Source organism: Canis lupus, chromosome 17 (genome assembly GCF_003254725.2).
Source record: "Canis lupus dingo isolate Sandy chromosome 17, ASM325472v2, whole genome shotgun sequence".
In the NCBI taxonomy this organism is placed as follows: Eukaryota; Metazoa; Chordata; class Mammalia; order Carnivora; family Canidae; genus Canis; species Canis lupus.
Window position 1 is genome coordinate 34,610,447 of NC_064259.1, and position 70,258 is coordinate 34,680,704.

Genomic DNA, 70,258 nt, shown 5'->3' on the forward strand with positions numbered 1-70,258 from the left:
GCTGCAGTGACAGAAATACCCAAATGGAATCACTGGGGTTAATGGTAAGTGAAGTCACTCCTACCTCCAACCTTTGCTCCCTGGGCCTATCTATGCTTATTGGGACATAGCACCATATTGACTGTCGAATTGAATGTACACTGTGCCATGGAAGGTGGTACCCCATCCTTAGCTGGCAGCATCTCTGTGCTGGAACCTCAGCTATGCCTTCACAAGCCATTCCTTCTGTTCTTGTTGGCATCTGGATGGTACAGAATGTAATATGGCCAGTGGATCCCATGGTCATGTGCACTGTCATGCCTCCTTTGTTGTGCAGTGGGTCCTTTGATCTGATACAGTGTTATCTGGGATCCTAGGTCAGTGGGTCAAACACTCAGTCAACACTGAAGATATTGGTGCTGGCTGAGGCCCTGCAAGTGGAAGAAGGCAAACTACACCTAGAATGTGGCAAATGCCAGCTAACATAAATTGATGCCATTTCCAGGATGGAAAGTATCTAATGTAGTAGATACTTAGTACTTAGTTGCTCTCCTTGAGAAATACTGCCATTTGGGGGGTTCAGCATTGGATTCATTGCCACAAGGCTGGGCATTCAGCAGTGGCATCAGCTTCTGTGAGTGGGAGCCCATGCTCTTGAGTCCACGTATTACTCCCATCCCTGCTACCACGGCTACTCCATTTACATGCCCATTGTACTGGTACTGAGGTAGCTGGTCACATCTGGCTGACATCAATTGGTGAGTCATTCTTTCTACTTGGTTGTTTAGTGCCTCTTTCATGGTAAATACTCTCTGGTGGGCATCTGCATACTTCAACCCTCTCTCCCAGACCTTCTCGTCCTTCATCTTTCTCATCTTTCTCCTAGCAGGTCCCCAATCAAACAGCCAAGCCAACTGCTAGTGCCATGAGTCTGTGTATATTCTATAGCTACATTTCTTTCCACACAAAGTGAATGGCCAGGTGTACCCACTGAGAGGATTTATCTATTGGGAGAATTACCCTGGCCACTGTCTTTCAAGATCACCTCAACGTAAGGCTATAGTACAGCCACAGTTCATTTTCTGCTTGCACCCACAAACCATTCTGACCAACTGCAAATCAAGTATTGCTTTTTTCCTTCCTCTGTCAGCTGGTCATAAATGACCCCATTTCCTATTGCAGCTATACCTATGAGCTGATGGAGAGACACTGGTCCACAAATGGTAGGAGATATGGATGTCTAGGCCACCTAGTTTACTTGTGCCTCTGATCCTGTTCATACCCAATTCTGGATGTACTACTTCTATCTTACTAGGAATTATTGCTGGGCCTACTCAACTTTGATGGGTCTGAATGGCAGAACCTAACTTACAAGCTCATGATGAAGAATTTGGGTCAAATATACAAAGGGAATAAAGTTTTTCAATTTGTTCTGGGTATACACAAGCAAAAGCAGTTTGTTGATAATAGATTGGGAGGTCAGGCTACAGAATGCTGTTAGGGCCTAGACAAAAAAGTAGAAGAGAGAATGGTGTAGAAGAAACTGATTTATAAAATTCTAAAAAGGAAGAATTGATAAGTGGGTACAGAAATGGAGGTAGCAAGCATATTTATGCCATCCTTTAAAAAAACAAAATCAGGGACACCTGGGTGGCTCAGTGGTTGAACGTCTGCCTTCAGCTCAGGGTGTGATCCTGGAGTTCCGGGATCTAGTCCTCCTTCCCTCCCTCCTTGCACTGGGCTCCCCACAGGGAGCCTGCTTCTCCCTCTGCCTATGTCTCTGCCTCTCTGTCTCCCTCTGCCTATATCTCTGCCTCTCTGTGTCTCTCGTGAATAAATTAATCTTTAAAAACAAAAACAAAAAAATAAAATTCTAAGTGCTAAAGGAAAAAAAAGTGGTATCTGGAAAGAGGAACTCAAAGTCTTTTTTTTTTTTTTTTAAGATTTTATTTATGTATTCATGAGAGACAGGCAGAGGGAGAAGCAGGCTCCATGCAATGAGCCCGATGTGGGACCCGATCCTGGGACTCCAGGATTACACCCTGAGCCAAAGGCAGATGCAACCGCTGAGCCACCCAGGTGTCCCTAAAAGTCTTTTCTTTTTCAAAGCTTTTTTGAAGATGGACTTGTGTTTATGTACTGAAGGAAAAGAGGCGTAGAGATGGAGAAAAATGGCCAGATTAGAGGGGCTTGGCTGGAGTTCCTGAGAATACATTTTGATAAAACAAAAACAGAAATAAAACAAACGGAGTACAAGTGCTAAGCTTTTAATCAAGGGAAGCAAGACAGTAGGAAAGTTCATCTTCTTTCCCCATACCTCCCTCCTGGCCATCACTGAAAAAAGCCTGACTCATCAAAGCTTCAAATACTATTTTCTGTTATATTCCCCTTCTCCTTACTTGCTTTCAAGGAAAACTAAATATCAATACGAATTCCCAGAGTAAAATCAGACAGTCTGGATAGGATAGATCTAAATTTCAGCTTCTAGTAAAGCTTAATTTTTTTCTTTTTGGAGAAACACCGTTTATTAAGAACATCTACAATTGCTCAAATAGCTACAGTTAAATTTCTAAACGCAGTGTTGGAATGAGCACAACCCCTTTTGTTCAAGACATCCTTTTACAGTATTTTTTTTCTTGTCCCTAAGGCACTTAATATGGATGTAAAAAAATTAAGGAAACAATTTAGTGTAAGGTTTTCCTACTAGACCTCCAACAGTTTGATTTTAATGAGATTGGGTACAGAATAATAATAGTTTAATGTCCTTCATCGGTGGTGCAAGTAGGTTTCAGGAAACCTGTTCACCCTTCCGCTGGCACCTTTGAGTCAAAGGGAATGGGACAGCCACCAGTCGAACTGGCATTCTGCTACCCTTTTACCACGAGGCTTCCTCATTTCCGGCCTGCGACAGGCCACCTGCCCACCTAGGTCTCGGTAAAGTGTCCTGGGCTCTAAGGATGCCGCGACGGCCCGCTCTAGCGAGTGCTGACGCCCACCCTCGGAGCCCGGCTCTGTACCGTGGGTAATTGGGGCGCTTCCGCGAGAGCCAGCCCGGGAGAGATGGACGAAGGTCTCGACCGTAGCTACTTCTGGGCTTCCGCAGGGTCTCCCACTCACCAGGGCGTCCACACCGTCCAGCCCCCTCCCACTCCCCCAACCTGGACACCCTCAGCACCCGGCAGAGACAATGCTGAGACCCCAGCCCGCTCTTCATTCAAAGTACTGAAAGAGACGACGCTCTCCCGCCTCTCGGACCAACTGAGCACCGCGCAGGAACCTAACTGGCACTTGGTGGCACCCCTCAGCGGGGTGGGGTCGGGTGGCCGGAAGATGATGGCGGCGGCGGCAGGGTCTGTGGGTCACTCTGTGAGGCGCCCTTGACTGGCTCTCTGCTGCGCCACCTACCTTGCTAGCTTAGGGGTCCGGCACGCTGCGCGGAGGGGCGGGAAGGAGCGGTGACGGGCCCTTGGCAGCGCCAATCAGCACCGAGGAGTCCGGGCCGCGCCCAATCAGGGCCCGGGCGTCCGTGAAGGGGGTAGGTTGTAGGCGGGCAGCGCATGTGGTGGACACGGAACACCCGGGACCTCACCTGCTGCCGCAGCTGGGCCGCCCACCTCACTGCTTCTCAGGAGCGCTCCAGCACGAACCCTGGCGCCGGCTTGAGGACGCCAAGGAGGCAGGGGGGGCCAACAGGGCTGACCGGCCGCCGGCCCACCGGGTTCGCGGCCCGAGCCTAGGAACGCCCCTTGCAGCGGTTGCGGGGCCACCCCCGCGGCTGTGCCATGACCGACTCTCTCCGCAGAGGGGATTCTTCCTCAGCGGTTGCTGCAGAGATAGATGGAAAGCCTGTTAGACCGTGAGAGGAGTTCGGGGCCGGCCAGTTAGGGGCACTGGGCGTCAGGCCGCCCGCGCTTCCCGGGATCGTTCCTTCGGCCCCGTGAGGGAGGCCTAGTTGGCCTCCGGGCGCGCGGCGGGCGCAGGGGGCGGGGCAAGGGGGTCCGGCCGGGGCGCGCGCAGGCATGTTCCTGCGGAGGCCGCCGGCCCTGGCCGCCTGGCTGGCGGGCGCGGCGGCGGCTGGGCGCGCGGGGGCGCGGGGCGGGGGCCTGCTCGCTCTGCTGGCCAATCAGTGCCGCTTTGTGACGGGCCTGCGCGTGCGGCGCGCGCAGCAGATCGCGCAGCTGTACGGCCGCCTCTACTCGGAGAGCTCGCGCCGCGTCCTCCTCGGACGCCTCTGGCGCCGGCTGCGCGGCCGCCCTGGCCATGCCTCTGCCTTGATGGCGGCGCTCGCGGGCGTGTTCGTGTGGGACGAGGAGAGGATCCAGGAGGAGGAGTTGCAGAGGTGAGACCGGAGGCGAGGTGGTTCGGGTTCGCTGGGGCGGGGGCCGGGCCGGTCCGGAGGGTGGCACGTCGAACCCAGGGGCCTGCTTTTGGCTCGGTGTCTCCCGTTTACCGGGTGGTACTTGGAAGTGGCGGTGCGGTCACTTGATCCTGCTTTAGCAGACCACGTTGTGTGTGTGTGTGTGTGTGTGTGTGTGTGTGTGTGTGTTTATTGCCTCTGTGTTAATTTCACGTGTCGGGTTAGAAATAACGAAGTATAGGTTAGTGTAGGAGGGAAGACTTTGAATAGAGGGCATGACACGGAAGAAATAACGTTGTAAAAAATAAATAAGGTGCTGAAGGCATGTAACCTTTTGTTCACGAGATCTTTTAACTCATCCCGAAAGGTGCAAGCTCAAAGCAGATTTTAAATTTGACCTAAGGGTATGATTATGCAATTACAAAATACTTCGTTCCAAATGGGATTTCACGAGAAACGCCAGGAGAGTTCTTTTGTTACCGTGACTCTTGTGGCAGAATAATGAGGCTGGAAGGGGTTGGTCTTCCTCAGACAAACCAGGAGCCCCCAGACATTTTAACCTGCAAAAATTAGGTCAATTTTCTGCTGCTTTAGCTAGAACTTAGGGAATACTGTTTCATTAGGCTCTGAAATCACGCTGTCATCATCATCAAAACTTCTGTGTGAAAAAATGCAGTACCACTGATTGAATTTGTTAATATATGGTTTTAAATCTGAGCCCGTAACAGTTTTCAAGTAATCTTAGAGATTTAGCTCTGATTTGATTTAGCTTTCACTTCACAGTATCTCTGATTTTCCTAAACTGCTCTCCCTCTCTCCCTTAAATTTTTGTTTCCCAATAAAACTTTATTTACAAAAATAGATGCTTGGCCCTAGACTGTGGTTTTGATTCCTACATTAGTATAATAAGAAAATTTCCTAGTCACTGAATGTCCACCTTGAGGATATAAATGCAATTTAAAATTATAACAGCAATCTTATTCACAAAAATGTTAAGCTAATAAAGGATGATAGGTAGTGTACCTAATTTCTGTTAGTATTCTGTTGCAGCTTGTCCATTGGTCAAATGAAACAATCTCAGGTATGAGAAATTAATTTATGGAAGGAAAACTTTTAAATTAAGAAATTATCAATTAACTGGTTGAATTTGAGATTTGATCAATTAACTGCTTGATTTCGTGAGATGATATACTCATGTTCCACAGTAGTCATATTTGAAGGGAAAATTCCCAGTTGGATCTATTTAGGAAAGAGAAAGACCAGAAAAGGGCAAATTATTTGATGCAAAAGAGAGGGAAGATGTTTTGGGGTGGAAATTTAGGGGCCTAGGTGGTAGATGACATTCTTTGGCCTACTTCATGTGTTTTTATGGACAATATATCCTGGAGCCTCGGTTTAGTAGGTCTTCCATTAGTGGGAGCCAGAGAAGAAAACAAGGTAAAAGATGAATGTGATAAACATTTGAGCCAGTAGTCACTACTCACTGAGGCAGACAGAGAGACCAGTTGACCAGGCCCTGTATTCATTCTGTTTTCCTCTCTGTCTTCTTTGGGCTGTCTCTGAAACCTGGGGACAGTTGAAACATTTTTGATTCTAATCCAACTCCTGAAGAGGTATTGCTGTTAACTCACTTGGGAATTTCATAAACTTAGACTTAAGGTCAGTCAGAACACTTAAGATGCTTTTTTGGCCCTCCAGAGTTGTTATTTAGTAAAGGCTTTCATTTAGCACTTCATTTTCCAGTTCATGCCTGAATTCAGTCATATACTTAAAACTTGACGAAGGTATCCATTTTGAGGATTTTTTACAAATGTTTGTTGTCTTGCTATAGAGACAAATACTCTGTTCAACTACATCTTGTTTGTAAAGTGGTTCTGTAGATTTCTCATATTTCTAATATTTTGTATTTTATTTTATTGAATAAAGTATTCTGGATTCGGGTTAACTTTCTTTGTTAAGTATTCAATTTGCTTTAAAGGAGCCACTGCTGAGTTTTGTCATAGCTAGTTTAGTACATCTTAGATTTTGTTTGCTCTAGTGAAAGGATATTGAGTGGCTTCCATAATGGAGTACAGTTGAATGTGCCTCGGGACAAGTACATTTTTTTTCATTGTATAATGGAAGAAGAGCATGATTGTCCCATGGCCTCTAAATCACAGCATTTGGTTCTTCTTGTGCTGTTTCTGTACCATCTTGTTCTTGTATTCTCTTTGAATGTGTGATTTAACATGGTATGTGTTTTTTCTTATATTATTTAAGTTTCTATTTAGAAGGAAAAGGACTAACCTTGCTTTCAGTTCTCTTGTGCTTAAGAACATCTTAACAAATAGAATCTCATTTTTCTAGCAACAGCAAGAAAATTTGAGAAAAAGAAGTAACTTGTACAAAGTGATTTTGACTGATGGGGGCCAGGTGCAGAAATCAGGTCTTTTAAATGCTTGGTCTAGCATTTTTACCCAATTGGTTTCATTTATACAAGTCAAACAAAATAACTTTTCAATCACTGTTTTTGGTGTAGAATCACTTATTCTGTGAGCCCACAGCAGATCTTATGGAAAAATACAGTAGTAATTTTTTATTGCTTTGGAACATTAAAAAAAAATTACAGGAACAAAAAGAGGAAGGAAGTTAAGAAATATGAAAGGCTAGGGGAAAATGTTCCATTAACCCCTCCTCTGTTTAAAAAAGTTACAGTCCATTGCTCCAGAAATTTGAGTAAATAAGTGCCAGTAAAGTTTCATAAAGAAAATTGTTCAGTTTCCCAGTTTTGTTTCTCAAAGCATTTAGAACAATTTTAACTTTTCAGTATTAGATATATGATTAACAAAAAGTCCTTTTTCTTTTTGTCACTGTCACTTGAAGATTTCTTTTTACTGACATACCGTTCTTAGATGATCAGAACTACGTAAAATTTGATTTGAATTTTTTGACATTGTCTTCATTATTTTACCATTAACCAGTTGGCTCAGAATTGCAGTGAATCAGCTGATGTCTTATATTTCTTTTGTCTCTTGACAGTTATAATAAAAGTCTTTGACTTTAACAGTAATTTGGAATTTATGGAAGGGATCATATGAAATGCAGTTTTGTTTTTGTTTTTGTTTTTTACTGAAATTACTAATTACAGGAATGGCTTCATTTGAATAATCTTGGACCTTTGTATCAAACTCTACTGAGGGCAGGATCTCCTACATTAGCCAAATCTGGTTATACTTATTACTTTGTTTTAATAGTTTTATGCCTTCAGTTTTCATACCTCTCAGCCCAGCCTTTTTCATCTGTTGAAATGACTTTAGTTTTGGAGAAAGAGAAGCATTGGCTGTCTTTTCTTGATCCTCTTACTAATCTGCTGTTACTATTTTGGGAATAATCTCTTTTGTCCTTTCTTACTACTTGTTAAGTCTCTTAGATAACAAAGTTTAGACACCCACCCTGTCCAAACAAGATTTGGCACAGCAGGCTAAAGAGATGTATGGTGAGAGGTTTTCCTTCCTTCACATATATGATAGAGACTTTGGGCACCTGTGTGCTAATTATGTCTGCATGTCAGCATTTCGAAGTTGAGATCTTTCAGAGATTGTTGAATATGGGGGCAAGAATCATTTGCATTTCATGCTGCAGTCTTGCACCAGCATTTAGATTGTGCTATTTCAAGAATGAATGTCGTGCCTTCACACGACATTTTTCTCCTCCTCTGGAGACTTGGTCTCATAATTTTAATCAAGGCCACCTAGTGACCTTTAATTATATAGGAGAGGTTGATTAAGCAATGGATCAGAAGCTCTGTACCACCTTAGACGGCCATTAAAAATATTGCATATAGTCATATAGTTTAATTTTCTTGAAATCTTATTACAGTGTAATTTTATGAGCTTCTGATGTACTTTTAATAAGGCATTTCTGCCCTTCATTTTGTGATAAGAATGACATTCACGGGTGGTGCTTAATTTTTATTGAAGAATGCCTTGCTAGTCCAGAAAAGTGTCATAACTGGTTCCCTGTATGCCTGAATTGTTCTGAGCAAGTCTAGCTGTGGTTTTGCTTTTGCTTTCTCCTGAAAGATCTTATTGTCTACTGTAAAGTTCCTTCCCCATTTCTATGCATTTGCAGTGGTAGCAGTGAATCCTGTTTTGCAATTTTTAATTCAAATTAAAAATTTGAAAATATAGTTAAACTTTTTTCATCAGGACATCAGTATAAATTATACTGGCTAGGGTTCTTAACTTAAGCCAAAAGACATTGATCAAAGGGATTAATTAAAGGTGTTATGTCACTCAGGGCATTGACAAGAAGGTCAGAATACAGGTTGGCCAAGACCTGCTGTAGGAATAATCTCCTTAGGTCAGTGTTGCTGTTTGTTTGTTTTTTAATAAGATTTTATTTATTCGTGAGAGACACACAGAGAGGGAGGCAGAGACATAGGTGGAGGGAGAAGCAGGCTCCATGCAGGGAGCCTGATGTGGGACTCGATCCTGGGGCTCCAGGATCACCCCCTGAGCTGAAGGCAGATGGTTAACTGCTGAGCCACCTAGGCATCCCTGGTTTTGTTTTCCCTGGATTGATTGCACTGTTGGACACTCAGCTCCTTCAAGATCATGGAGAATAATCTCCAAAAGATCTTGTGCCTTTTATTATTTCCTCATGATTCATATCCTCTACTAGAAGTGTCTAATTAACCTCACTTAAATTAGGTGTCATGCTCTAACTGCTAGGACTTGAGAGGGGGCTCTATCCCACCTACTTGGGATTCTCTCAAATATGAAAAGATTTTGGGCTGTCAAAACAACAAAATGTTCCCTATATAAATATTTTTATCTAAGTACAAAGTTTAAAATTCAGAAATGGAATTTTAGAGCTAATAGAAACCTTCAGGAAATAATGTCTTAACTTTATAGGTGGAAAAGGGAGGGCCTTACAGGTAAGATGATTTGCATAAGATCACATAGCCAGTTGGCAGAGCCAGGACTGGAACACAGATCTTTACAGTCATCATCACTTTGGATTGCTCTGAACTTTTCATCGTATAACTTTGAATATAACTTTAATATAACTTTTGAATTTTTGAGTTTTAAAGTAATGTACTAATGTTGTCTTTTAATAAGAATTTGAATTGTTGGGGCCTACTTTCATACTTAATTTATTCAGTAAACATTTGAGTGCCTGGTGTTTACCAGGTACTTGCTAGGATCTGATTCTGGGATATTAGGGGATTCATAGTTCAGTAAGGAAGGCAGATATAAAGATAAGGTAAGCATAATATAATAGAATATGTGTCTGCATAGGAATAGAAGTAAATGTATATGGTTAACTCTGCCTGGAAGTTAACCTTGAACCTTATGTTTTTTGAAGGTTAAAGAGGAGTGGGCATTTCAGACAAAATGTATTAGTAGTTGGTATTTTCTTCAGTCTTGAAGAGCAGAAGCATTGTATATGATACAGAGGGCCAACAAGCTTTCTTTCCTATCCACTATTTAAAAGTTAAGGGGAAAATACAATCTATGGGTTTTGTTTGTTTTTGTTTTTAAGCTTTTATGTATTTGAGAGCAAGGATGTGCATGCATGTGCATGCACAAGGGTGTGGGCAGAGGGAGAGGAAGAAAGAATGTTAACCAGGTTCCACATTCAGTGAGGAGCCCATATGGGACTTGATCTCAGGACCCTGAGATCATGACCTGAGCTGAAATCAGGAGTCCAGTGCTTAACCAACTAAGCCACTCAGGCACCTCTGAAACATTTTATAATTTTTTAAACATGCCTTGTTGGTGCCTAGGTGGCTCAGTCAATTAAGCCAACTCTCCCTCTGCCCACCTCCTCACACTTTCTTTAAAAAAAAAAACAAAACAAACTTAAAATGTTTCAGTTATATAAAAAGACTTTAACGTGAATGTTACAAATGCAGTTAGATATTTTTAAAAGATATTTATTTGAGAAGGAAATAGAGAGCAGCCAGGTGAAAGAATCCTAAGCAGACTGTCTGCTCTGGCAGAGCCCCCACAGAGCTCCCATCTCAGGATGCTGAGGTCATGACCTTAGCTAAAACCAGGAGTTGGTTTCTTAACCAACTAAGCCACCCAAGAACCCCCAAATACAATTGTGTTTAAGAAATAAAATATTATAGTTAAAGCCTCCTCTGTGCCCTTGTCCAGTTGAAATCTCTTATGTCTCCCAGATTATCTATCTCAATTTGTTGCATTTCATTCCTATGTCTTTATAAATATGTATATGTCCCTAAATGATACATAATGACACAAAAGCATATACATGGTATTATCTTAAATGTTTTAAAGCTTTATGCTGTTCAGAACAAAATACTAACAGGTGGAATCCAGTAACATAGAAAGGAACAGGAACGGTGGCATTTATTTCAGGAGAATATGGTTAGTTATCATATAAAAATGATGTTGTAGTAAACACTACAACATGCTAATAGAATAAAGGACAAAAAAACCCCACATGATCATCTCAGTACATGGAGAAAAGCTTTTGACAGTTCAGTCTCCTTTCATGATAAAATAAAAGTATTCAACAACTAGGGATAGAAGGAAACTTCCTCAATTTGGTAAGGGGCATCTACAAAAAACACAGCTAACACATAGTTTTTGTTTTGTTTTGTTTTTTTGTTTTGCTAACACATAGTTTAATGGTGAAAGCCTGAAAGCTTTTCCCCTAATATCAGGAATAAGACAAAGATGTGTGCTCTTATCACTTCCCTTCAACATTGCATTCCACGTCCTTGCTGAAAACTATAAAAGACCATTGCAAGAAATTTTAAAGCATATAAATGAGAAGATCTCTGTTCATTTGTTGGAAGACAATATTGTAAAGATAACAGTACTAATCAAACTTATTTATAAATTCAACACAATCGCTATCAGAATCTTAGCACACTACCTTGTGCAAATCGACAAGCTAATCCTAATACTTACATGGAAATGGAAAAGACCTGAAATGGTCAAAACTGTCTTGAAAAAGGACATCAAATTGGGGGACTGACTCTTCCTGATTTGAAAACTTACTACTAAGCTATACTAGTTCAGATGATATGGTACTAGCATAAGGATAGATATTTAAGATATTTAAATTGTTGGAATAAAATCGAGAGTTTAGAAAAACCTTTATTTTTTTAAAAAAGATTTTATTTATTTGTTCATGAGAGGCACAGAAAGAGGCAGACGCAGAGGGAGAGGCAGGCTCCATGCGGGGAACCTGATGTGGGACTCGATCCCAGGACCATGGGATCACACCCTGAGCCAAAGGCAGACAGACACTCAACTGCTAAGTCACCCAGGTGTCCCAAGAACAGTCTTCATTTTTTTTCTTTAAAATATTTATTCATGAGAGACTGAGAGAGAAAGAGAGAAGCAGGAGAGAGAGAGAGAGGAGGAGGGAGGGAGGGAGGGAGGGAGAAGCAGGCTCCATGCAGGAAGCCTGACACGGGATTCAATCCGGGGAGCTTGGGATCATGCCCTGAGTCAAAGGCAGACGCTCAACTGTTGAGCCACCCAGACTCAAATGGCACTGGGACAAGTAGAAATGCACATGCAAAATGTTTAGATCCCCTAGCTCACACCACATACAAAAATGAACTCTAAATGGATCAAACTGTTAACTAATACTAAAACTCTTAGAAGAGGAGAACCTGGGTTGCTCAGTGATTGAGTGTCTGCCTCCGGCTCTGGGTGTAATCCTGGGGTCCTGGGATTGAGTCTCCCATCGGGCTCCTCACAGGAAGCCTGCTTCACCCTCTGCCTGTGCCTCTGCCTCTCTCTGTGTCTGCCATGAATAAATAAATAAAATCTTAAGAAATTCTTAGAAGAAAATATAGTCATAAGTCCTTATGACTTTAGATTAGGAAATGTGATGGTTTCTTAGCTGTAACACAAGAAACATAAGCACTCAAAGAAAATGTAGATGAATTAGACTTCATCAAAATTAAAGACTTGTTTATCAAAGGTCACTATCAAAAAAGTGAAAAGACAACCCACAGAATGAGAGAAAAAATATTTTTTAAAGATTTTATTTACTTATTCATGAAAAACACACAGAGAGAAGCAGAGACACAGGCAGAGGGAGAAGCAGGCTCCATGCAGGAAGCCCAGTGTGGGACTCGATCTCGGGACTCTAGGATCACGCCCTGAGCCAAAGGCTCAACCACTGAGCCACCCAGGCATCCCAAGAGAAAATATTTATAAATCATATCTGATAAGGGACCATTATTCAGAATATATAAACACTCTTACAATTTAGTAATAAAAAGACAATCCAATTTAAAAATAGGCAAAGATTTCAATAGATATTTCTCCAAATTAAGTACACAGATGGCCAATAAGCACTGGAAAATATGCCAGTGTCATTAGTCATTGGTGAAATACAAATCAAAGACCACAATGAGATCTACTTCTCACACCCACTAGAACTGCTAGAATCAGAGAGATAGTTATTGTCTAATAACAAGTGTTGGCAAGGATGTGAAGCAGTTGGAACCCTCATACATTGTTGGTTTGACTATAAGATGGTGCAGCTGCTTTGGAAAATATTTTGGTACTTCCTCAAAAGGTTAAACAGTTGCCATCACCCAGCTGATCCACTCCTAGGAACCTACTCAAGAGAACTGAAAACCTGTGTCTACATGAAAACTGGTAACACAAATGTTCATAGCATTATTATTCATAATGGCTAAAAAGTAAAAACAACCTAAATGCCCATCACCTGATGAATGGATAAACAAAATATGATATATCCATTCAGTGAAATAGTCAAAAAAAGAAGGAACAAAGTGTATACCATGAATCAACCTTGAAAAATATGCTAAGACACTAGACTATATATTGCATAATTCTCTTTATATGAATTGTCCAAAATAGGCAAGTTCATAGAGACAAAATAGATTAGTTGGTGTCAGAGGTTTATGGGGAGACACGACTGGGGAGTGACTGCTGATGGGTATAGGTTTTGCGAGGGGGGGGATGATGAAAATCATGTTTGTTTATTCATGAGAGGCAGAGATATAGGCAGAAGAAGCAGGCTCCACGCAGGGAGCTCAGTGTGGGACTCGGTCCCAGGACCCCAGGATCACAACCTGAGCCAAAGGCAAAAGCTCAACCACCGAGCCACCCAGGCATCCCAAAACGCATACCATTTTTATACAATTCATTGTGTGGACATTTCATTTCATGAGATTGACTACAGCCACCTGTACCTTTGTTTTTCTCCTTTGCAGATCTATTGATGAGATGAAACGGTTGGAGGAAATGTCACATATGTTTCAGCGCTCTGGAGTTGAACGCCACCCTCCAGAACCAAAATCCCAGACAGAAGGGACTGAAGATTCAGGGGGCAAAGAACAGCCATGGGAAATGGTGATGGATAAGAAACACTTCAAGCTCTGGCGGCGTCCTATTACAGGCACCCACCTTTACCAGTACAGAGGTGAGCCCAGCTTGGCTGCCTTGCAGGTGTGTTCTATGATGTCCTTTCCCAGATGTGCAGGACTTTTGTTCTTCATACTCTCTAAACCTTTTGTTCTGGTTGTTGCTCAGAAAATTTGCCATGGTTTCCTGTTTTTTGTTTTTGTTTTTCTCCCAGATGATAAGCATCTCAGCGTCTTCATTACTATTCTTTACTGTAGGTTGTCTTTGTCTTACTTTGCTCCCCCAATGTGACGTCTAGTTTCTGAATCTGCCTTTAAATTCTGTCAGTACTCTAAAATTAAAATACAGTTAAGTGATAGAAATAAGGTGAGCGATGAAGGTGTGGCAAACATCTCTTGTTCTTTCTTGACATTCTAGTTTTTGGAACCTACACAGATGTGACACCCCGGCAGTTCTTCAATGTTCAGGTGAGTAAATTTTTCTTCCCAGTTTTGGAGCTTCTAAGCCTAGAAATCCACTTACCACTGTCCACATGAATAATTTCTTCAACTCAGAAGACATTGGCTTCAGTACATCCATCTATCTTTGTACCCTTCATCTCATGTCAGATAGCATCTGGGTAAACATTGGACTTACTACTCTTTGTGCAGTGGGGATGAGATCAATTCTGTTCTCTCATAGGGCTATTGGGAAGATTAAATATAGGGATGTATTTGAATGCTTTAGTATATTTTATAAGGGTTTATAGTTATTTTTCCCCAAATAGTTTAAGGGTAAATTACATATGTGGCCCTTTATTCCAGAATCCTTCAATGTATATTTCCTAAAACTAGACATGTTCTCTTAACCATGGTATCATTATCAAAGTTTATAAATTTAACATGTTGCATGCAGCTCTTAGGTTATAACCTTCTGTTTGTATTCTGGTTTTTTATCTGTTGACCCAGTGATGTCCTTTATAGCATATTCCTTTTCAGTACAGTTCCAGTCAGGATTTAGTAATCTGGAACATCCCCAGTGAAGATATTTTTATTTAGTAAAGATGAAGAGTATCTATTCAAAGACTCTTTCCTCCTTGGGGAGAAATGAATGAAAAGGGGAGATGGGATCACCCAGAGTTCTATAAAAAAATTATTTTCCTTCCTGGATTGTTCACTGTTTTGTCAGGCTTTCACTAGTAAGATGTAAGTGCACACTTCCCCCCACACACTGAATTTATATTGAATTTTTGTTGGGTTTGGATGTGTACGATATGTCTTATTTTGAAATTCCCTACTTATTAGTCAATGCTGAAATTAAAAAACATGATACTTGTATTTCTTTGTGTGAGGTATCTGCTCATACTTTTATTCATGAGAGACACAGGCAGAGGGAGAAGCAGGCTTCCCAAGGGGAGCCCGATGTGGGACTTGATCCCGGGTCTCCAGGATCAGGCCCTGGGCTGAAGACAGGCACCCAACTGCTGAGCCACCCAGGAGCCCCTGTTTAAAACTTTAAAAAATTGTTTTGCCCTTACACATTATATCATTATCTATTGTATTTTTCCCAGACATATCTATCACAATATTTTTTTTCTTAAGTTTTTCTTTGCTTTGTCTTATTTTTTAATAAGATTATATTTTCAAGGTATAATGCTATGGGCCTATAACAAAGGATTTTTTTTTTAAAGATTTTGTTTATTTATTCATGAGAGACACAGAGAGAGAGCAAGGCAGAGACACAGGCAGAGGGAGAAGCAGGTTCCATGCAGGGAGCCCAATGTGGGACTTGATCCGGGGACTTCAGGATCACACCCTGCGCCGAAGGCAGACGCTAAACTGCTGAGCCACTCGGGCTGCCCCTAACAAAGGATTTTAAAAGACTTACCTGTAGTATACACAGCCGTATCTTTCACACTTTGCTGCTTTTAGGTCAGGTTACTGTTTCAGAATAAGGTCCTTGGGTCAGAGGTCCAAGCGTCTGGAGAAGTCTTCTGCAGCTTTGTTTTGGATTTCTTGGGTCTTCCATAGTCTTTTCTCTTTCTGCAGCTGGATACAGAGTATAGAAAAAAGTGGGATGCCCTGGTAATCAAGCTGGAAGTAATTGAGAGGGATGTGGTTAGTGGTTCTGAGGTTCTTCACTGGGTAACCCATTTTCCTGTGAGTATTTTTACTACTCTTCTTACTTTCATCACATCCGTGTGGGGCAGAACACTAATTCTGCCTATTCTTTGCTTTAGTATCCAATGTACTCCCGGGATTATGTTTATGTTCGACGGTATAGCGTGGATCAGGAAAACAACGTGATGGTGTTGGTGTCACGGTATGTGTAGTTACCTGTGGCTCCTGCTGAGTTCCTTTAGCTGTGTCTTTCATATATGTCTGGTGGGAGTTTACATGTTTTAAGTGCTATTATGAGTGATGCTAGGACCCCATCCATCCCAACTAGAACATGAGTGGGCTATGACTGGTGACCATAGTCTAGGGAGATTGAAGGGATATAAGCTTTTCTTTGGGGGGGGGGGGGGATATAAGCTTTTCATTAAGCTTTTTGTTTAGTTCCTTAAGTTGATAATTAAAAAAAAAAAAGAAAGAAATGCTCTCTTCTTCAACGTGAAGCCTAGAAAGCCAGGAATCACCAAAGAAACTCACTTTGTTTTTAGAACTTAGTTTTATTCATTCATTTTAGTGACTCCTGTTTTAAAAATTAGAGCCAGCTTTTTAGATTTTCCTTTTTAGCTCTCATGCTGTTTTTTGTTTTTTGTTTTTTGTTTTTAACATGTAGACATTACTAAGAGTTTCCTTAATTTTTCTCCTTACCAGTGCTGTGGAGCACCCTAGTGTTCCAGAGTCTCCAGAATTTGTAAGGGTCAGATCATATGAATCCCAGATGGTTATCCGTCCCCACAAGTCATTTGATGAGGTGAGTTTTAAGTCATTGAAGAGATGATGTGTAGTGGCTTTGGAATTTTCTCAAGGAATGCCTTTTGTCTGAACTGGGAAGGGCAGTGGTTCTCAAACTCAGCATGCATTAGAGTCCACTGGAGCTTGATAACATTGCTGGGGTATGGCCCAAGAATTCTCATTTGTGAGAAGTTCCCAGGTGAAGCTGATGCTCCTGGTTTGGGAACCACTGCTTTAGGGTGATATGCCTAGATCTCCCAGGACAAAGTACTGATGACCCACTGGCTCCTGTTTGTGTGAGAGACAGAAGACAATGGTCTGTCCTTAGCATTCTTTTTTTTTTTTTTTTTTTTTTTTAGATTTTATGTATGTTTATTCATGAGAGACACATACAGAGAGAGGCAGAGACAGAGACATAGGCAGAGGGAGAAGCAGGCCCCCTGCAGGGAGCTCAGTGCAGGACTCCATCCCAGGACTCTAGGATCATGACCTGAGCCAAAGGCAGATGCTCAACCACTGAGCCACCCAGGTGCCCCCTTAGCATTCTTTAGGAACTGAAGGGAGCACCTTTTCCATCAAAATTTCACCACTGGGCAGAACACTTAAAATCTTTCTGGAATTGTTTCCTTATCTGTAAGATGGCTGAGACTAATGCTCTCAGCCTTCTTTAAAATTCTGTGACCTTTCTTTGAGAAGAATATATTTTTCAACTTAGGAAGTGTTTTTTGTTGTTGTTTTAGCCAAATCTCTATTGAGTTTTCATATTGATTCCAGTGGTTGCTGTTTTTAGTTGTATTTCACTTTATAATTAAAGGCTTTGTTTCTCCCTATTATTTTTGTTTTTGAGCTGTGTGAGCTGTGTGCTTTAGTGTGGTTTTGTTTTCAACAAGTTCTATTTATACTGCCTGAAATGGGACTTTAAATATGACAGAAATAGTGGCTTATTTCAGTCAATGTGGTGTTTGCCCCTTTTTTTAATTGGGAGATCTGTGTATTTACTTGCGTACTATTTTTAGAGCAGCATTTTTCAAACCTTGGATTGCTACCCATTAGTGGAAAACAAAATTAATTTAGTCCGTTGTGTGTGATCAGTTTAAAAAAAGAAAAAGAATACATAGATAGAAATCATCTGAGTGTAAGCATATTTTATGAGACTTTCGTTACATAAGTATATATGAATGTGTGTGTAGGAGGCTGAGAGAGAACTGGTTGCAATGTAAAAAGGATTATTTACAGTATATTAAAGATGTTTGAAAGTCCTGTTTTAGAAGATAGGAAGAAGCAAGGCTCTACTGTCCATGGCTAATCCCCTTTAGGAAGGGGAGCCTGGGTCAGGCTGAAGACAGTATGGGAGGCAGACTTAGGCCTCACTTTTTTCCTTTATGCTTTTGAAATTTGAACGTTGTCCGTATGTTTCTTATTTGAAAAAAACTTACTTGAGTTCCAGCATTGCTGCCTTTAGAAACTGACCATGAAGCAGCTGAGGCATTGTTTAGCACCAAAGTGTGTTGCCTCTAGTAGGGACTCAATAAATAATTTCTTTCAGGGCAGCCTGGGTGGCTCAGCGGTTTAGTGCTGCCTTCAGCCCAGAGCGTGATCCTGAAGACCTGGGATCGAATCCCATGTCAGGTTCCCTGCATGGAGCCTGCTTCTCCCTCTGCCTGTGTCTCTGCCTGCCTGCCTGCCTCCCTCCCTCCTTCCCTCCCTCTCTCTCTCTGTCCCTTTGTGTGTATGTGTATCTCATGAATAATAAATAAAATTTATTTATTTTCTTTCTCAGCCTCCTACACACACATTCATATATACTTCTGTAACTAAAGTCTCATAAAATATGCTTACACTCAGATGATTTCTATCTATGTATTCTTTTTTTTTTTAATTGATCACACACAATGGACTAAATTAATTTTGTTTTCCACTAATGGGTATTTCTTTTTTCCATTAATGGGTTTCTTTTTTTAAAAAATAATTTCTTCCAACAAAAAACAAAAAACAAAAAAAAATAATTTCTTCCAGCTGAGATGGGGGAACAATTATGTATATTTTCTCAGTATATTTGTGGCGAGGTCTTATGAAAAAGGTAAGATTTGAGTTGGGTCTTGAGAAAAGGCAGACTGGATAGAGGAGAAAATAGGAAGTGTCCTGGAGGCAGAGGACATGATTTATCAAAGAGGAAGACAGGAATGAGCCATGAATGTGTTCAGAGACTCCCCATTTAGAAAGGAAGATTGAGATTAGGGAGGAGTCATAAATTACATTGACTGTGTACAGAGTACTTGAAAACCAGGCAGCTGCATTTGTACTGCTAGATGAAAAGTAGAGCCTTGAGCCAAGGTATAGTATTTTATGTGGTTTTACTTTTTATTATGGAAAATTTGAAATGTGTGTAAAAGAGAGAGAAGTAGAAAGAATGGTATCATGAACCTCCTGTATCCATCCCCAGGTCCAGCAGTGATCAACTCATGGCCAAACTTGTTTTATCTATATCCTTTCTTGTCACTTTTCCTACTCTCCTGATTATTTTGAAGCAGTTTCTAGCTTTGCTATGAAAGAACCCATAGAATTCTTCTTCTTTAGATACTTCAGTGTTTATCTCAAAAAGAATAGAGATTTTTGAAAACATAACTTAGTGTCCTAATAATCTCTAGTAACAAAAAATCTAGTTAAGAGTTTGAATTTTCCTGATAGTCTATGGATTTTTTTTGTAGTTGGGTTTGAGCCAGGACCCAAATATAATCCAGACATGAAATTTGTTCATACTCTCTCTTGAGTCTTTTGAAGTCAGTAAGTTTCCTCTCCTTTTTTTTTTTTTGCCATTGTATTTGTTGAAAAAGCAGGGTTCTTAGTTGTGGATTTTGGTGATTGCATCTCCATAGTATCCATAGTGTCATTCAGCATGTTCTTTTGTCTCCCCATCCTGTATTTCCTGGGTATTGGTAGTTACTATTCAAACCTGAGGCTTAAACAGATTCGGGTTGGTTGGTAGTTTTGGGCAAGACCACTTTATTAGAAGGCAAGTGGTGTCTGTTGAATTTAGAAATGATTGGTTATTACTCAGATTCATTCTTTCTTTAGGGGTATAACAAAATGCCGATTTTGTAATTCCTTCATTGTTTCTTCATTTATTTCCACTTACTAGTTAAAATACATTATGGAAAAATTTTCTCACCGTTTGTTTTCCTATAGTTTACATAGGAAAGGGAACTAAGTAAGAGAAATGGTTGATTTGTTTCTTTTACTTATGAGTTTCAAAATAATGAATTGGTTCTTTCAACTATGGATCCTCTGGTTTAAAACAAAGATTAAGTTTTTGTTTTTGTTTTTAAACACATACCCTTAGTCTTTGCTATAGAAGAACTGATAGAAGACTTATATAGATATTTCTGTTTTTAACAAGTTTGGTTAGTTTTAATCCATTATAATTATTCTTAGGGATACTTAAATTGTCCCAGTTTTGGCCATTAGGAGTCCTCTTAGTTGTCTTGAGTCCCTTTGATTTGACCTCAGGGGTTCTTTTGTTTTCTGACTTCATAAGATGTTCCAGGTTCATCTTACGTAGTTTTAGCTATAAGCCTGGAAATTAGCATTTCTTTTGGGAGCCCTAGTTCCTTTTAAGAAAATGTCTTGTAAATACCAGGATTTGGTGGAACATACCAACTCTTGATCTCAGGATTGTAAATTCAAGCACCATGTTGGGAGTAGAGATTGCTAAAAATCAAATCTTTAGGGGCGCCTAGGTGGCTTAGTTGATTAAGTGTCCGACTGTTGATATGATCTCAGAGTCATGAGATTTAGCCCTGTGTCGGACTCTGTGCTCAGCAAAGAGTCTACTTGAGATTATCTCTCTCCCTCTCTCTCAAATAAATACATCTTAAAAAATAAAATGAAATAAAATAAATCTTTAAAAGTAAATACCAGAATTTGGCTTCTAGGAGTACTCATAGCTATTGGCTTGCTCATTGTTTTTAGGCCTTTATAGAAGCTAGAACTAAGTAATAAATGTTACTTATTTGTTTCAAAGGTAAATCCTAAGTGTACTTGAATACTTTAAATTCCTATTTCAGAGTGGAGAATTTTTATATTTATCATCTTTTCCTGTGCTGGAAAATTCAGCTCTCACTTTATCACCCTGAACATAACTACTCATTTGCTTTAACCTGAAATACACGTACACCAACCTCAGAATAATACCACCAAGATCACCAGTGATGTGGTGACTTAAAGTTTGTATTTTTTTGTATCCTTAGGTTGTGTCCACAGTGTACAAAATATTGAGTTTTAAAAAACAAAAAAACAAAATATTGAGTTTTAAAGTTACTTGAAGGGCAGCCTGGGTGGCTCAGCAGTTTAGCGCCACCTTCAGCACAGGGCGTGATCCTGGAGACCCAGGATCGAGTCCCGTGTCGGGCTCCCTGCGTGGAGCCTGCTTCTCCCTCTGCCTGTGTCTCTATCTCTCTCTCTCCTCTCTGTGTTTCTCATGAATAAGTAAATAAAATCTTTAAAAAAACAAACAAACATGGAATCTGTTTAAAAAAATAATAAAGTTACTTGAAATAGGTGCTCTTTTTGTTTTTCCTACTGACTCAGCTCATAGTTATATTCCTTGTTTTCTACTGTACTTTTGATTTTTAGATCCTGCTTTTTTTTTTTTTTTTAAGATTTTACTTATTTATTCATGAGAGATACAGAGAGAGGGGCAGAAGGAGAAGCAGGCTCCCTGTGGGGAATCTGATGTGGGACTTGATCCCAGGACCCCAGGATCACGCCCTGAGCCAAAGGCAGATGCTCAACCACTGAGCCACCCAGGCATCCCTAGATACCACTTTTTTAAAAAAAATTTTTATTTATTTATGATAGTCACACAGAGAGAGAGAGAGAGAGAGAGAGAGAGAGGCAGAGACACAGGCAGAGGGAGGGTTGAAAGGCTCCATGCACCCGGAGCCTGACATGGGATTCGATCCCGGGTCTCCAGGATCGTGCCCTGGGCCAAAGGCAGGCGCCAAACCACTGCGCCACCCAGGGATCCCTAGATACCACTTTTTAAAATTTAATTTTGTTTTATTAGATTATGAAAAAAATTGTGCTTCCAAAATCAAATTTATAAGAACTATTCAGAGTCATTTTGTTTATTATATTCCTGTTCCTTCCATTCAGTTCCTTCCTTTTTCCAATGGATAATCATTGTTTTGGGTTTCCTTTTTTAAAATATAAGCAGTGGTGGGTGAGTGAGAACCTGACTCCCCAATCCAAGTGTTTTATGGGAAGAGTGAAGCCTTTTATGTGTATTAACTCGTTTAGTCTTACAGCCAACCTTCGGGTAGATACTCTTCCATTTCCACTGTACAGATTTTACCTCTCTCCTCTCTTTACTTCCATAGTATTCAGTCTGTCTCTGTTGTGGCATCCAGTCTATTAATTGAAAGCTCTGAGGGCAGGGACTAGCACATTTTTGTGTGCTCTACAGCACCTAGCACAGTGCCAGACATGAAGACATTTAGACATATATTGAATAAATGAATAAAAGATTAAACCATTCAGGGGGGAAAAAAAACCATTCGGGGGAAAAAAAAGATGGACTTTGGAGTAAAAGCATGGGAACTTAAAGTTGTAGTTCAACCATCTGGAGTTGTGACCTGTCTGCTTTAAAAAGGGCAGACATAAAAGTGGTTACCTCTTACCCCGTTGGGAGGAGCATAATTGGTTAAGATCTCTGTAAGGATCAGGGGCACCTGGAAATCTCTTGAATCCCCTGTCCTTCACCGTAATAGGCAATGAGAGGGCTGAGCCAAAGAATGAGTGCATAGGCCCTGCAGTCAGAATCCTGGGTTCATCTTGGCTGTCATTGAGTATGTAGGTGACCTTGGGCAAAGTTACTTAACTTTGTGCTCAGTTTCCTCCTCTGTAAAATGGAGTGGTAATACCTACATTAAAGGATTGTTGCAAGTTAGAAGCAGTTCCTGGCACACTGTTAAGTGCTCTATAAATGTTTGCAGTTACTAGTCATAGTAGTAGTAGAGTTATACCATTTTGATAAAGATTAAGACCTGTAAACATTTGGGAGTATGTGTTGGGAATTTCAAGACCACCCCACATTTGAAAATTCACTAGAAGGACTCCGGTCTCAGCATATAGTTATACTCATTACTAAGATGTATCATAGTCATGTAGTAAGGGTACACAGCAGCATCATGAGGGAAGAGACAGAGTCTGTAGGAATCCATGTGTAGGCTTCCTCTTGCTTACTCACTCTCCTGTAAGAGGTCACACAGAGCACATTCTCCTTCCAGCAGCAAAAATACAGCAACATGTATATGATGTTTCTGCCCAGAGAAGCTCATTGGAGGCTCTGTACCCAAGATTTTTTATTGGGGTTTGGTCACATAGGGATCCTCTCCATAGCACATACCAAAATTCTAGATGCGCCAGAAAGAAAGCAAGTATTTAGCATAAAGTGGATGTAGTGTTTGTACAAACAGACGACACAGGGAGCCTCTCTACCAGTTAACTGTCGACTGGGAATACTCTGGGAGCCAAATTCCCAAACACCACCTGAGGGTCAGCCTTGCAAGCTGGCCTTTCTACAGATAGCGACCTATGCAGTTTTCAGTATTAACTCTTGCACAGGGTAAAAAAATGGCACCAGAATGAGATCATGATTATTCTGTGGTACTGGATGTGGAAGCTCTGGTGAGTAATTCAAGTATCACTGTTTTTGCTGTTTTTCTTTTCCAGAATGGCTTTGACTACTTGTTGACATACAGTGACAATCCCCAGACTGTGTTTCCTCGCTACTGTGTTAGTTGGATGGTTTCCAGTGGTGAGTGGGTACTTGTATACAGGGCCTGGAACCTGGGAACTTTGTTTCTCTCTAGCTCTTAATGGCAAGCAAGAGGATTAGTGCTTGTCTCATGGGAACACTATTGGAGAAATTAAACATCCTTCAAAGTCTCTTGAATATTATGAAGATAGTGAAGCCTCCAACTGGGGTTTGGAGGGATGAAAATTGGGGAGTCCCAGAAAACATGTGTCTAGAAGGGAGTTTTAAGAAGAACATTTGCTAAATTCCTCAAACACAGACTGTGTACATTAATGCATTTAACATTTTTTCTTTTTTTAGATAGTGTTGGAGGCCATAAAATCTAGGGTAGAAAATGTGGTCGTTATAGGACAGTAATCGGGAAGAAGGGGCCACCACGTGTCTTGAGAAAGGCTACACATCACAGCTATAACTGCCATCTTTTCTTTCCAATTCCTTTCTTTAAAAAGCATCCTGACATGATTTTCTTCTGCTTTTCTATAGACAGCTTCTGATTCCTCAGGAGAATGGAGAGAAGATTAAGTGTTTCTCTTTGGTACTTACTTAAGTAAAATTGGCAAATAATAGGCTATGCTACTGATAACTGATTTTAATCACCTAAAAGCCTTTTGGGATTTATGTGGCTTGATTGGGACCCCTTTACAAAGGATCTCAGAGGTCATGACTTCTTTTCACTCCCCAAACATTTTGGGAGGCAACTATCACTCAACAGGTTGACAATCAGGTTGTAATCTTTATAAGAAGGAATTGGTTCCCTGCCATGAAAGAAATAGGGCCTTCTAATTTTGAGCCTACTTTTGGTTTATATTTTAGCCTACCCAGATTTCCCTCTCTCCAACCAGGCATGCCAGATTTCCTGGAGAAACTGCACATGGCCACTTTGAAAGCCAAGAACATGGAGATCAAAGTAAAGGACTACATCTCGTCCAAGCCTCTGGAAACGAGTAGTGAAGCCAAGGCTACCACCCCGTCTTCTGAGCGGAAAAATGAGGGTAGTTGTGGCCCTGCCCGGATCGAGTATGCTTGAAGGGCTTTGGGATAAGAAGGGACAGGCTACTTCTAGCCCTGTCTTGGTCCCTTTTCTGCTACAGAATGGGAACACATATTAGAAGGTGTCTGCTGTAACCACCAGTGCAAGATAACTCAGTAACTGGTGTCCAATTTCATTCAGAGCCCTTGTTGCTCTTTATCAAAACAGAAGAAGGAGGCATCCATGGGGGCGTTGTCATATTCTCAGGCCAAGCATTTTGCGATTCAGTATTTCACTGAGCTAATCTGGAACAAGCCTCTCACCTCAGGCCAGAAGAAGACAACTTCTTTTTGCTTCCTCTGAGTAGTTTCCTCTGCCAACATTCCAGTTCCCACCATCGGTTCTGCAGCACTTGGGATTTCCTTCAGTTCTGAAGGTCCAACTGGAAAGTGCAGTTGGCCGGTTGAGTCTCCAGTGAGGGGTCATTGGGAATGCTCTTGGTAACTGTCCTAGTGTTGAATGGATGTGAACTGTTGCTTGGCAGTGTAAGTGCCTTGTCCTCACCCTGCTTCTGTCTTTAGGGACATCAAGTTTGTACCAAGAAATTTCTCTGTGTCTCCCAAATACCACCCCATTGACTCGTCCTACCTAAAGCAGTTTCCTTTGCATTGGCCAGTTCTGTATTCATGCACTATATTTGGATCATCGCCTCGCCTCCTTCCTTAGCTTATCCACCAAGAACACTGGGAAATGAGTCCTTTTAGGTGGTAGCTTTCGGTGTCATCAATGTTTTGATAGAGTTAGTGGCGATACTTAAAACATCACACTTTAGGGTTTTTTTTTTTAACCTTTGTGTCAAAAAGTAGGAATTGGAAGTGGAATAGGATTTCTCCATAGTCCCACTGTATAGAAAACACAGTTTTGATTCAGGCATTATTTTTCACACTTCAGATTTGACTGGATGCTGAAGACTTGTCCATCTTGGAAGGCTAAAGGCAGAGGAATGGGGGTTGGGCCACTCCCTTGGAGCTCTCAGAGCAGTAGACAAGTCGTGTGAACAGATAGATGTAATCTTGCCCTAAATACTAATATAATGGGGATGTGGTTTATGTGACCTCTTGTTCCTCTGCAAAGTTTTTCTTCCTCTTTTCAGAGTTAAAATGAAAGCAAACTATGCTGTTGGGATAAAGTCACAATCAGATGGTATCAGTTTGGCCTGGCTGATTTTGCTTTGGTTTTGCTGCAATCTGACAGGAGAATAGGGATCAAGTTTTAAATAACTCCCACCTCTTTTTTTCCCTAGAATGTAAATGGATGGATTCTTCCCTTTTTTCCCCACTTGCTACCCTTTTGTGTTGAAAGGGGGATCTAAACTTCAGACTAACTCAAACCCCTCAACATTTTTGTTGCCTGTTAAGTTTTGTGCCAAGGATATAACTGCCCCCATGTTTCGTGTCTTGCCTTCTCTCAGTGATTGGCAGAACAGAGACATATGCTGAGTAGTCCCAGCTTTTCATTGATCATTTCTCTCTTCTCATCCCCAGGACTTGACAGAAGCCAGGGAAAAGTTCCTGGGTTATGTCTGAACATACCTGTGATTGTTGGGGTATGGATGGGTGTGGGCAAGAGTGTATGAATGCACAGGCGTTAAGGAGCTGTGTATTGCTCATGTTCTGATTTTTGCAACTCGACTCTGTACTTGGAGTCGGTCTGTACAATTATTATGTCATTGTAATGATTTCACTTCTAACTGTGACATTTTTATCAAATGTGTGAATAAATATATAAAGATTGGTACAAAAGAGTGTTTGTCTTTGGACATATGGTGGGAAATCTTGTATATTGAGCTGCTTGTTTCTTCCTGATCGGAAAGTTGAAGAGTATTTCTACATAGGGCTGGCACATGAAAGTAGCAGGGTGTGGTCTTCCTTGGTAGGGGCTGACACACAACTAACCACCTTGCCTTGACCATGAACCCTTTCTAGGTGACCAGTTTGGCAACTGAAAGCAAACCATCTATTTCTACTTCCTTGTCTTGATCTACTAACCCATATCCTTTGCTTTTAAAGAAGGATCAACTTGAGGAAACCGTGTTTGAGCTTTGCTGACACTGAAACTTGGAGCAAGGAAAGAAGGAGAAGATTTGAGCATGCCAGGTCTAGTGTAGGAGGCAGACCAGGGCCCTGGCTGGAGAGGGAGGGTGGTGAGCTAAAACCCCACTTAGCTTGGTGGTAAGGCAGTTTTGCTAGAGTGTCAGTTTGTTGCAAGGCAATTGATATGTTAGAGACACTTTAGAGCATCACCTAAGTTTTGAGTTTATGTGTGATTCTGCCTGTGGGAAACAGTAGGTGAATACAAATGTACACCTGAACTGTTAAAACACTTTTCTCTAGATTGTTCTATAAGATGATCACTGGAAAGCCATCTCTACTTGTAGACTACTTGTTAGATGTGTGTTTATGGGTGCCCATGCATCTGTATAATCTTAAATTTGGGAACTTGGTGGTTCTGGCCTCTGCTCTGTTGCAGAGGCCCCCTACATGTGACATCCCTGGTGTGGTTCTCTAGGCGCTGTATTAACACTTCCACTGAGAAGCACCTGTTCTTACTGAGCAACATTTCCATTGTTGGACAGTTCTTTCAGGAAGTTTTGTACATTGAGACCAAATGTGTCACCTCAGCATCTACCCATGAGTCAAGTGGGTCAAGCCCTGTCTTTGGAGCGACACGAGGAAAATGTTTTCATGGGATAATACTTCACATTTTTGAAGACCGTGCTCGTGTGACCCTAACCTTTTCCCAGGCTTCATGTCACCAGCAGCTTCAAAAGTCCTTCCAACTCTTTATTTTGAAAAATTTCATATATATCGAAAAATTGAAAGTAATAATAAAACCTTGTATACCCTTTCCCTACCTTTGCTGGTTGTTAAACTTGCTATAGTGTATGCTTTGTCTTTATAAATAGACTTTGCTGTGGCTGAACTGTGTCTCCTTAAAATTCATATGCTGAAGTCCTAAAGCCCAATGTGAGTTTTAGAGATGGGGCCTCTGGGAGGGGATTAGATTTAGATGAGGGTGTGAGAGTGAAGCCCTCACTGATGGGATTAGTCCCCTTAGAAGAAATGCCAGAAGTTTGCTTGTTCTCCCTCTACTATTGTGAGGAAACAGGTAGCTATTGCAAGCCAGGGACAGTGTTTCACCAGGAACAGAATTGGGCAGCATCTTGATCTTGGACTTTCAGCCTCCAAAACTGTAAAAAATAAAGTTATGTTTAAGTGATCCAGTCTGTGGTATTTTGTTATGGTAGCCTGAGTACTTTTCATGACCTTTTGAAAATAAGTTGCAAACATCAGGATATTTCCCCTCTGAACAGGTGTATGTTAATGCTTTTTTATGATATAATAAAGATTTCTTTGTAACCATACTAAGTAGCACATAAATAGCATATCTAATTTTTAAAAATGATTTATATTTATTTGAGAGTACAAGCAGGAGGGGCAGAGGGAGAGCGTTTTAAGCAGATCACACTGAGTATGGAGCCCAATGTAGGGCTCGATCTCACAACCCTGAGATCACTACCTGAGCTGATACCAAGAGTCAGATGCTTAATGGACTACACCACCCAGGCATCCTTTAATATCTAGTAATTCAGTCCATATTAAAATTTCCCCAGGTGTCCCCCAAATGACTTAACAGCACACTGCCCTCCCCCACCCCCCCAATCCAGGATCCAATTCAGTATCCTGTATTGTGCTGGTAGCTAAGTAGCTAAGTCAACAGTAGCCTGCCTGTTTGTAGCTTCTTGGGTGCTTCTGGTAGTATGGTGCAGTGCAGTGGTTCTTAAACTTGACTACCTGGGAGCTTTGAAAACTCCCATGCCATGGTCTCACCCCAGAACGATTATATCAGAATTGGTGAGGGTGTAAGTATTGAATATTAATGCAATCAGATTTTTAAAACAGGCTACAATCTCAATCTGTACACTTTGAAAACAAACTGAGGTGTTAATAATTTGTCACCAGTCTTGTCACTCTGCTGGCTTACGTTGGGCTTGGGATCAGCTAATAATAGCCACCATTACTGAGCACTTGTGCTGGACACCATGCTTCATGCTTTCATGCAGGACCTCATTTCATCCTATCACAGCACTGTGAGTGTAGCTATCCTTGTTTTATAAGCAAGGAAATGGTATCAGATATTAAGGAATTCTCTTGCTCAGGGCCATACAGGAAGTAACAGCCAGGATGCAGATCTAGCTTTGACCTCTCCAAAGACTCCTAGCAGCATGTCTTCACACTTAGGTTTCTCATAAGTACTGTCATGCTAGATTCCTTCCCAGGGTGATTGACTTGGAACCCGGAACATAGGTTTTCTTTTTATCCATTCTTGTTAAATTTTATATGGTTTAAGCCTCCTTCTTAACGTGCTAGCTCCACATCCAATTGCTAATTAGTGGTGCTTTTTCTATGAGTATCAGAAACATAAGTGTTTTTTCCCTAGAAACTTCGGGATATATACCACTGCCATGACACATGGGTTGATATAAAGGGATAGGGTGGTATGCTTGGGGACATCTTGAGGTAGCAACCAGTCTCAGCATGGTAGAACAGGAATCTGGGAATTGCTTTCAGAATGAAAATCTGAGAACTCTGATTTCTAATAAACTTGAAAGAGTAAGAAATTACAGCATATGGATGGAAGTGATCTTTAAAAAAATTTTTTTTTCTTAAGATTTTAAGTAATCTCAACTCAGGGCTTGATCCCAGGACCCCAGATCATTAACCTGAGCCAAAATCAAGAGTCAGCTGCTTAACCAATAGAGCCACTCAGGCGCCCCTGGATGTGATCTTAATGTAAAATATATTTGTTCCTACAAACCTCTGGCTACTTGATAGAACATTATTCCAAAAGAACTGCTAGGCCACACACTGTCACAGTTGCTGGTTTTTTGTTTTTTGTTTTTGTTTTTTTTTTGAGATTTTATTCATGAGAGACCCAGAGAGAGGCAGAGACATGGGCAGAGGGAGAAGCAGGCTCCTTGCAAGAAGCCCAATGTGGTACTCAATCCTGGACCCCAGAATGACAACCAGAGCCAAAGGCAGACGCTCAACCTCTGAGCCACCCAGGCATCCCTGTCACAGTTGCTTTTAATAACCTCATGGTTGATTCTGGTCCACAAATGTACTTAAAAATTTTTTCGGATAACAGAAATGACCTAATGTTAGTATCTCCTTTTAAAAGCCTAAGCAGGGGATCCCTGGGTGGCGCAGCGGTTTGGCGCCTGCCTTTGGCCCGGGGCACGATCCTGGAGACCCGGGATCGAATCCCACGTCGGGCTCCCGGTGCATGGAGCCTGCTTCTCCCTCTGCCTGTGTCTCTGCCTCTCTCTCTCTCTCTCTCTGTGACTATCATAAAAATTAAAAAAAAATAAAAAATAAAAAAAATAAATAAATAAAAGCCTAAGCATACCTAAAAAGGTAGGGTGGGTGATTCAAAGTAGTAATATTGATGTTTTTGAAGTTTATGCATTTTATCATATCCTACGACTGCTGTGTGAGAGTTAGGATTATCTTCAACCTCGAGGAACAGAAACCCACAATATGAAACAAAAGTAATGTTTTCTTGTGAACATTGCCAGTCGAGGGCTGGTAACTTTGCAGTCTTTCCAGACCCAGGCTCCTGCTATCTTGTTCCACCTTCAACATCTGTTGCATCTGAATCTCTGAGGGTGAGACCTAAGCATTGTGTTATTATTTCTGTCATTGTTTTTCCTTAAATGAGCCCAGCACTAGACCTGATTCCGTTTTTTGGCAGATGAGCACCATGAGGGCAGGGACTGTGCTCATTGCCTGCTGAGTCCCCAGTGCCTCTGCCATCTTGTCTGTGTTTTGCTAGTGGGAAAGAGGGTAGGGGAAAAGAGAATGTCCCTTCCCTTGAGGACACTTGCCAGAATGCCACACTGTTTCTGCTTACAGATGAATGGCCAAAACTTCATCAAAAGACCATACCCAGCTATTGAGAAATAATCTATACTTGGAGCAAGCATGTACCTAGTTAAAATTCAGAGGTAATTTTGCTGAGGAAGGAGAGGATGGAAATAAGGGACAACTGGCAGGCTTTGCCAAATTATAGCTAAAACATACTCACTTCAAAGACTGGATTCAGTTAAGGCAAAAAGTGCCAGTGGATATTCTGATTTGCTAGGGCTGTCATACCAACCACAAAGTGAGTGGTGTGAATAACAGAAATGTATTATCTTATGGTTTTGAAGGCTGGAAGTCCGGGATCCAAGTGTCTTTTCTGAGGGCTGTAAGGGAAAATCTGTTCCAGGCCTCTCTCCCAGCTTCTGGTGCTTGGTGGCAGTCTGTGGCATTCTGTGGCTTTGGGTACACCCCAATCTCTGCCTTCACATTCACGTGGTGTTCTCCCTGTGTGTGCATGTCTACATCCAAATTTTCCCTTTTTGTAAGGGTACCAGTCATACTGGATTAGAGGCCCACTAGGTTCAGTCTAACCTCATCTTTTTTTTTTTTTAAATTTTATTTATTTATGATAGTCACAGAGAGAGAGAGAGAGAGAGAGAGAGAGAGGCAGAGACACAGGCAGAGGGAGAAGCAGGCTCCATGCACCGGGAGCCTGATGTGGGATTCGATCCCAGGTCTCCAGGATCGCGCCCCAGGCCAAAGGCAGGCGCCAAACCACTGCGCCACCCAGGGATCCCTCTAACCTCATCTTTAAAAAAAAAAAAAAGATTTTCTTTTTAAGTAATCAATATACCCAACAAGGGGCTCAAACTCAACCCCAAGATCAAGAGTCATGCTCTACGGACTGAGCCAACCAGGCGCCCCTAGTATTAACCTCATCTTAACCTAATTAATCACATCTGCAAGGACACTGTTTTGAAATATAAGGTCACATTCTGTGGTCTGGGGGCTAGGACTTAAACATATGAATTCTGATGGGACACAATTTAATCTATAACAGGGGGAAATCACAGAGAACTCCGTTTGAGGATGACTTGTCAAAAAAAATGGCCCTGGTTGAGTCCAGAAAAGCTTCCCGGCCTGGCCTGGTCACCTGTCCTGTAGCTTCCCTGTGGCAGCAGCAGGGGGCAGGGCTGCACCGCCCTGCCGGGAGCCTCTTCTCAGTTTGCCCTTGCGGAAGGATTTTACATCACACAAAAACCAACAGTTAAATGTGGTTCTATTTGGGCACTGCTACCCCTCCCTCAAAGCTTGGATGGACATCAAGTCCTGTGAATAAATGAGAGAGGAAGTGGGTCGGATGACTGCAACCTGTATGGGTGTATATAGTAGGTTGGTAGGAAGAAGAGGCTGAGCGAAAGTGGGAGATCCACAGGCTCCATGCCTGGTGCCCAGGGGTTTGTGCATGGGACACAGAAGGAGGTGGCGACAAAGAGGCAGCAGCTTTGATTTGCTGCCTCCTCCCCAGCAGCCTGTCTGCTCCTGGTGGCCAGTCCAGCTCCAGTCTAAGGACGTAGTTCAGCACCACCAGGGCTGCCTAGGGCTGGTCAGCTAAGCTGAGGCCCCAATTCTCTTGTTATAATTCCAAAATTTCCTAGTATAACTATTTTATTTTTATTTAAAATTTTTAATTCCGGTTAGTTAGTATACAGGGTCATATTAGTTTCATCTTGTTATAATTCTTTCTTTACTGTATTTCTGCACAGATGAAAGAAGGCATGATATTCAGCAAGAAATCATTGAAGACCCACTATGTCTGATGACTTTCAAAAAATTTATGAAGCAGCTGGGGAGTGGACACTGAAGTCCATGGAATTAAATAGTTCGGCCCCGGGGGACCAAAGGAGTGTCCGTTCTGTGTGGGGAGGCCAGGCCAGGCCAGGGTGAAGTGGGACTCCATTCACAAGATCTGCCAACAGTCTGGAACCTATGTGTCATGCTGATTCATCACTGAGAACATGCTTGACACTCTTTCGGATTCTTGCCTTCATATTCTTTTGTTTCCCGAAGTAATAATTATGTGATTAAAAAGGTAAAGCATTTATTTTATACATAAAACTATAAAGAAAAATTAGTTGTTATCCTTACATGCCAGAGAATGTGTCTTTTTTCTATCCTTATATCTGTATATAACATTTTTCTTGAAGTTTTATCTAAGCATCTTTTTTTTTTTTTTTAAAAGATTTTATGTATCTATTCATGAGAGACACAGAGAGAGAGGCAGAGACACGGGCAGAGGGCTCCTGCAGGGAGCCCGATGTGGGACTCGATCCTGGGACCCCGGGATCACTACCTGAGCCAAAGGCAGATGGTCAACCATGAGCCACCCAGGTTCCCCTTATCTAAGCATTTGTGCACATAGTTTAAAAAGTCACATAGTTCTTATTAAGCTTGTTGAGAAATCCTCTACCCTACCATTTCCCCTCCCAGGACCACCAGTATCACAGGGATTATATTAGCATTTTCTTCCAGGTCTCTAAATAATATGCTACTATCACCATATATAAACTTTTCATTTTAGGCATTATATGAAAATTCCTCTCTTCCTCCTCCCTCCTCTACCCTTCCCATTCCTTCATCTCCCAAAGAAGTTATATCAAATTTTAGTTACAGCATTACTTAGCATTTAAATTGTTCTGAGCATGGAAATGGTATTCACAGGTGACCAGACACTATGACCACTTCTTTCTCGCACACCTCATTATTTTTGCCTAGACAGAGTACTTGGTTTCTCACCTGCTTTGTTTGTTGTATTTTTTTTAAAGATTTTATTTATTTGAGAGAGCAAGAAAGGGGACAACGGTAGGGGGTGGGGAGCGCAGAGGGAGAAGCAAGGTCCCTGCTGAGCAGGGAGCCTGATGGATGTGGGGCTCCATCCCAGGACCCTGGGATCATGATCAGAGCCAAAGGTAGACACTTAACCTACTGAGCCATCCAAGGACCCCCCTTTGTTGTGTTCTTATCACAAATTCAGCCCTACCCTCTGTGACATCTGGGAGCTCTTGATATCCATCCAGAGTAGGTATTAACAGCTTCTCCTCCCAGGAGAGGGAGGTACAGCCTCTGATGCTCACCTGGAACTGGAAGGTCTCCCTTCCCTTTCCTCAAGGATTCCTTCCATGTCCATCCCCTGTTCTCTGCATCCCATTCTTCCTCAGGCTTAGTTTATTTTCCTCCATGATCGTCCAAGGAAAAAGGGTACACAAGAGGTACAATTTTTCAGATCCTCACATAGCTGTATAATTCAGCTGAGCACAACAAGACCTGCTGGCAGTAGTTTTTCTTTAGAATCTTGGCCAAATTGGAAGATGTTTTGATTCCTTTTATCTGTGATGTGTAGCCTCCCTGGGCCTCTGGCCCCCAAGTCTGTGAGATCTCTTTGTTTCTGGTATTCCGTCTGACTTGTTTTTACCTATTGTGCCATCGTTGGGCCCTCATTTGTAAATTCCTGTCTTTCAACTCTGGATAATTTTCTTGAATTATCTCATTTTCCCTCTTCTCTCTTTTGGCCCTTCTGCTATTCAAGTAGACGATCACCTGAATGGCCTCTCACATTCTTATTTTTTTTTCTCCTGTTTTCCAGCCATTGGCTTTCTTGCTCTATTTTCTGAAAGTTTCCTGCATCTTGTCTCTACTACTGACTAGCAATTCATTTTTTTGTTTCACCCTAAGCCATTTACAGTTTTGTGCATCTGCTTTCCAGTTCACAAAACAGTTTTCCTGTCCTTCCTCTTTCTCCTTGACTGTGTGGGGTTTGCCTTAAATTTTGCTTCCTTTAATTGTTGTTGAAGTAGGGTTTCAGGAAGGAGCCAAAGTTAACCTGTGTTTTCTTTTTTTTTATAACTTTTTTTTTAAAGATTTTATTTATCCATGAGAGGCACAGAGAGAGAGAGAGAGAGAGAGAGAGAGAGAGAGGCAGAGACACAGCAGAGGGAGAAGCAGGCTCCATGCAGGGAGCCCGACATGGGACTCCATCCCAGTTTCCAGGATGAAGCCCTGGGCTGAAGGCGGCGCTAAACCGCTGAGCCACCCTGGCTGCCCTAACCTGTGTTTTCAGTCTGACATCTGCCTGGGTCTGCTTCTGTTTGTTTCTTCATATAGTTTATTCCTCCAACTTTATTGAAGTATAATCAAAGTGCAATTAACTGCATCTATTTAAAACGTACAATTGAATCAATTTTGACATGTATATATACCTGTGACATCATCACAATTAAGATAATGAATATTTTGCCATCATTTCATCATCTACAAAATTTCTTTGTGCCCCTTTGTGACTCTCCCTTACCCCTGTCCCCAGGCAACTGCTACTCTGCTTCCTGTCTCCATCAAATAACTAACTTATTCTAGGATTTTATATAAATAAGATCATACAGGATGTACCATTTTTACCTATGGCTTCTTTCATTCAGGGTAACAATCCTTGATTTGTCCATGTTGCATTTATCAATGATTTGTTCCTTTGTATTGCTAAGTATTATCCCATGGAATGGATATACCATAGTTTGTTAACTCATTCACCTACTGAGAGACATTTGGATTGTTTCCAGCTTTTGGCTACTACAGATAGAGTTGCCATAAACATATATGTACCAGTCTTTGTGTGACTATGTTTTTGAGGTTTTTGTTTTAAATAAATACCTAGGAGTAGAATGGCTGAGTCACATGCATATGGTGGGTGTATGTTAAAATATTTGCAGGTAACTGCCAAACTGTTTTCCAAAGTGATTGTGACATTTTACATTCCCACCAGCAGTGTATGAGAGTTTTGGTTGCTCCATCTTGTTGCTAAAACTTGTTATGGCCAGTCTTCTCATTATACTTTTGAAAAAATTGAAATACAATTAACATAAAGTATCCTATTTATTTTGGGTGTACATCATAGTGATTTGATGATGTTTATACATTATGAAATGATCCCCACAATAAGTCTAGTGACCATAGAAAGTTATTGCAATATATATTTTTTTAATTTTATTTATTGGGCAGCCCGGGTGGCATGGCGGGACACAGAGAGAGGCAGAGAGAGAGAAGCAGACTCTCCACAGGGAGCCTGATGTAGGACTCGATCCCAGGACCAAGGGATCATGCCCTGAGCCAAAGACAAATGCTCAACCACTGAGCCACGCAGGCATCCCTAAAGTTATTGCAATAACTTTATTGCAATTATTGGCTATATTCCATATGCTCTACATTATATCCTCATGACTTATTTATTTTATAACTGAACATTTGCTACTCTTAATCCCCTTCACCTATTTTGCCACCCCAACACCCTCATACTTCCCCACTCTGGTAACCACTAGTTTATTTCCTGTATGTGTAAGTCTGTTCCTGTTTTGTTTTGTTTGTTCATTTGTTTTGTTTTTTAGATTCTACATATAAGTGAAATCACTCATTATTTGTCTCTCTCTGTCTAACTTAGTTCACTTAGCATAATAGCCTCTAGGTCCATCCATGTTGTCGCTCATTATACTTTAATTTGCATTTCCATAATGACTAATGATGTTTAGCATTTTTATGTGCTTATTGGCATTCATAAATCTTCTGTGGTGTTGTTTGAAATCTTTTGTTAATTTTTATTGGGTTGTTTGTGTTCTGTCATACCATAAGAGTTTTTACAATGTACAAATCTTATTTTTTTCTCCTCTTTTAAAATATTGAGTCATCATTCACATGCCATAAAATTCACCCTATCAAAAAGTACAATTTAGTGTTTTTCAGCATATTCACAAAGTTGTGCAACCATCACCCCTATCTAATTACAGGCATCTTCATTGCCCATCCCACCCCTGCAAATCCCCAGACCCATTAGCAATCACTACCCCATCCCTCCTCCTAGTCCCTGACCGCCATTAATCCACTTTCTGGCTCTATGGAACATTTGATGTAAATGGAATCATATAACATATAGTCTTTTTGAGTGGCTTTTTTCCCTTAGCAGAATGTTTTCAAGGTTCATCCATGCTGTAGCATTTATCAATACTTCATTCCTTTTCATGATTGTATAGTATTCTACTGTACAGATATACTGCATTTTGTTCATCCATTTATCATTTGCTGAACACTTGAATTTTTTCCACTTTTTGACCATTATGAATAAATCCATTATGAACATTCAATTTTAAGTTTTTGTATGGACATATGTTTAAAAAACTATCTTAATTATATACATAGGACTAGAATTAATGGGTTATACAGTAACTCTCTGTTTATCTTTGAGTTATTGCCAAATTGTTTTCCAAAGGAACTGTACCATTTTACATTCACACTGACAACTTATGAGGGTTCCAATTTCTGCACATCCTCAATACTTGTTATTGTTTTTTCATTCTAGCCATCCCAGTGGGTATGAAGTGGTATCTCACTGTGGTTTTGGTTTGCACTTCCCCAATGAATAATGATGGTGGGCATCTTTTCATGTGCTTATTAGCCATTTGTAGATCTTCTTCAGAGGAATGTCTATTCAATACCTTAAAAATTGATTTGGGGGGCACCTGGGTAGTTCAGTTGGTTAGGCATCTGCTTTCGGCTCAGGTTATGATCCAGGGCTCCTGGGATCGAGTTCCTGCATGGGGCTCCCTGCTTGGCGAGAAGTCTGTTTCTCTCTCTCCCTCTGCCTGCTGCTCCCCCTACTTGTGCTCTCGTACATGTTCTCTCTCTCTGTCAAATAAATAAATAAATCTTTAAAAAATTGAATTATTTATCATTTTATTGTTGAGTTGTATATTTGAGATGCAAGTCCTTTGATATACATGTTGGGGCTATTGTCTCCCTGTCTGTGGCTTGCCTTTTTTTTTTTAACAGTATCTTTCAAAGAGCATAAGTTTATAATTTTGATGAAGTCCGACTTATTAATTTTTTTCCTTTGTGTTTTGTGCTTTTATGTTTTTTTAAAGATTTTATTTTTTTATTTGAGAGAGCATGAGCAGGAAGGAGGGGCACAGGGAGAGAGAGAAGCACACTTTCCACTGAGCAGGGAGCCCAGTGTGGGACTCAATCCTAGGACCCTGGAATCATGACCTGAGCCAAGGGCAGATGCTTAATTAATTGAGCCACTCAGGTTCCCTTGTGCTTTTATGTTCTAAGAAAGCTTTGCCTGACACAAGGATAGGAGTTTTCTCCTATGTTTCCTTCTAGACACTTTATAGTTTTAGGTGTTACATTTAGGTTCATGATCTGTGGAAGTTAATTTTTATATATGGTGTGAGGTAAGATTCACATTTGATATTGTGGATATTTCCAATTATTCTTTGTTCTATATTATTACATCTGTATCATCACTACAGATTTAAAAAAATTTTTTTTATCTATTTATTCATGAGAGACACAGAGAGAGAGAGAGGCAGAGACACAGGCAGAGGGAGAAGCAGGCTTCATGCAGGGAGCCTGACGCGGGACTTGATCCCAGGACTCCAGAATCATGCCCTAGGCGGAAGGCAGGCGCTCAACTGCTGAGCCGCCCAGGGATCCCCATCACTACAGATTATTATTTTGTGTTTCATATGAGGCAGAATGGGAGTGTCATTTCCCTTCCTTCCTATTTTTTTTTCCTCTTCACACTATCTTACCCTATCTTACATCTCTTACAGAGAATGTTTTTCTGGTTTTTGTCTTTTGTGCTTTTCTTTCTTTAAGAGTGAAGATACAATGAGATTTTGCCAATGAAGTATATTTTTAAAAAATATATTTTATTTATTTGAGGAGAGAGAAGACAGAGAACATGAGCAGGAAGGAGAGGGAGAAGCAGGCTCACTGCTGATCCCAAGATCCTGGGACCATGACCTGAGCTGAAGGTTAACTGACTGAGCCATCCAGGTGCCCCTGGAGTATATTTTTTGACTAAATATCACCATATTTCTTTCCTTATATCCTTGCCAATACTTAGTATTCTCTAATTTTTTTTTTTGGTATTCTCTAATTTTTATTCTTTATTTTTATTTTGCTAATCTGGATGGTGTAAAGATGGATATCTCATAGTTTTATTTTTGAGTTCTCTAACTGCTAGGGAGTTTAAATATTTCTTTTCATTTTCTTTCTTTCTTTCTTTCTTTCTTTCTTTCTTTCTTTCTTTCTTTCTTTCTTTCTTTCTTTCTTTCTTTCTTTCTTTCAAGAGAAAGCACATGAGTACCAAAGAGGGGCAGAAGGAGAGGGAGTGAGATAATTTTAAGCAGGTTTTACACCCAGCATGAAGCCAGATGTGCGACTTGTTCTCACAATCCTGAGATCATGACCTGAGCAGAAATCAAGAGTCGGATCTTTCGAATGAGCCACCCAGGTGCCCTAAGTATTTCTTTATATACTTGTTAACCATTCAGATTTCCCTTATACAAATTGCCTATTATGGCTATATCCATTTTTCTATTGATACTTATCTATAATTCCTTTATTTTTCTTCTGGATTTACAAAAATTCCTTGTATATGCTCAATTAGGATTTTTAATAGTTTATTTATGAAACAAAATATAATACATATACAATAACTGTTGTGTTATAGACATTGCAAACATTTGCTCCTAATGTGTCATTCATCTAGTAACTCTGTCTATGATGTTGTTTATTGAGCTGAGATCTATACCTTTTATATGGTCAAATCCATAATTTTGTCAACTATGATCTGTGCTTTTAAAATCTTTATTCCAAAACAAACAAACAAACAAACAAACAAACAAAAAACTTTATTCCCGGAAGCCCCGGTGGTGCAGGGGTTTAGCGCCGCCTACAGCCCAGGGTGTGATCCTGGAGACCCTGGATACAGTCCCACGTCAGGCTCTCTGTATGATGCCTGCTTCTCCCTCTGCCTGTGTCTCTGCCTCTCTCTCTCCGTCTCTATGAATAAATAAATAAAATATTTTTAAAAAATTATTTAAAAAAATAAAATCTTTATTCCCTCAAAGTAAAAAAGATGCCCTCCTACATGCTTATGTCTTAGCTTTATAGTTTAACCTTTTATATTTAGGTATTTACTCCATTAGATAGGAGTTGTGAGGTAGGGATCCAATCTTGCTTTGTCCATCCTGGTTTACCAGTTTCAGGTTCTTTTCTTTTTTAAAGATTTATTTATTTATTTATTTTAGGGGGTGAGGGAAGGGTAGAGGGAGAAGAAGAGAGAAAATCTCAAGCAGACTTTCTGTTGAACACAGACCCTGAGATCATGGCCTGAGATGAAATCAAGAGTCTGGCATTTAACGGACAGAGCCACCCAGGCACCCCTCCATTTTCATATTCTAAGCACAGCTAGCCCAGTAGCTGGGCAGCCAAGAAGCAGGAGAGGGTCATGAGGATCAGGGGACCCCTGAGAGTGAAAGGAAGACAAGGGCACATTATGGTGGTTTTCTCCAGCAGCATTTAGCTAACAAGGCTAAGAGCTGGATTGAGACAATATTAGGTTTTTTTCCCAGGTGTCGGGTTTGAAAGGACAAAGAAAGAACGGAGTTCAGGACTTGGCAGGGGGCAGGAGGAGTTAACATGATAAGTCAGGAAGTGCTGTGGACAGAAGCAAGTATCTTTGGTTCCTGTGGGTAGGTGCTTGAGACATGGGGGCATGCTTAGGTGATGATAAATGAAAAAACAACCACGAAGCCAAGTGTGTGGGCAGTAACAGTGCCCAAATGTGATAGGAGGGGTTTCCTCCACCCCCTCCACCCTTGTTGAACTTAGCCCAGACCAGGGTAGACCGGTGACGGCAGTCAAAGTTAGGGCCAGCGGTAGCTGCTCTTCTATATGGGAAAAGTCGGGCTGTCCCCAAGGCACTGGCCCTTAGGCCAGATAGGAGAGGACCCGTCACTGTCCAGGATCCATAGGAGTGGGGTGAACAGGCTGCACATGACTAATTGTCTAAAGGCTAAGGAGAAGCTCAGGCCCCGGATGGTGGGGGGTGATAGGAAGCAGAAGGGTTTAATAGATCTAGATGTGAGATGGAGGCTGGGGGACAGAGGAGCAGGGCCACAGGGAGTGGGTTTGTCCCAGTGAAACAAATGTGGAGCTTTCCAGCAAAAGGCAGGATAGCTGGGTTATGGTGCACAACCATCCTACCATGCCTACCACTGAACACATTAATGAAGGTTCAGAGCTTGCTTACAGACATCCCTCATGTCTTTGCACTGCCTAGAGAATGAGGGATCCTCCCCAGCAAAAAGGCAAAGGAAGAGAGCAAGACTGGAAAAATCCCAATGTGATTCCCAGGCCAGAATTGACATTTCATTGTCTGGAATGGGTGGTGTGGCTCTGCCCTACTGAGGGAGGGCTGAGGAGGGCAGGGCTCTGTGCATCTGGCAGGGGGTGTCTGGAGACAGGTCCACCATAGGAAGTGTGGTGCTATGTTCCCTGTCAGGACTGGCCTCCTCCTGGGCCTGCCTGGCTTCCAGCCCCTGGACTTGCCCTGCAAGGAGAGATGTTGATGACAGGAGAGGCTACAGTGGCTCTGGGAGGGCTGCCCTCCACGGCCAGACGGGGGAGGACCAGCAGGTGAGGGGAAGGGAGAGGAGGAGTGGGGCAGGGCCGCCATGTGCTGCCTGAGAATGGGCAGGCAGGGCACACTGCCTGGGGCTTCCTACCAGGCCCTGTGGGGCTAACAGTCTTGCTTTCAGTACTGAATTTCCCTACCTGCCCTTTCTCACCAAGCTTATTCATTGCAAAGGGCTCACAACTAGGGAGGGAGTAACTCCAACAATGAACCAAGGTGGTTCACTGTCTTCTCCCTTCTTTTCCACTTGTTCTCAGTTTTCTATAGTGTTGATTGATTTCTGTGACAACTAGGGAAAATAGCAACTGTTGTGTGATAAATGAGTGTGGGATGTGTGTGCGTGTGGTGGACAAGGTTTCTGTCTTGGGGGGACAAAGGACTTGGGGTCTCAAGGGCACAGAGTGCGTATCTTTGTTGCTGGCTTTCACTAGTGGGTACCCCCCCTTGGATTTTCTTCTGGTAGCTGAGGAAAGTGAGGCTCAGGTCATGTCAGGGCCTTGCCCAAAGTCACAGGTGTGTTGGTGGGAGAACCTGCCTTGGAGCCCAGCCTTCTGGCCCTGATGACCCTGACTCTTGCTGCTTCCCCTACACTTTGATCCTGTTCTGAGCTGAGCTCGCCCCTTGAGACAGTGGACACATTAAGACTATTCATTCAGGAGGGCAGAGTCCTTCAAGTGCATCAAGTGCAAATTCCTTCAAGCCCCCAGGAGTTAAAAACAAGAAGCCTGTGCTCCTAGAACACCCAGGAAAGGCCATGTGAAAACCCAGCAGGCGGGGGTGGGGGCCCAAGGCTTGGGGCCCAGGGTGTCAGAGGGGTGGAAACAGGATGTGAGCAGAAAGGGGCCGTGAGAAGCAAGGTGGCTCCCAGCACAGGCGGCCACCTGGTACAGCATGTTCTGAGCCACGGAAAAAAGACCCTGGGCTGCGTGGGCGTCATCACATCCTGCTCCCAGAAGGCCTCCACCTCCCCACCCCCAACCTCCCCTCCCCCGCCCTGCCTGGCTCCCATCCAGGGCAGAAGCCGACCACTGGGTGAGAGGGCAGGTGAAAGGACAGGAATGTTGCCTTTTGGAGAGATGGGGATTAAATCTCCCCAGCCACTCCAGGGAGGCCTCCTGCCCAAGAGTGAAACCAAACATGAAGGAAGAACAGGGCAAATAGCTCACTTGTCTATCCAGTAAACACGATGTGGGATCTGCTCTGCCCAGGCTTTAGCTAAGAGTAGGCAAAGTAAAGCTGCCAAGACCTGTTACCTGACTTCAGGGAGGCCCAAGTGTTGGGAGGGTCTCCTGATGGGGCTCATGAAGGTAGGGGTGAGCCTGGGCTCTGGAAGAGGCGCTTGGTTCAGCCTGAGGATCTGGGAAGGCTTCCTGGAGGAGGTGAGGCCTAAGGGAATTCTTGAGGGAGGGGCCTGGGAGGGGTGGATAAAGGCATCCCAGGCAGGGTCAGCTAGCACAGGGGCTGGGGCACACCTGGCTTGAGATGTGTGCATCGGGGTCACAGGGTGGGGTGGGGTGGGGGGGCCTGTTTTAGCCCACCTGACCAGAGTCTACCCGCTTGGCCTATTCAGGGCCTGCAATCTCCTCTCTGGCCTGGCCCCTTCTCAGCACTAACACTGGCATTCTTTTCCCTTGTCAGAGCAACTCCCAGGCCCGCATCCCTGCAGCAGACCTCGGGGCCCCTTCCCCTCACAACCCACTTGAGGAAGACTCCTAGATGGTTGCTTCCCAGCCTGGCCCCAGTGGATGTTGCCCCTGCAGCTCTCACCACACCACCATCCACCTTGGGGTGGTTTAGCACTTTTCCTTGGTTTGTAACCAGCCTTTTTCTCCTAGAGTGTTTTCACACATATTTATGTTTATATAGAGCATAGAGCTTTCTCTTTTTTATAAAAATAGTATCCTCCCATAGGACCTTATTTGTAACTCCTCTTTTTCTGCTTGTTCTGTCTCGGTGTGTGTAGATTGGCCTCATTCATCTTTTACAGATGCTTGGTAGAACTATAAAAATTGTGTATTCCATTTTCCCTCCAGCAACAGATGTTGCTGGATTGGAAATCTTTGTACAGTTCTCTTTCCAGAGTAGTACCCAGAGGAGGGGTTTGGGGGTCAAAGGGCATTTGCTTTCAACATCTGAATAGGTCCACCCGAATTGCACCACCCCCGTCCCCCGCCAAAGAATACCAGTGCACACTCCCACCAAAAGGGCACAAGGTTACCCGCCAGCCCTCTGGGGACTGAATGCTTGCCAACCCACCGAGTGAATAACACCATCACATTGTTCCTGTGGGTGCAACCTAGGGGTGGTGTGTTTGCTGGACACTTGCATCCCTTGACCTGAGAATCCTATGTTGCTCTTCTTTGCCCCTTTTTCTATTGTGTTCTTTGTCTTTTTCTTATTCGGTTTTGAAGGGCCTTACGTCTTTGTTTTCTTTACCCATACTCCCTTTCCTCCCTGTTTATTATTTTCTGTGACTGCCATCTAACATGCTACTTGTTTCCTTCTTTCTCGCCCCTCTCGCCCCTCTCCATGAGATGTAAGAACTGGGAGGGCAGGGACTTTGTCATTTCTTTAACGTGTCCTGCACCCAGGACAGTCGCCTGGTACAGAATGGCACCACTAAATTAATTGTCCTATGAATGAATGAGTGAATAATGACCTTTTATCTGTTGTTTTTTTTTTTAAACTGTTTTCTCCATGTCTGTCACTTGCTCTTTACCTTTGTTTATGGTGAGTCCGATCAGATGGAAAGAAAATTAATTTATGTGTTTGAATCTATCAATTCTTTCATATGGGGTTTTCGTGTTCTGCATTTTGCTTATGGCTTTTTAAGCTATAAACATATTGTGTGTATTTTCCCTAACTCTTGCATATTTTGGTCTTAGTTTAAGTGATTTATTCCACATGGTATGTATTTTTGTGCATATGAGATGTGGATCAAAATTTTTGAAAAAGTAGATAGCCAGCTGTACTATTGCTGTCTGTGAAAGAGTCCAGTCTTTGCTCTGTTGGTTTGAGATGCCATTGCTGCTAAGTAAGCTTTTGTTGTTTTGTGTTTTTTAAAAAGATTTTATTTACTTATTCATGAGAGACATAGACAGAAAGAGGCAGAGACATAGGCAGAGGGAGAAGCAGGCTCCCTGCAGCGGGGAGGCTGACAAGGGACTCAATCCCAGGACCCTGGGATCATGGCCTGAGCCGAAGGCAGACGCTCAACCACTGAGCCACCCAGATGCCACTAAGTGGGCTTTTGGACCTTCTAATCGGTTCCATTGCTCCATCTATGTATTTCTGTGACAGAATCACACTTTAAAAAACCACTAGACTTTTATAATTTATTTTTATATCAAGTGGGACAAGTCCTCGCTCTTTGCTCTTTTTTTTTTTTTTAAATTTAATTTATTTATTCATGAGAGACACAGAGAGAGAGAGAGAGAGATTGGCAGACACAGGCAGAGGGAGAAGCAGGCTCCATGCACCGGGAGCCTGACATGGGATTCGATCCCAAGTCTCCAGGATCGCACCCTGGGCCAAAGGCAGGCACTAAACCGCTGCGCCACCTAGGGATCCCTGTCCTTAATTTTCAAAAATTTCTTTGCTATTTTTATTCATTTTCTCTTTTACATGAATATGGAAACCGGTTTGTCAGGTCCCATTAAAACATCTCATGATTTTGGTTGGGTCATAATGCATGTATAGATCCAGTCAGCTAGGACTCCACATCTTTATGTCGAATGCTTGTGATGGGGCATGCCATACTTCTCTGTATACTTAGCTCTATCATGTCCTTCAACCAAATTTTATGGCTATCTTCTTGTAGGTCTGTATATTCCTGTTAAGCTTGTTTCTTGGGATCTTAGAGTTTTTGTTAATGTTTTTTTTTTTTTTTTTTTAAAGATTTTATTTATTTATTCATGAGAGACACGCAGAGAGAGAGAGGCAGAGACACAGGCAGAGGGAGAAGCAGGCTCCACGCAGGAAGCCTGATGTGGGACTCGATCCCGGGTCTCCAGGATCATGCCCTAGGCTGAAGGCAGGCACCAAACCGCTGAGCCACCCAAGGATCCCTTGTTAATGTTTTGAATGGCAAAACTCTATTACAGGTTCCCATTAGTTTTTGTTTTTTGTTTTGGTTTTTTTGTTTGGGGTGTGTGTGTGTGTGTGTGTGTGTGTAGGGAAGCAATGATTGTGGTGTGATGGTCTTGTCTCTGGTTACCTTATTGATTTCCCCTTATAAAGTGCTAATATTTGTCAGATGATTCTCTTAGAGTCTTCTGACAGGTAGTCATATTTTCTACAGAGAACAATGGTTTATGTTCTTCTTATACATCTCTTTCTTGTGCCATTGAAAGGCCAGGACCCCCAAAATTCAGCCCAGCAGCTGTTCTTGTAGGCTAGCTTGTCTTGTTCTTCCTTCTAGGAGAATGACCCTGCAACTTCACTATTAAGTATGATGTTTGCTAGACTTAAGAAGCCTCCTATTTTTCTATTTCTAATATTCTAAGAATACTATTTTTCTATTTTCTTGAATGAGTATTCATGGTATCCATTTTTGGGGGGCACCTGAGTGGCTCAGTTGGTTAAGTGCCTGACTCTTGGTTTTAGCTCATGTCATGATCTCAGGATCATGATCTCAGGATTGTGAGATTAATATTGAGATCGAGCCCATGTTGGGCCCTGCTCTCAGTGGGGAGTTTGCTCTCTCCCTCCCCCATGCCTCTCCCCTCCCCCCAGTAAATAAATAAATCTTTAAAAAAATAGTATCAGTTTTTTTACAAGCTTGGTTGGTGTAGTAGAGCCTGGGATTTTAGCTGGGCATATGGCTGCTGAGGATAAGGAAAGTCTTCCTCATGGTTAGATGTGGCCCAGGTCTAGCCACTGGGTCACGAGTCTGTTGTTCCATAGTTCTTTACATTATTTACACATGCACAGCACTTCATGTGCCTTTCCCGAAGGCAACTCATTCAATTTCCACAACAGCCAGGCAGGCAGGCGAGGGGGCGCTGCTCTGGCACCTTCCAGGGAGGCGGCTGAGGCTGACTCAGTAGCCACAACTCCAAGAGGGGGCTGCCCAGCGAGGGCTCACTGGGAAGGGGAAGGTGCCTCATTGTAGCTATGCTAGCGGTTTCTGTTTCGCTTATTTGATGGAGGCTGTGGGATCTCCTCCCCACTGAGCCCTGTCACCTGCATAGATCCAGTCTGAGGGAGCAACCCTGGCCCCCCATGGGGTCGAGGCATTAGGGAGCCTGGCCTGGCTTCACCTCCAAGCCTCAAAATTTCCAGGCTTCCCGGCTGCTCCATGTTCCCCAGACCCATGTGGCCACCCCAGTGCTCTAGATGCTCCAGTACTCATTCCCTCCATGGCCAGGATATAGTAACCTCCAGCTCTGAGGCTCTGGATGGGGAAGTGGGAGACGACCAAGGACCAGCCCAGCAGCAACCCTGGGACCTGCCCCCGACCCTGCCCCACAGGAACCACGGCTGTCAGCTGTCCCATGCCTCATTGCTCAGCACAGTTCCTGCAGGAGGCTTCTTGTGGGAGCCTCCAGGGACTGTGGTTGCCCTAGAGGCAAGAGAGTTTCTGTCAAGAAGTGGAAGGAAGGGAGTGCTGTTCTAGGAGGCTTACACCGGACCTGTCCTCTACCCTATCCAGCCCCTTGCTCTAGTCTGCACCCTACAGGACTCCCTTCCCATCTTTGCACCTGTTCCCTCACCTGCACATTAGGGCTGATGGAAACCCCTGGGATGAGGCCTGGGTGAGGCAAAGCAGGGAAAGCAAGGCAAGAGGCACAGAACTTCGCACCTACTTCCTGGGTTCCAGTTCCACACCTGGTGCCGAGGGCAGAGACACAGATAGCAACCTCACTGGGAAAGGAAGGGTGGACAGCCACCTTAAGCACACTGGAAACAATCTCTCGCCTTGGTTTTTTTCATCTGCAAAGTGGGGAGAAGTAGTTCCCACTTTTATTTTTGGGGGACGCCTGGGTGGCTCAGTGGATGAGCATCTGCCTTTGGCCCAGAGCATGATCCTGGAGATCTGGGATCGAGTCCCACGTCTGGCTCCCTGCATGGAGCCTACTTCTCCCTCTGCCTGTGTCTCTGCCTCTCTCTCTCTCTGTGTCTCTCATGAACAAATAAATAAAATCTTAAAAAAAAATTTTTTTTAAAGATTTATTTATGTGTGAGAGAGCGAGAGCTCATGCACAATGAGGGGAAGGACAGAGGGAGAAGGAGAGAGAATCCCAAGCAGACTCCCCAGTGAGTGCTGAGCCCACCTCAGGACTCTATCTCACCACCCTGAGATAATGACCTGAGCCGAAATCCAGGATCGAATGCTTAATGGATTGAGTCACCTAGGCACCCTCCCATCCCTTAAAGTGACATAAAACTAATGAGAAATGTGATAAAGTATAGCTAATGCATGGTAGGTCCACAATAAGTGTGAACTTGAAAACATTGCCAAGTGGTTCTTGCTTTCAGCCAGCATGAGGCAGTACCCAGATGCCTGGGGCTACAGGAACAGAGCTGAGGAAGCCCTTGGGGTCTTGGGGTCTCTAGTGGGCCAGCAGAAGGCAGGCCCTGGGCTTCTTTCAGGGCTGGTTTGGCCTCCAGGACATGGGGAAGGTTGACAGCATCTGGGTAGCCCCATGGCTGGGCCCATTAGCAATAGACATTCTGGGCTAAAGTCTGAGGCCTGGGCCTGGTGGGTGAAGGGCACAGGGAAGTAACATTCTGGTACATGGGGAAGCCACCAAAAATCTTGTTCTACCTGGTGAGCATCCTGTGTTGGAAAGAACCATCTAGTTCATGTTTGCCATCCCCCTGCCTCAGCAGCCCTGCCATGGGCCTCAGTCCCCATATAGAAAGATGTCCCCAGGCTCTTGGGCAACTTCCCTATGCCAGCGAAGTTCTGCATTCTGACCTTGGCTGACCTCAGAGTGCTGGCTTCCTCTCACTCCTTCATGGACAAGTGCCCCAGGCTGGGGATGGTCCTGACCCCAACACCAGGGAGTGGTGGCCGTGCTCCTCCTCTGGCCGCAGGTCAGGGCAGGCTCCCAGAGACACTGGGCCCAAGGGGAAATCCTTGGGGTGGGGTGCAGTGGTGGATACAGGGTGGATTGGGGGGTCATGGTGAGGCCTAAAGGCCAGGCCTGGGAGTGGGGACTGGGCCATCAGTGTCTGCGGTCTCTGAGCTGAAAGAGGTAAGCTCCAGATTCCGGCCAGGTGCTGTCAGTAGGGGCCCCCAGACTTCCAGTCTGAGAGAGGAGGCTGAAGAGGATGTCTGTGGGGATAGTTAATAAGAAGGGCTGAGGGCAGGACAAAGCTAGGAGGTGGGGGAGGGGGAGTGGAGGAGGAGGAGGGAGAGGAGAAGAAAGTGAGAGCAGAGGAAGAGACAGGAGGGAGAAGGCAGAGGGGTTGGTGTCCTCCCAAAGGTCGGCCATTCCAGCTGCTGCATGAGATGCCTCCCAGGGCACTGCTCTCTGGCCCTGCTCTGGGTCCTCTGGGGTCTGGGTGACCGCAGCACGCCCTCTGGCCCTCCTTGGTGTGTGCCTTCCTTACCCTCAGCACCAGAGCAGCATGGGGAGCCTCTAGCCACCCAGATTTCTAGCCTAACCTCTGTCTTTGGGGCTGCACCCGGGGGCCCATGGCCTTGTAACAGCCTCCTGCTCTTTCTCACTCGGCCCCATTGCTGGGTGATCTTGCGGCCTTAGCCAGCCAGCCCCACGATGGCAGGAACATCGAGCATTCGAGCCTACCTGGCCCCTGCAGGTAGCTGGCCCCTACAGGTAACTACTGATGACCTGCCTGGCCTAGCCTCCAGGGGCCTTTCCTGTGTTAGACTAAATCCAAGATCTACCTCTGTCCCTGGGGAAACTGAGGCGGGCACTCCTTGCTGAGTCCCTGCTCTGCATGAGTCAGGCTGGGGACAGGGCCAGCAGCTACCTCCTGGAAAGAAGCAGGGATAGCAAGGTTAACCTTTCTTGGTTGGGATGCTCAAAAAGGACCTGCCAAGAATGTGGCCAGGACTGGCCACTTGGACAGTCTATGTAGTCTTCTCTCTGAAGCAGGGGTTCCTGACCTGGTAGTGGATGGGCTCTATGGCATTGTGTCAGTGGGGATGACAGCAAAACCCAGCTCATAGTGAAGTGTCCCTGTGGCACCCAGCACAGTGCCTGACACCCAGGGGACCGCATACCCCTGTATTTGCAAAGTCAAAGATTCATATGAGCCATCTTCTTCAGCCCTGAGATCCCTAGGGTGGCCTCTCCTCCACAGAACAGCACTGATGATGGGGAGCTCAGACCTTACAAGGTGTGTGTGTGTGTGTGTGTGTGTGTGTGTGTGTGTATGTGTGTGAGATTCCACAGGGCTGAGGCCAGGCCCCAAGAAATGACCCTGCATGGAACCCCCAGCAGTCCAAGAGCCAGCTTCTTTCTGGGGCAGCCCAGACACGATGGGGTGGCTGTGCAGGGAAGGGGACAGTCACACACACACCGCCCCCCACCCCCCGGAGCTGAGTGAGAAGTGGACTGGGAGCCTTGGATCTTGGCTGCACAGTGTTTCCAGTTAAACAGGATAGGGTGCTGGTGGGCAGAGGCAAGCCTTCGGTGGGGCCTGGGCTGGTGGTAAGGAGTGAGACAGTGTGGAGGGGGCCCTGGGGCCAGGGCTGGGTCTTGGGGTCTTGGGGGCGGGACTGCTCACAGAGGAGTCTCTGTGGGCTGTCGTGGAGCTAGGGAGGCCACATCCTGGGGGTGTTGTTCAAGTGTCTGTGCGTGATGGGAAGGTGCTTGGGTTTGATCATGTGTGATGGCATGTGACACCGTGTGTACAAGGGCAGGTATGTGAGTGCAGTGACTGTAGGCACACACGCATGCGCATGGCCCTCTCTGGATGTCCAGGGGCAACTCCACAAACAGTGATAGCTTCAGCTTTTCTTCAAGGGCAGCATAATCCTGTCCGTGGCCTTGATCCACCTAATCCTCTCCAGGCACTTCCTCTCGGGCATCCACCCCCAGGCCATCTGTGCTGCTACAGCCAGCCCGGGGCCCAGGGCACTGCTGCTGCCCTGTCTCCCCCAGCCCCCCGGCTCCTCTCCGGCTGTGGCCTAGTCAGCCTCCCTTCTCTGCCTTCCCCTCACACGTGCCGAGTAAGCCGCTCTCTTCCAGACCATATACCAAGTCGGGATGTGATGAGCACACACCACGGCTGGCATCTCGTGGCTGGCTCCTGGGTCCCCTGGCTGGGGGAGCAGGTGCCCAGGCAGGGCTTGGGGGCCAGAGGGAGGCGAGGAAGGCCCAGCCTCATCTTGTCCTTAGTCAGCCACCCACCCCTCCGCTCGGCCCAGATCCGGGAGCCCTCCACCATGGCTCTGTCCACAGTCTCTGCTGCTTCTCCCCGCACCCAATCTGGGCCCTTCCCCATCTCCAGCACCGCACGTGCAACCAGGTCCCTGAGCCACCTTGGCAGCCCCTCATGGCTTCCTGCGCGGGTTACACGGACTCTTCCACTCATATGCCGGCGGGTTTACTCTTCAGAATCATTCTCTGCTCTGGAGATTGAGGGCATGTCTTCTGGTCTGGAGCCGGGAGGTCAAGGGGAGAGGCCTCGCAGGCCCCATCCTGCCACTGACCGCTGCTCAACATTGTGGATTTTCAACTTCCTATGTCATCAACTTCTTGTTGGAGGGCCAGCTGGGGGCACAGGGACAAGCTGACATATCTACAGAGATGCGGCAAGTCCCCTCGGTGACCTGGGCATCCTGCACCCTCCAGGATTTATACCTGAGCCAGAAGATAGCAGTGCGACCCCTAAAAAGAGCCTGGTCCTCTTGGACGGTGGATTGTGTGGCCAGAGCCCCAGCAGAGAGGGCTTTGGGCAAGGGTGGGAGGCAGGTAGGAAGAGCCTGCATGGGCGAGGATCTGGATTCTGAAGACAGGACGGAGGGATACAAGATTGCGAGTTCGAACTCTGGCTCTACCATCTACCAACTATGACGGTTTGGGTAAATTAGCCTCTTGGCGCCTTGCTACCCTGTTTGTATTTGGGGTACCAGTCATTCCTGACTCTTAGGGGTGTCTGAGGTTTCAAGGTGATAACTCCTATAAAGGTTTCGGGACTAGGCACATGACAGTCAGTTTTTGTAGCTGTCTTTATGAAGAAAGATGAAACAAGAGGCATGTGCTGGTGGAAGGGGTGGCCGTGCAGACTGTCTCAGACAGGGTCACGGGGCGGAGGTGTGTGAAAACCCAGGTTCCAATCCCAGGGTTCCCAATTGTGGGCTGTGTGACTTGGGTTCCACCCCCAAACCCCTCTGGGCCTGGGTTTCCCTGTCTGCAAAGCGAGGGTAACAATGCCATTCCCCTAGCCCTTGGATGCTTAGGGCTAGATGCCATAATGCTTAGGAGGCACCCAGCCCAGTGCTAGTGACTGCTATTGTTTAATGAAAGCACAGAGAGGTCAATTCACTTATCCAAGGCCCCACAGCGAGGAAACAGCCCTGCTGTGTTTGCACCAAGGCAACGTGACTCCAGAGCCCCTAAGGCTCACTGATCACACCAGTGCCATTGCCCTGCTCCTGCTGGTGTTACTGGTCTCCAGGGGAGTGGGCCAGCCTGGTCTTTGGTGGTGGTCAAGGTGCAGTGGTGACAGGTGAGAAGGAGCCATCTCCGGCTTCTCTGGGCCTCCAGACCCCCTTGTCACCCCTCACATTGCGCTGGGCTTTGGCTGTGGGGCAGCCCCAGGAATCCTCTTGTCCCAGAGTCAGGCACCCTGGGGTCACAGTGTGGTCACAGTGTGGTCACATTTATGAGAATCCCTCGCCTCTGCCTAACTGTTCCCACTGGTGACAGAGCTCTCCCTTAGCACCCACTTCTTCCCTTCTTGGCTACTATATCCTAAGCTAGGGGCACATCTGGCCAACAGGGTGGGAATGGAACCATTTTTCTGCTGCAGCAGCCATGGGCTGGGGGCCCAGGGTGTGCTGGGGGTGGGTGCCTGCTGAGAGAAGAATGAAGAGAGATGTCCCCTGGCCCCAAGCCAGGCATATCCAGGGGTGCAGTCAAACCCAGGTCCCTCTGATGGACATGCCCATGGAGCATGGGTCTCCACCAGAGGAGCTGGCTCTGGCCTTGGCAATGGGACTGGCTCCCCCAGATGCTCTTCCTCAGGGCTGTGGTCCCCTCCCCTCCATGCCTCATGCTTTTTCTTGATGGGAGACCATGGGAGAACAGAGAACCAGACCCTACAGAACTGCACAGAAGCTGCAAAGAGCTGTGAGGATCCTTTCCCAGGCAACTATCCTGACTCTCCTACCTGTGTCCCATCTCCTACCTATGTCACACTCTACCATCTTTGGGTCCCATCTTACCATTCAACTGTATCATTACTCTAGGTAAATGACTAGTCTCACTTGCCATGAATACAACACAATCACAAAAACAAATATTATTGAAACAATGAGGTCAGTTCCCTGAGGCAGTGGTTTGTGATTTATTGCTGTATTCCCAGCACCCAGAAAATTACCTGGCACATTACAGGTACTCAAAGTATATTTTTTGAGTGAGGAGCTGGTAAATGAACAAGGGAAAGAAAGAGTGATCTGGATCTAGATGCTTGGGGAAGGCCCTAATAAAAAAAACACATTGGGGCACCTGGGTGGCTCAGTCAGTTAGGATTCTTGGTTTGGACTCAGGTCAGGATCTCAGGGGTGTGAGATCAAGCCCCACTTTGGTCTCTACACTTAGCATGGAGTCTGCTTGTCCCTGTGCCCTCTGTCCTCTGCCCATGCTCTTTCTACCCACCACCTAAATAAGTAAATCTTAAAAATAAATAAAATCTTAAAAAGAAAGCACCACTTCGGTTCCAAGTAGAGACTTTCTTCTCAACATACTCCTTGTGTTAAGGAGAGCTTCCCCGGCAGGCTGCCTGACCATGCTCCTTCCCACGTATACATGTGACGGTGTGACACACATGTGTCTCCCCTTTGGCCACGGAAGGACCCTCTTCCGAAGGCTGGATGCCCAAGGTCAATGTCCGCTCTGCCCCATCCTTCCCACTGGGCTGGACAGGGCCATCTTTGAAGAGTATAGAGTCACTGCTCCCGCCCGGCAGGTGCCTGTGGGGGTGGCCACCGTGCCTCCTAGGCAGAGGCCTGGTACAGGAAATCTGACGTCATCCTGACTCACTCCTCAGATGAGGCTGCGGGTGGCCACCACTCGTCACTCTCACCTTCGTACCTACCTGGCATAAGGATGATGGCCACACCATTCATTTCTTCCTTCCCCCCTGGGGCACAGGCTTGGGTGTGGGTTTGAAAGGAGGGGGAAGGAGCACCATACGCAAGCCCACATCAGTACAGAGCTTCAAGCTTCGTGATTGTGGAAGGGAAACCACTTTGCATGGGGGCTGGGTGGATGTGCTGGGGGGTGGCAGGGGAAGCCAGGAATCCCGAGGCAGGAGGGGAGTGACACTTTACTGTCAAAACACATTTGTTCCAGTTAGGTATTTTAATTTAAAAAAAAAAAATGAAGGGGCGCCTGGGTGGCTCTGTCAGTTGAATATCTGTGTCTACTTTTCGCTCAGGTTGTGATCCCGGGGTTCTGGAGTCCAGCCCCGTGGCAGGCTTTCTGTGGAGCAGGGGGTCTGCTTCTCCCTCTCCCTCTGACCCTCCTCCTCCCCCATGCTCACTCTCTCTTGCTCTCTCAAGTAAATAAAATCTTCTTTTAAAAAGGCTTTATTTATTCATGAGAGACACAGAGAGAGGCAGAGACACAGGCAGAGGGAGAAGCAGGCTTGTTGCGGGGAGCCTGATGCAGGACTCCATCCCAGGACCCCAGGATGATGCCCTGAGCTGAAGGCAGACACTCAACTACTGAGCCACCCTGGTATCCCCAGTAAATAAAATCTTAAAAAAAATGAAGCTGGGTCCCAAACAGACTTAATAGTATCTGCTCTGTAACCACAAGGCCAGGAACATAAAACACCCAAAAACCTCTGCATATGGCACCCCTGTCCTGCCATCCCTATGGTCTCGTGGTGAGGCGTGGGGTCCTCCCTCCAGAACCTGCAGCCTGAGGGGTACCAAGTCTAAGCGAGACCCCTCCTCACACTGCACCCAAGGGCCCAGAGCCCTGCCTCGTCTCTGCTGTGGGAATGGTGTTCTTTCAGGAGGTGGCAAAGGAAGGAAGACATCCCGTGCCATGACTCACCAGAGGTCTGGGGATCTTTAGTCAGAGCAGAAGTGGGGGTGGGACGTGGGTTTGCGTTCTCTTCTCCCTCTCATGTTACCCTGGCCTTGGGCTTTTACCCAGTTATTGGGGGTGGGGACTACCCCAGTTTGGGAAGAGGGGAAGGGGACAAAGGGAAGCTCTTCTTTCATGGCTAAGTCAGATCTCCTTAAGTCTGTGTTGCAGAGCCGCAAAAGGGACAGCCCCAAAACAGGTGGCATTGAGGGGGTGACTTACACACACTACCTCAGGCAGGGCGCTGGGCAGGGCCCCAGGGACTGTGCCACTAGAGCAAACCTTTAGTGGCGCACCCCCACTCCCAAGTGGAACTTCCCAGCAAAGTACAGGTTGTTTTTCCCCCTAGGAGGGGGAGAAGCTCAGCCCAGCTTTCGAGTCTGGGGTCTGCAGCCCCTACCATTGAGCTGATTTTTATCCCTGAGCCAGGATCTCAGCTGGCCAGTTCTCTCTCCTCCTCCCCAAGGAGCTGGAAGGCTGTGGCTCCCAGCATGGCAGGTGACGCCAGCCCCACGGGTTAGCAAGACTGGACCTGACTATTCTTTTGCGTGCTCTGTAATTTGCCCCTGGAATCAGCCATTAAGTCATTTGCCAGTCTGATGCCAAGGATAAGGGCCACATATCAGCCTCTGGGATCTATGGCCCAGACTCCCCGGCTCTGTTGTGGGCTTTGCCACATCAGCCCCCAGACTGGCCTGTAGGGAGGGACAGGACACTGCAGGCACCCAGGCAGCAGTGTGGCCTCATGGCCTTGGCACCAGTGTTGGGTGAGGAGCTGGTCTATTATGAGCTCCCATCCTGCAGATGGGGACATGAAGCATGAGAGAGTGACTTGGCCCCAGGAATCTCTGGAGTCTTTCTGTCCCCTGGATCCCCTCTTCCCCATAGCATATATGAGCTCCAAACTGTCTCAAACATTGTGCAACTGCATTCAGATCATACACAACATACACAGGCATGACACACCATTTTGAGGAGTTTAAAGTTTATAAGCCAAGTGGAGGGCTTGGGGCTCAACACGGGTCCTATCTATAACCCTCCAAGACGGTCTGGACATAGGGGACTGGAAGAGACCTGGAAGGATCTTACAGAGGGCACTGATGCAGGGGAATGGGCGCTGAGGGGCCTGGGTTCTGAAATCCCACACAGCTACGTGGTGGGGGCGGGGGCAGTTCCTGCTCCAGGAAGCTGCTCCATCCACCTCAACATCTCTGCTTTGGTGTTCAGCAGTCTACATTCCTGGCCCCCAACCCCGGGATGGTGGGGGGGGGGAGCCAGATACTCCCCCCACACACACCTGGGCCTCACCACATCCGGTCCCTGGGCTAGCAGCTGAGGTGAGGGGGGGGCAGAAGGGATGTAGATTACCCAGCTCCCCATTCTCACTGCTCATAGTCTTGCTCAGCTGGCAGTCCTAGGTCCCGGCAATCAGGCTCTGGGACGGGGTGGGGGGGCTGCTACAGCCTAGGGAGGGCTGAGAGGGGGTGTGGTATAGGGGGGTAAGAGGCCGATTCTGGTATGTCTTCTCCCTTTTCCCCTTGGTGAGGTTCCCGAAATTCCCACCACGCCCCAGGGAGAGCCCAGCAACGTCAGCAGAGTTCCCCTTGCTAGCCGGCCTGTGACTTGGGGAAGTGTTTCACCCTGGGCCTCTGGGGTTTCCCTGGGCCCCAGGGGAGCCTTGCCTCACTCTTAACTGGAAACTTATCACAGGCCCCCTGCCTCTCCTCTGGAGGCCCAGGGGTCCTTCTCATGCCAATGTCCAGGGTCTTGGGCCCAGAGGATAAAGGTCTGGACTGGCTTGGCCGCTAACCTGCTGCAAGACCCAGAGTGCTGGTCTCAGCCATGCAATGGGCGAGGGAGGGGAGGAGAAATAAAGTGCCTCTGCATAAGGCTTCTAAGGTAGAAAAGGGGCATCTCAGCACGGCTCCCCACCCTCCAGGGTAGAAATCATGGCAATGTCAAGTTTTGTTGCAACAAATTCCTAGAGCGAAAATCCTGGAAGAGAAAGGGAGAAGGAAGAGAGCCTGGCAAGGGGCATCTGGGGATGGGGATGTGCCGCGGAGAACCCCGTTCCCAAGGACTGAGCGGTGGGAGCAGGTCAGAGGGTGGGAGTGTTCTGCGAGGCGGGGGCGCAAAGGTCGGGGGCGCTGGAGCCCCACTGACCTTGGCAAAACCCCTTCCTCCGGAGCGGGTGCGCGCTCCCCCCCCCCGCGCCCCGCCCCCCTCAGGCCCGCCCAGGCCCCGGCCCGCCCAGCTCGCGCCAGCTGGAGGCCGCGGGGGCGGGCGCCGGCGCCTTCCTGCGCTGCCCTTGTATGGTGACCCGGAGGCCGGCCCACGGGTACTTAAGCCGCGGCGCCGCCCGGGGGCCCAGAACACTAGGGTCGGGGCAGCGCGGCCGCCGCGACAGCCGGGAGCGCGCGGGCACGAAGACGCGCAGCGACGGAGGCCGGGGGAGCCGGGGCGGTCGCCATGGGGCTGGAGGCGGCGCGCGAGCTGGACTGCGCGGCGCTGGGCGCGCTGCTGCGGGAGCCGCGGGAGGCCGAGCGCACGCTGCTGCTCGACTGCCGCCCCTTCCTGGCCTTCTGCCGCCGCCACGTGCGCCACGCGCGGCCCGTGCCCTGGAACGCGCTGCTGCGGCGCCGCGCGCGGGGCCCCCCCGCCGCCGCCCTCGCCTGCCTGCTGCCCGACCGCGCGCTCCGGGCGCGCCTGGCCCGCGGGGAGCTGGCCCGGGCCGTGGTGCTGGACGAGGGCAGTGCCTCGGTGGCCGCGCTCCCGCCCGACGGCCCCGCGCACGCGCTGCTCGCCGCGCTGCTGCCGGAGACCCGCGCCGGGCCCACGGCCGTGTGCTTCCTGCGAGGTGAGCGCGGCCCCCCGGCCCCCCGGCCCCCCTCCCCTCCCCCCCCCCCCCCCCCCCCCCCCGCCCCGCCGCGCCCTCCCGGCTCACCGCCCCTCGCCCTCCCCGCAGGCGGCTTCGACGGCTTCCAGGCCTGCTGTCCCGACCTGTGCTCGGAGTCCCCCGCCCCCGCCATGTCGTCTGCCGGGGTCGAGAACAGCCGCTCTGACGCCCGGGCTCCGTCCTACGACCAGGTGAGTGGAGACCGAGACCGAGCGGCCTCCACCGCCCACCCCCTCCTCTCTGCGGGATGGGCGCCTCTGCGGAAGGAGGCTGCCGCTTGTGGATTCCAGCGGCCTCTCCTTGTCCACACTCACCTGTGTGCGTGGGTGTGTGTCCCCGCAGCAAATGGGAGCACATCTTTGTGTGTCTGGTGTGGGCTGCTCCTGTGCGCCTCTGTGAATCCGTGTCTGCAGCATATTTGGGGCTTTGATGGGGAGGTGTGTGTTTGTGTGTATCTCTGTGTCCCCTCGTGTCCTCATATTCCAGAGTGTGATCGTGGTCAGGACAGACCGAGGGCTCCTCTTGCTGGGCAGCCTGCCGTCTGTCCCCCCGCCGTACTCAAGCCCTCCAGGCCTGGGCTGAGAAGACCTCCTCCTCATCATCCCTTTTCTCCCACCGGTACAGGGCGGCCCTGTGGAGATCTTACCCTACCTGTTCCTGGGCAGCTGCAGCCACTCCTCGGACCTGCAAGGGCTGCAGGCATGTGGCATCACAGCGGTCCTCAACGTCTCCGCCAGCTGTCCCAACCACTTTGAGGGCCTTTTCCGCTACAAGAGCATCCCGGTGGAGGACAACCAGATGGTGGAGATCAGTGCCTGGTTCCAGGAGGCCATAAGCTTCATTGGTAAGAGGGGGAGCTTCACCCAGGGACCTGAAGGGACACCCAGGTGAGGGGACTGGGGCACCTGTCCCCTCCCCTGCCTACCTTCCTGGCTGACCCCCTCTTGCCCATCTCCCTCGCAGACTCCGTGAAGAACAGTGGAGGCCGGGTACTGGTACACTGCCAGGCGGGCATCTCACGCTCTGCCACCATCTGCCTGGCTTACCTGATACAGAGCCGCCGCGTGAGGCTGGACGAGGCCTTTGACTTTGTCAAGCAACGCCGGGGAGTCATCTCCCCCAACTTCAGTTTCATGGGGCAGCTACTGCAGTTTGAGACTCAGGTGCTGTGTCACTGAGGCAGGGCCCCACCATGCCGGCTCCAGTTCAGGGAAAGCTGCCCTCCCCTGTCCCCCTGAAATTTGAAAAGCCCCCAAGTGGGGGTGCTGGGAATGCAGGAACTCTGGACTTACTCACCTGGTGCTCTTCTGCTGGGTTTGAGGGCTGGCCCTTATTCTGGGGACCAGAATGGAGGGCATGTCTGCTTCCCCTCCCCCCCTCTCTTCTGGCGGAAACTAACTGGACTCTACACCCATGGATTCCCACTGGTCCCAGCACCATGTTGAGGCCCTTGGCAGCCTGAGAGCTCCAAGGAACAAGCTGTGACAACCAGGAGCCCTGTCTGGGGGGTGGTCCACTACAGGCCCGGAGCCTGAGCCTTGTACTCCTGGGGAGCTGGGCATCAGGGAAGTGATGTGTCTGTTACGTCCGGACCTCTTGCTTGCATGCGTGCACATGTGTATGTGTGTGAGCATTTCACGCCTGTATTGGTGCTGGAAATTTTTTTGTGTTCAGCTGACATTTAACACTCCCTCCCCCACTTCCTCCCAGCCCTGTGGGCGGGGGTTGGAAACTTAGCACTTTATATTTATACGGAACATTGAGGATGTGTCAATAAAGTATTGTTTTGTTTAAAAAACAATTTCTCAAGCATCTGGTCTGTTTCTTCATCAGACCTCAACCTATCCTTGTGCCTGAGGAGTAGAAGGAAGAAGGTGCTCGTGTGAGCTCACCTATAGGAGGTGCCCTCCTGGGCCTTGTCACCTTTTGTTGGTGTCGTAGCCCAGGCAGTGTTCCATCTCTAGAGCTGAAAGAGGAGGTTTCTGGGAGGCTGACTCCAACCTCGTTTCTGTTACTGGCGTTCGATTCTGTGGGAAAAAGCTTGGGTCCATGGCTCAGACTGCACTTCCTTTTTGGGACATGGATGGATATGCATGTGTGTGCACCTGTGGGTGTGGCTGTTCCCATGGGTGTGGGTGTCTGCTCTTCCTACTGAGCACACGCTTGCATGTCATATGCACCTGAAGGTATCTGTGAGTGTGCCTGTGTGCATGGCTCTTCCAGTGGCTGTGCATGTGCATGCTAGGCCAGGCCTCCTTTTCCCCACGGTAGGGCAACACAACTTCTCCCCTCTTCTCTCACTTACCCAGGCTGGGCCCCCAGGCCTTGGAATGCCCATTTGCACTGGGGCTCATGGCAGCCCGTGTGCCAGAGTTCCTTCTTGTCCCCAGAAGCCATGTGGCTTGGTGTTTGGTATGGAAAACATGTCACCAGGGGTGGGTTAGTTGCTCTTTACATCCACCCAACTAGCATGTCTTTTTTTAAAAAAGATTTTAATTATTTATTTATTCACGAGAGACAGAGAGAGAGAGGCAAAGACACAGGCAGAGGGAGAAGCAGGCTCCCTGCGGGGAGCCCGATGCGGGACTTGATCCCAGAACCCCGGGATTAAGCCTTGAGCCAAAGGCAGACGCTCAACCACTGAGCCACTCAGACATCCCCCAGCTAGCATGTCTTGATTGAATGTTGGGTATTTGCCTGGCATGGGACTGTGCCGTCTGGGGAGGCATGAATCACGGGTCCAGCCCAAGCCAGAAGTGGAAGGGGTGCATGATGAGGCTGCCAGAAACGGGTGTTGTGATTTGCCTGGGAGCAGGGGTGCTGAGGTTCTTGAGGTCAGCTCTTGGACAGCTCAGCCAGCTTCATTCGGCCTCCACTCTGATGCTTCTGGCCACTCGGAGTGTCATCTGGCTAACTCAGTCCTTCCAAAGTCAGCTCAAGGGTCACCCCTGCAGAATGCTGGCTCTTCTTCATGGCATTCTGTGTGCCTGGCAGGGTACACCTGAGGGATGGAGTCTGATGGTTAGGAGGCCAGTTATTCTCCCTGCGTTTCAGTTTTCTTGTCCGTAAAATGGAGTTTTATCATTAGCCCTTGCCAGTTAGTGTATCTAGAATGACACAAATCAATCCATTAAGAGGCTTAGCCTAGCACCTACACATAGTAGGTGCTCAGGAACTGTTAGCCACTGATGGCTCGTGAAGTGAAGGTTTTCAGGTGTGTACCTGTACGTCTCAACCAGGCTGGATGCTCAAGAGGGCAGAACCTATGGTTTGCTCTGCCCTCTGTACCCAGAGTCTGGCACAGGTCGGCACTCATTTCAACAGGCAGGTGAAGGATGAGCAGCCTGCCCCCAGAGCCTTGTTCCCCCTGCTGTCTGGGGGTGGGTGAGCTGCTCCCTGGTCGGAACTGAGCAGAGCCGGGCTTGCTATCAAGGCTTTCTGAGGACCTGAGTGGGCTTTGTTTGGACCTGCCAACAACACTTAGCTTGAGGGGTGGGAGTGGAGGGCATTGGGGGCTCTGAGTCATCAGGGCCTTCTCATCACACAGTTCCATGTCACCAACAGCAGGACTGGTGGCTGAGGCCTTGCCCACCCCATCCTCACCCCTACCCCATTCTTTCCACCCACCCACCACGCCCAGCCTCCCCTACATGTGTTTTTAAGTCTTTTTTAAAAATTTCTTTTCTTTTTTTTTTTTTTAGAAAGAGAGAGAGCAAGCAAGGGTAGAGGGAGGGGGGGAAAGAGAGAGAGAGAGAGAGTCACAAGCATACTCCACATGCAACCCAGCGCCAGGCTTGATCTCACCACTCTGAGATCATGACCTGAGCTGAAATCAAGAGCGAGATCCTCTACCGACTTAGCCACCCAGGTGCCTCAAGTTAGTTTTCCAAACAAACTGAATTTCTCTCTCCTTCCTTTTTATTTATTGCTTAAAATTTTTTAAATTGTGGGGCGCTTGGGTGGCTCAGTTGGTGGAGAAGGCTGCTCTTTATTTTAGCTCAGGCCATGATCTCAGGGTCCTGGGATGAGCCCCAAGTTGGGCTCCATGCTCAGCAGGGGGTCTGCTTCTCCCTCTCCTTCTGCCTCTCCACCCCCGTTCATGTTCTCTCTCTCTAAAATAAATAAATCAGTCTTTAAAAAAATTTTTGAGTCGTGGTTAAAAATATCCAGTAGGCCCTCCTTATCCAAGGTTTTACTTTCTGTGGTTTTATTTGCCCCCAGTCCACCAAGGTCTGGAGGCAGATGATCCTTCATCTGACATATCACTGGAAGGTCAGTAGTCGCCTAACCCTCTTTGCAATGCCTACAGCATGCATCTCACTTCATCTCATCATGTAGGCATTTTACATCTCACATCATTATAAGAAGGGCAAGCTCAATGCATTAAGATATTTTGAGTGAGAGAGAGATCATATCCACATAACTTTAGTTACAGTATTTATTAGTTATTAATCTCTTACTGTGCCTAATGTATACATTAATATCATTGTTTGTATGAAAAAATAGGGTTTGGTATTAACCACAGTTTCAAGCATCTATTGGGGGTCCTAGAATGTATCCCCTACTGATAAAGGGGGACTACGGCATAACATAAAATTTGCCATCTTTACCATCTTTCTAAAAGTAGGTTCTGTGCCCAGCATGCAGCCCCAACTCGGGGCTTGAACTCGCAATCCTGAGATCAAGACCTGAGGTGAGTGTCCCATTAAGTGGGACACCTAACGCATTGAGCCACCCAGGTGCCCCTTATCTTTACTATTTTCAAATGTACAGTAATGTTAAGCATATTCAAGATTTCCAGAACTTTTCTATCTCGCAAAACTGCAACTCTATACCCATTAAAGGACAGCTCCTCGTTTCCCCCTCCGCCCAGGCCCTGGCAACCACCCTTCTACTTGTTGTCTCTGAATCTGACTATACGCCTCATATAAGTGGAATCACACCATATTTGCCCTGTTGTGAAGGGCTTATTTTGCTTAGCATAATGTCCTCAAGTCAAACTGCATTTCTTTTTTTTTTAAACCTTTTAAAAATTTTTTTTAAAATTTATGATAGTCACAGAGAGAGAGAGAGAGGCAGAGACACAGGCAGAGGGAGAAGCAGGCTCCATGCACTGGGAGCCCGACGTGAGATTCGATCCTGGGTCTCCAGGATCGCGCCCTGGGCCAAAGGCAGGCACCAAACCGCTGCACCACCCAGGGATCCCTGCATTTCTTTTTTAAAAAAATATTTTATTTGTTTATTTATGAGAGGCACAGAGAGAGAGAGAGAGAGAGAGAGAGAGAGGCAGAGACACAGGCAGACGGAGAAGCAGGCTCCATGCGAGGGGCCTGATGCAGGACTCTACCCCAGGACCCTGGGATCACAATGTGAGCCGAAGGCAGATGCTCAACCACTGAGCCACCCACATGCTCCTCAAACTGCATTTCTTAACTCAGAATCTGTTTCTCTACCTCAGCAGGGTGATTATTTATTATTATTTACCAAGCTTTCATCTGAAGTGACCCATCCATAAATTTTTACATACATTAATACCCTGCCTGGGCAGCAGGGGCATCTCTCTGTTCTCTCTGTGATTCGGACTCCTCTCTTTTGAGAAATGCTGGATTCCACGCATGGCAGGATGCTGAGAGGCATTTGTGGACAGTAGCTGGTGACCCTACATCGGCTGTCACTTCCCTTCACTGGGCATTGGTGAGGGAGGTCCCCAATCCTTCACCTCCATGATTTAAGTCCAGGGGGCCCCCTTGGTGACCAAGTATTGAGAATGGGCCTTTTTAAAAAAATTTATTTATTTATGATAGACACACACACAGAGAGAGAGAGAGAGAGAGAGAGGCAGAGACACAGGAGGAGGGAGAAGCAGGCCCATGCCGGGAGCCCGACGCAGGACTCGATCCCAGGACTCCAGGATCACGTCCTGGGCCAAAGGCAGGCGCTAAACCGCTGAGCCACCCAGGGATCCCCGAGAATGGGCCTCTTGAGAGGCCAAAGAGCATAGAGGAGGAGGAGTATGGATAAGGAACTTTAGTTTCTGGATCTGTGAAATGGGGATAAATGCCAATTTTGTAAGGCTGTTGTGGGGATGACAGAGATAGTGTGCATGCAAGGGTCTAGGTATCCAAAAGTTCCTCCTCTCCACATGGCAGGCTTCTCTGGGGTGCTGGTTACGCCAGGCGTTCAGTGTGTAAACTTTTCCTGATCCCTGCACTTGTGATTGTCCACTTTCCTATATGCACACTGAAGTAAAAGCTTATAAAAACGAGCGACCTTTTCCTCCTTCCGCAGACAGACTGGCGGTGCCTCAGGGTCTCAGGCAGCTTTTCCCTTTTCTGAGTGTGTGTGGGTGGTGGTGGGCAGGAAAGGGGTCTCCCCATGTTGGAGCATCAGGTCCATTCCAGCTCTCCCCTCAGCACCCTTCTGTGATGTTTCTCTGCCCCCTGGTGGTGGGAGAGGACTGCAGAAGAGGCACACTCCCAAGGGGTAACCTCCGTCCCCGCAGACTGCTTTGTTCCTGGCTTCTCACCTTCTCCCCACTTCAGCCAGGCTGGGAAGGATTTGAACAGGGTCCGGAAGGCTCCGGCCTGGGCTGGGGGTGGGGGACACAGGTAGGGGCGGGCAGGGCTCCAGGTGGAGTTGATTGAGACAGGGCTGCAGGTGGAATTGGTTGGGGTGGGGTTCCAGGTGGAGGCTGGAGAAGCTGCTATTTAAGGGGGGTGGTGGTGGTGGTGGTGGTGGCTGGCCTGTCCCTGCTGGGTGTTTGTGCTTCTGCTTGCAGCGGGGCCCGTGGGGACCACCGGACAGCGTGAATATGGGAGGCCTCTGGCCTTGGGTGATGGGTCTGCTCTGTTTGCCGGGTAAGTCGGGTGCTTTGTCTTTCTCTTCTCGAGTTTTGGCTCCAGCCCACGCCAAGTGCCTGTGGGTAGAGGCGAGCAGGGTGTGGCTGGAGCCCGCAGGGATCTGAATTGATCTGAATAGCTCAGAGAATGGGCTGCGGATGTTCCCAGAAACCAGTTCCGAGGGGCGCCCAGGGGAGGCCTCCTGAAGACCCTGAAAGCCTACGGCGGCGTCTGGCAGGAGGTGGCCCCTGTGGTGCTCCGGATGTCCTTGTTCTGCTGGCGTGCCAGGCTTGCCCAGCCCGAGTCTGTTTTCTAGAGGCTCGGGCTAAGAGGGGAGGCACAGGACAGGGTCCAGGCTACCTGTACCACCTTCAGTGTTGTCATCCGGGGCCTCTCCCTGCCTCCCTTCTGCTCCCCTCCCTATCTCATACACACAGCTAGCTACTCAGGCCTGGGGCTGCTTTTTAGAACCCAATGTTGGTCCGCTTAAAGGAGCTCCTTCCTTAAAGTTGTCTAGGTGTTGTCACCATCTGGGACTGAGGGGAGGCCAGGCTACTTTCTGGAGAGCTGCCTTTGTCAAGGGCCTGGCTCCCCCCTCCCCCATGTCCTGTTGTCCTCTCTCACTAATGAGGGCACTTTGGGCCTCATGTGTATGCACCTATCTGGGCCAGGTCTGATCCTAGGAGCACCCTCAGTCTCTAGCTCCCCAGAAGCATGTGGAACCAGCTTCTCAGAGGACCTCAACCCTGAGGAGGAGACCCAGACGTCCTGGGACAAGGACATCCCTGCGATTAACCAAGGTGAGGTCACTGTGTCTTCTTGTGGGGTGGAGGGGCTCTGAAATTGTCCCTGTAGTGTGGTGAGGACCATGCCGAACATGCAGATGAGCAGAACAAGCTGGAAATGTGCCAGTTTACTGGGTTAGCAGTTCTTAGTTCTATGGACAACTGTTGTTGTTTTTTTTTTTTCTTAAGATTTTATTTATTTATTTGAGAGTGAGAGAGAATGAGCATAAGCGGGGAGGAAGGGCAGAAGGAAAGGGAGAAGCAGGCTCCCTACCGAGCAGGGAGCCCAATGTGGGGCTCCATCCCAGGACCCTGGGATCAGGACCTGAGCCCAAGGCAGATGCTTAACTGAGCCACCCAGGCGCCCTCTGTGGGCAATGCTTAAAAAGTGCATATTTCTGTATCCTCCCTACTGGATTGTTACTTTTATCAGAAGTGAGAAAAGCTTAGGTTTTAAAAACTGGCCTGATAGAAGTATGGGTCTTTGGGCTGCTTCAGGTGGTGTTGAGCTAAGTCATTAGTGGATTGTGTGAAAAGATGGCAGCCACCTGGGGCAGGATTGTGTGCAGGTGTGAGGGTGTGAGCTGGGGGGGGGGGGTAGACCAAGCAGCACGAGGCCCCAAGCCTCCCTGAGTGGGGATCTCAGCTGAAGATAGAGAATGTATAGATAACCCGGGATGAAGCTGTGGGGGGCGGAGGGGGGGAGACTGGAATTTGGGGGGGCTGGAGCTGAAGTGTTAGGGGGACTAAGGGGTGACCTTGCCTGGAGGGATGAGGATCTCCCCACACGTAGTTCTGCCCTTTCTCTGGGAGCCCCAGCACTGGGGAGCGGGGCAGGGCAGTGTGCTACCTTTCGGTGACTGTGACTGGTCCAGAGGTGCTAGAAGCCGTCTGAGGCTCTCCCGCACTGACTTTTCAGCACCACGGAGGATACCCCGGCGGGGCTGTGGGAGGCCCAAGAGCTCTCCACGGTGCCCTTTATGGGGAAGCATAGGCCACCCGCAGCTGCCAGGAATGCTGGCTGCTAGGGCCTCACAGCTGAGGGCCCTTGGCCTGCTGGGATCCCTGGAAGCTACCCTCCCCTGCCAGGGCGACCCACAGGGACTGCCTTAGTGTGGAACAAGTCTGGTGCCATCTGGGGTCCAGAGCTCCTGGGGGATCTGGCTGAGGCTGCAGTCCAGCAGAGCCTGGGTCTTCCCCACTTCCCCAGCACCCCCTCAATAAATCACTCGCAGGTACTTCCCTGTTTAGGCTCTGCATCTAGGGAGCCCAACCTAATGTACCTTCAGGGCCAGACCCTTTTCTAGGGTTCCTCGTAGGGCTGACCTCTTAGTAGCGAGGCTGTGGAGAAGGGCTGCCAGCTGTGGCAGAGATGGAGGCTGGAGAGAACAGTAGAGGTATGCTGGCATGGGGTGGGGGTTAGTGGGGAGAGCCAGAGGGCCAGGCTCGTGGGAGCAGACCCTGCCCTTCTGTGGTGGTGCAAGCTGGAATTGGTCACCTGTCACTGTGAGGGCCCCGAATACCACACAGATAGGTAGGAATTAGATGGAGGATGGTGGTGAGGAAGGACAGGAGAGCCCAGGGTATGTTCCCAGAGTGGGGAGGCGGGGATGACCTAGGGGATAGTTGGAAGAAAAGGCCGATCCTGATTAGCAGAGAGACTCCAATGTAAAGGGAAAAATTGGGACTGGATTTGCATGGGTTAGAGGAGCCACGGACTGTGCTCTAGCAAGAGAGCTGTGATTGGGCTGAGAAGCCTCATGCATGTTTGTGGACTGGAGACTCTGAGGGGCCGTGTGACTTGCCTGAGGTCACACAGCCTCCAGGCCCAAGGAAGTTCCAGCTTCAGAGTCAGGAAGGATAGACTCTGGGCCTGTCCCTAGAGTCTGGATTCTGGGGGGGATGGGCTTACCCACATCCCTCCCTTTCTAGGGCTCATCCCAGAGGAAACTCCAGAAAGCAGCTTCCTCCTCGAGGGGGATATCCTTCGGCCAGTGAGTGTGAGCATGTACACAGAAGGATGTGAATAATTTCACAGATAGCATGAGAGGCCTTTGAGTGTAGCCTCTGGTGTCATGGGAGCGGGATATGTGAGGAATCGATCTCTGTGGCTTGTAGCTTGAGAGAGCTTTAGCTTTTTGCTAAAGTCATGGTGAATATTCTAGAAGGAATTAGCCAGACTGAATGGGAGGGAAGGTAACATCTGCAGTGGTATGGCAGTCAGCCTGGGAGGGCTTCCTGAAGGAGGGAGTTTGAGCCTTCAAGATCCAGCAGTACTCTGTCCAGGGGAGGTGCTCAGAAAGTATTGGAATGAAGAGCTGAGCACAGACTGGCAGAGAGGCTGGTGGGGCTGTGGGGAAGTGGTGGTGGTGAACACTGGGGGTGGTAGCCATGGTCTGGGGAAGTAATGCAGGGGCCCCGTCCTGGTGGGAAGTGAGGGGTAGAGTCAGAAAGGGAGAAGGCTGATGGGAATTGGGGTGACTTGCCAGGGAGACAAGAATGCACTGTGTTCAGGAGAACAGGGCCATCTTTTAAGACACTGTGTGGCAGAAATATCTTCCTGAACAGGACAGCTACCTGGTGAGAGCAAGACCATCCTGCTGTTTGGAGGTGGCCCACTGATGGCGCAGCATGAGGCTGGGGTGAAGAGCCAGGGGCTGGGCTGGGGGTGGTGGGTGGAGCAAGGCCCTGTTCTTGGTCACCCAGTGAGGACAAAGGAGTAAGAGCAGAATCCAGTAAAACCCGTGGTAGCCAGTGGGGCAGGACCCACTGGGGTGCCATAAAGCCTCTGCTTCGAAGGGTTTTTTGGTTGGCAGAAGAGTTGAAAAAGGAGTTGCTAAGGCCAGGAGCGTCGCCCTAACATCAGCGTTACAAGGACCCTTCCTGGTCTTTGGACATTCAGGGATGCTTGGCTGACTGCTGTGTTTCAGGAAGGATGGGGCTGCTGCTGGAGCTCTGAGCTTTTCTGAACCAGCACCCCACCCCACCCCCCACTACCAGCTGGTGCTCCTGTCAGCCTCTCTAGGAACAAATGTTTTGTTCCCTTTGACAGAATAAGTTAGTTTTCTTCTGTAGAACAAATGGTCCTGCTGTGTATCCTGACTCTCCTAGCAGGCCTGGATATCCCACCCATCTGTCCCCCCACCCCCACCCCCGCCCCATACCTGCGTCCTGCTTCTCACATCTTTAGGGTTCTTGTGGCCTGAGATGTGGCACCTCTGGGGGGCAGGAAGCTTGGCTGGCCTGTGCCCAGGGGTCCCTGAGCCGTCCTCTCTCTTCAGAGTCCCTTCCGGCTGTTTTCCACTACCAGCAACAAGTGGCCTAAGAACGGGGAGGTTGTAGAGGTCCCCTTCCTGCTCTCCAGCAAGTATGGTGAGTGGGCATGTGCGCTCAGTCCTGGGAGCTGCGGGCCAGCCTCTACTCCCCTCTGTAGTCTGGGCTCCTCTCTGGTCTTCTCTCCTCTGCCTCTAGTTACCTTCACCACCAAAGAGCCCTTCCACAAGAAGCCTTTATTCCCGAGGGCCCCGGGGGGCTAGGAGGGCTAAAAGCCTGGAAGAGCTGTTGGGGGTACATATAAGGACTATTGCCGGGATCCCTGGGTGGCACAGCGGTTTGGCGCCTGCCTTTGGCCCAGGGCGCGATCCTAGAGACCCGGGATCGAATCCCACATCGGGCTCCCGGTGCTTGGAGCCTGCTTCTCCCTCTGCCTGTGTCTCTGCCCCTCTCTCTCTCTCTCTCTCTCTCTCTCTCTCTCTCTCTCTCCGTGGGACTATCATGAATAAATAAATTTAAAAAGAAAAAAAAAAAAGACTATTGCCTCTGCTTCCAGAGGAAGGGACCCACCCAAGGTTGCACAGGGCCTGTCTGGGACCCAGCTTCCCCTGTTACCACCCCCCCCTCCTCCTGTGACACCCAGGCTGCCCTTTCTTGACATTCTATCTTGGAAGAGTGACTGGAGGTTCCATTCCTATCCTGCATGTGGCCTTCCGAGGGGTCATAGGGCTTTGGGGTCTCTGCTGGAGGATCAGCCAGGATGTCACCTTCCCAGATAAACCCAGCCGTGAGGTCCTCCTGAAGGCATTTGCAGAGTTTGAGCGCTTGACGTGCATCAGGTTTGTCGCCTACGAGGGCCAGAGAGACTTCATTTCCATTATCCCCATGTCTGGGTAAGTGTTCCTGGGCATGTGTATGCATGCTTGGGCATGGTCACACAGTGGGGGAGTTCTTTCTTTGGAGTTCAGCCTGGATTTACCGAAGCCATTGTTGAAAACCTGTTTCTGGGCCTGTCTTCCTAGGTCCAAAGCCACCCTGCCCACTGAGTGGTTTGCCGGGTGTGAGCTGGACCTAGGGTGGAGAGGGACGGGAACATGAGGTGCTTGACCCTCCTCACAAAAACCCTTCTCTGAGGGGACTTCGTGGTCTGGTGAATGGGTGTGACTTTTCTGGGACCCACTTGGCCTTGGATCTGGGTCCTGTAGGGCAGGTGCCTTACACCGACACTGGGCAAGTGCCTTAACTTCTGAGGCTCTCCTGCCTTGTCAGTGAAATGGGGATGATGGAAACACCCATTTTCTAGCTTGTTAGGGACCTAAGATCCTGTGTGAAAGCTTTGACTTGGGGACCCTTGCATGGGGATGTTCATTCAATGAGCTGCTATACCATCATTGGTGCTCCTCCCTATTCCTACATCTTCTTGCACCCCAGGCTGGGAATGGGATTCCAAGACACCTATTTCATGGATGGCAGTGAATAGACTTGGGAACTGCAAGCCTGGGACCAGCACGCAGGATAGGGACTACCTGTTGGTGCTCATTCATCCTGGGACTGGGGCGGGGAGGGGGGTGGGGAGGGCGGGGAGAGTGAGAAGGGCCTAGGTATGCTCTGAATCTTGGGGCTGGTGCCTACTCATTGCTCCCTTGTGGCCCTGCAGGTGTTTCTCCAGTGTGGGACGCAGTGGAGGGATGCAGGTGGTATCCTTGGCACCTACCTGTCTCCAGAGAGGCCCAGGCATTGTCTTGCATGAACTCATGCATGTGCTGGGCTTCTGGCATGAGCACTCACGGGCTGATCGGGACCAGTACATTCGTATCAACTGGAATGAGATCATCCCAGGTAAGCCAAATCGTGTACAGCACAAACTGACCCTGGGATCCTGGGGGTAGAGGACATAGGCCAGGCCTGAATTGCAGGCCCCTTCCAAAGAGGTTATATAGCTTTCCCACCACCTACCTGTCTACCATGGGGGCAGGTGGGGCTCCTGCTTCTCTGGAGACCTGGAGGTGGTCCAGATACTACTGCTCTGGGCTCCAAGCCTTCCATCTGTCTGCCCATAGTCCTGCCTGAGCTAGGGCATCACTATATTGCTTTGTGCCACCTCTTTTTTTCACAAACACAGCCAGTTACCTGAGGATGGAGTTAGTGGTATCCTTTTATGCTTGTTCACTGTGTATTCAACTAGCAGTCCTGCATGTGCCAGACATAGCTGTGTGGGGGTGGGGCAGGGGCTGTGTTCCAGCGGCAAAGGTTGAGCCGAGACAGGAGCTCTAGAAGTAGTAGGCTGTGTATGCCAAGTGTCTGATCCTAGAGGCTGAGGACAGCAGAGCAGGGGCTCAGTCCTTGTGAGATGAGCACTGATGGGCATATGGGACAGGAAGTGTGGGGAGACCACATCC

General features: G+C 46.9%; 3 protein-coding genes across 4 annotated transcripts in view; all 3 read left to right on the top strand.

Annotated features, from left to right (window-relative positions):
• Window positions 1–3,983: 3,983 nt before the first annotated feature.
• STARD7 (StAR related lipid transfer domain containing 7) lies at window positions 3,984–32,449 on the top strand. Of its 2 annotated transcripts, XM_025454026.3 has the most exons (9): window positions 4,063–4,318; window positions 13,557–13,765; window positions 14,125–14,174; window positions 15,735–15,845; window positions 15,926–16,008; window positions 16,509–16,608; window positions 23,322–23,406; window positions 24,249–24,398; window positions 32,067–32,449. In XM_025454026.3, the coding sequence occupies exons 1-9, from the start codon at window positions 4,254–4,256 to the stop codon at window positions 32,162–32,164; spliced, it is 951 nt and encodes a 316-aa protein (XP_025309811.3). In that variant the 5' UTR covers window positions 4,063–4,253; the 3' UTR covers window positions 32,165–32,449. The 2 variants fall into 2 exon arrangements, with proteins under 2 accessions (XP_025309813.1, XP_025309811.3); XM_025454028.3 differs by lacking the exon at window positions 32,067–32,449 and having other exon boundaries at window positions 3,984–4,318; window positions 24,249–27,655.
• A 23,975-nt stretch (window positions 32,450–56,424) lies between these two features.
• Window positions 56,425–58,763, top strand: DUSP2 (dual specificity phosphatase 2). The gene is made up of 4 exons (XM_025454025.3): window positions 56,425–56,923; window positions 57,032–57,153; window positions 57,587–57,806; window positions 57,926–58,763. The coding sequence occupies exons 1-4, from the start codon at window positions 56,536–56,538 to the stop codon at window positions 58,138–58,140; spliced, it is 945 nt and encodes a 314-aa protein (XP_025309810.1). The 5' UTR covers window positions 56,425–56,535; the 3' UTR covers window positions 58,141–58,763.
• A 5,010-nt stretch (window positions 58,764–63,773) lies between these two features.
• Window positions 63,774–70,258, top strand: part of ASTL (astacin like metalloendopeptidase) — a 14,739-nt gene continuing 8,254 nt past the window's right edge. Inside the window, exons 1-6 of the mRNA XM_025454024.3 lie at window positions 63,774–63,819; window positions 64,473–64,601; window positions 66,519–66,580; window positions 67,868–67,958; window positions 68,635–68,752; window positions 69,517–69,698. Coding sequence (XP_025309809.2) covers window positions 63,774–63,819; window positions 64,473–64,601; window positions 66,519–66,580; window positions 67,868–67,958; window positions 68,635–68,752; window positions 69,517–69,698 — 628 coding nt within the window. The remainder of the gene's footprint in view (window positions 63,820–64,472; window positions 64,602–66,518; window positions 66,581–67,867; window positions 67,959–68,634; window positions 68,753–69,516; window positions 69,699–70,258) is intronic.

Bases quoted from the DNA above. Each gene is read 5' to 3' on its own strand.
- STARD7 (XM_025454028.3), top strand. From the start codon at position 3,999: ATGTTCCTGCGGAGGCCGCCGGCCCTGGCCGCCTGGCTGGCGGGCGCG. The intron at 13,766-14,124 runs GTGAGCCCAGCT...TTGACATTCTAG, and splicing joins CCACCTTTACCAGTACAGAG to TTTTTGGAACCTACACAGAT. The intron at 16,609-23,321 runs GTGAGTTTTAAG...TTTCTTTTCCAG, and splicing joins CCCACAAGTCATTTGATGAG to AATGGCTTTGACTACTTGTT.
- DUSP2 (XM_025454025.3), top strand. From the start codon at position 56,536: ATGGGGCTGGAGGCGGCGCGCGAGCTGGACTGCGCGGCGCTGGGCGCG. The intron at 56,924-57,031 runs GTGAGCGCGGCC...CCCTCCCCGCAG, and splicing joins GGCCGTGTGCTTCCTGCGAG to GCGGCTTCGACGGCTTCCAG. The intron at 57,154-57,586 runs GTGAGTGGAGAC...CCACCGGTACAG, and splicing joins GGGCTCCGTCCTACGACCAG to GGCGGCCCTGTGGAGATCTT.